At 40.8% G+C, this 67783-nt stretch overlaps 4 protein-coding genes across 5 annotated transcripts in view; 2 read left to right on the top strand and 2 right to left on the bottom strand.

Moving 5' to 3' along the window:
* Positions 1 to 17727: 17727 nt before the first annotated feature.
* On the bottom strand, positions 17728 to 38873 carry LOC120746461 (adhesion G-protein coupled receptor G7-like). Its single transcript, XM_040051872.1, has 15 exons — positions 38397 to 38873; positions 37723 to 37827; positions 37527 to 37636; positions 37214 to 37354; positions 37035 to 37123; positions 36275 to 36423; positions 35703 to 35816; positions 35317 to 35507; positions 34663 to 34815; positions 32111 to 32223; positions 31451 to 31809; positions 31055 to 31136; positions 25474 to 25632; positions 24962 to 25118; positions 17728 to 20759 (listed from the first exon to the last, which is right to left on the bottom strand). Exons 3-15 carry the CDS (start codon positions 37599 to 37601, stop codon positions 20550 to 20552), a joined length of 1992 nt encoding a protein of 663 aa, XP_039907806.1. The 5' UTR covers positions 37602 to 37636; positions 37723 to 37827; positions 38397 to 38873; the 3' UTR covers positions 17728 to 20549.
* Positions 38874 to 45012: 6139 nt separating this feature from the next.
* On the top strand, positions 45013 to 52940 carry ftcd (formimidoyltransferase cyclodeaminase). Its single transcript, XM_040051873.1, has 8 exons — positions 45013 to 45140; positions 46675 to 46858; positions 46933 to 47061; positions 48836 to 48924; positions 49131 to 49310; positions 49612 to 49749; positions 51649 to 51780; positions 51867 to 52940. The coding sequence occupies exons 1-8, from the start codon at positions 45087 to 45089 to the stop codon at positions 51930 to 51932; spliced, it is 972 nt and encodes a 323-aa protein (XP_039907807.1). The 5' UTR covers positions 45013 to 45086; the 3' UTR covers positions 51933 to 52940.
* Positions 52941 to 54360: 1420 nt separating this feature from the next.
* LOC120746463 lies at positions 54361 to 56670 on the bottom strand. Its single transcript, XM_040051874.1, has 2 exons — positions 55557 to 56670; positions 54361 to 55435 (listed from the first exon to the last, which is right to left on the bottom strand). Exons 1-2 carry the CDS (start codon positions 56107 to 56109, stop codon positions 55119 to 55121), a joined length of 870 nt encoding a protein of 289 aa, XP_039907808.1. The 5' UTR covers positions 56110 to 56670; the 3' UTR covers positions 54361 to 55118.
* Positions 56671 to 64591: 7921 nt separating this feature from the next.
* Positions 64592 to 67783, top strand: part of LOC120746473 (adhesion G-protein coupled receptor G7-like) — a 7428-nt gene continuing 4236 nt past the window's right edge. The window contains exons 1-5 of one of the 2 annotated variants that reach the window (XM_040051885.1): positions 64592 to 64727; positions 65338 to 65486; positions 65945 to 66057; positions 66253 to 66443; positions 66940 to 67092. In XM_040051885.1, coding sequence (XP_039907819.1) covers positions 66345 to 66443; positions 66940 to 67092 — 252 coding nt within the window. In that variant the 5' untranslated portion in view covers positions 64592 to 64727; positions 65338 to 65486; positions 65945 to 66057; positions 66253 to 66344. Of the gene's footprint in view, positions 64728 to 65337; positions 65487 to 65944; positions 66444 to 66939; positions 67093 to 67783 lie in introns of both variants that reach the window. The other variant, XM_040051884.1, reaches the window with a different exon arrangement.

Genomic DNA, 67783 nt, shown 5'->3' with positions numbered 1-67783 from the left:
TTAAATAGTAAAAAAAATAAATAATAATAATAATAATAATAATAATAAAATATATAAAATATACAGAGTTGAATATGTGCAAAACAAGTGGCATTTATATACAGTGTGGAGTGCATAATGTTGAAGTTCCAGTAGTGAAGCTGAGGTGTCTATGACGTGTTCAGCAGTCTGATGGCCTGATGGAAAAAGCTGTCTCTCAGTCTGCTGGTACGGGACCGGATGCTGCAGAACCTCCTTCCTGATGGAAGCAGTCTGAACAGTTTATGGCTGGGGTGACTGGAGTCCTTGATGATCCTCCCCGCTTTCCTCAGGCAGCGCTTCCTGTAGATGTCTTGGAGGGAGGGAAGCTCACCTCCAATTATCCGTTCAGAGCACCGCACTACTCGCTGGAGAGCTTTGCAGTTGTAGGCGGTGCTGTTGCCATACCAGGTGGTGATGCATCCAGTGAGGATGCTCTCAATGGCACAGTGATAGAAGGTCCTGAGGATGCGGGGGCTCATGCCGAATCTTTTCAGTCTCCTGAGAAAGAAGAGGCGCTGCTGCGCCTTCTTCACTGTTTTGTTTGTGTGTACTGACCACGTAAGATCCACAGCCAGATGTACACCAAGGAACCGGAAGCTGCTCACTCTCTCCACAGCAGCGCCGTTGATGGTGATGGGGGTGTGTACTTCTCTGCACCTCCGGAAGTCCACTATCAACTCCTTTGTCTTTGCGACGTTGAGGGTGAGATGGTTGTCTTGACACCAGTGGGTCAGGGCGCTGACCTCCTCCCTGTAAGCCGTCTCATCACCGTTGGTGATAAGATCCACCACTGTAGTGTCGTCCGCAAACTTCACAATGATGTTGGAGCTGTTAGTGGCTGTGCAGTCGTAGGTGTAGAGTGAGTACAGGAGAGGGCTCAGTACACACCCCTGTGGAGCACCAGTGTTCAGTGTGATGGGGGATGAGGTGATGCTGCCCAGTCTGACCACCTGGCGTCTGTCAGACAGGAAGCTAAGGATCCAGCTGCAGAGGGAGCTGCTCAGTCCTAGATCCTGCAGTTTCCTGTCCAGCTTCGAGGGAACGATGGTATTGAATGCTGAGCTGTAATCTACAAACAGCATTCTCACATACGTGTCTCTCTTCTCCAGGTGTGACAGGGCAGTGTGTAGTGTCAGGGCTATGGCATCATCAGTGGACCTGTTGTGGCGGTATGCAAACTGTAGAGGGTCCAGTGAGTCGGGTAGTGCAGAGCAGATGAAGTCCCTGACCAGCTTCTCGAAGCATTTGCTTTCGATGGGGGTCAGGGCTACAGGTCGCCAGTCGTTCAATGAGGAGATGGTGGAGGATTTGGGTACAGGGACGATGGTGGCCATTTTGAAGCAGGCTGGGACTACAGACAGAGAGAGGGAAAGGTTGAAGATGTGTGTGAACACTCCAGCCAGCTGAGCCGCGCATGACTTGAGGATGCGGCCGGGAATCCCGTCCGGACCAGTAGCTTTGTGCGCGTTCACCTTCCTGAAGCATTTCCGCACATCCTCCTCAGACACAGTGTGCGCACTGACGTCATCCGCGGTGCGCACACTGTCCGGTCTCATGGTGTTCGCTGCGTCGAATCTAGCGTAGAATACGTTTAGATCCTCACACAGAGAGGCCGTGGTCTGCGGTGTGCTGGTTTTCCCTCTAAAGTCTGTGATCGTGTTTAGTCCCTGCCACATACTCCGAGGGTTGTCAAACTGTTGCTCCACCCTGTCCCTGTACTCACGTTTGGCTGCTTTGATCGTCTTCCGGAGTTGGTAATGTGCATGTTTGTAGTCCGATGTGTTCGCGGAGGCAAAGGCGGTGTTCCGTGCCGCCAGTGCCGCGCGAACATCTCCGTTAATCCAGGGTTTTTGATTTGGGAAGGATTTAACTGTTCTGGATGGGACGACATCTTCCACGCATTTCCTGATAAATCCACAGACTGAGTCTGTGTATTCATCAATGTCTCTGGCGGCCACGTGAAACATTTCCCAGTCCGCGTGATCAAAACAGTCCCGCAGCGCAGACTCCGATTGGTCCGTCCAACAGTGCACCGCCCTCCGGGTTGGAGCTTCCTGTTTCAGCTTCTGCTTGTAGGCGGGCAGGAGCAGGATGGAGCAGTGATCTGATTGGCCGAATGGGGCGCGGGGGAGGGCTTTGTACGCATCCCGGAAAGAGGTGTAACAGTGGTCGAGTAGCCGGTTTCCACGTGTGTTAAAAAGGATGTGTTGATGGAGTTTTGGTGAGACTTTCTTCAGGTTTCCCTTATTAAAGTCTCCGGCTGTGATAAACGCTGCCTCTGGGTGTGCGGTTTCCTCACTGCTGATCGCGCTGTACAGTTCCCTGAGTGCTCGGTCAGTGTCGGCTTGTGGGGGAATGTAAACAGCCGTAATAATCACTGCTGTAAATTCCCTCGGTAGCCAGAATGGCCGGCACTTAATCATCAGGTACTCCAGGTCCGGTGAGCAGAAGGATTTGACCGGGTGCACGTTCGCATAATCACACCAGCTGTTGTTGATCATGAAACACACACCACCGCCTCTGCTTTTCCCAGTAAGATCCTGTGACCTGTCCGCGCGGTGCACAGAGAACCCCGGCAGTTGTATTGCGGAGTCCGGTACCTTGTCCGATAGCTAGGTTTCTGTGAGGCAGATCACGCAGCAGTCCCGCATCTCTCGCTGGAATGAGATCCGTGCCCGAAGCTCGCACAGCTTGTTCTCCAGAGACTGCACATTAGCCAGTAATAAACTGGGTAACGGTGGTCTGTAAGTGCGCCGTCTCAGTTGAACCAGAACGCCAGATTTTCTCCCTCTGCGTCGGCGTTTGCGGCCTCCAGGGCCAGAGAACAAAGGCGTCTCAGGTGAGATGAATGGGGGGTCTGCAAACGGAGCGTCCGTGTTGCAAAACTTGAACTCCGGAAAGTTATAAGAAAGACCGTCTTTTATGTCCAGTAAGGTTTGTCGGTCGTACACAAGGAGACAAGTGCTGCTCGTGAAAAAATAAAGGAAAAGTAAAATTAAACACAGAAGAAAGCCGTTGCTTGGGGGAGCTCGCGACGAGGCTGCCATACTCGGCGCCATCTTGAAACAAAGGATGCCCTCTGGACCCAGTGGAGATGGTGAGTGACAGGAGAATGGTGGTTAAGCTGTCATCCCTGTTGGACAACATCTCCCACCCCATCAAAGTCAAAGTCAAAGTCAACTTTATTGTCAATTCTGCCACATGTACAGGACATACAGAGAATAGAAACTTCGTTACTCTCAATCCCTAGATAAAATAGAAAATGAACATTTAAATATAAGAGTGATTAAAAATGCAAGTAAAATATTTTAAAGTAAAAAAATTAAATAATATAATACAATTTTACATATAACAAGAAAGCTATACAATATACAATATAAGGGTAAATGACATTGAGTGCAAACCAGGCAGAGTAGTGCAAATAGGCAAATAGTGCAAATGGAGATTTGGTAATGTACGGTATGAGATAGTGTAACACAAAGTCTTATGAGGTAATGGCAGTCCAATGCTCCACAAAGTGACTGGTAACTGGTGCAGGCCAGTGAGTGAGTCAGAGAGTGTGTGTGTGTGAGTGTGTGTGACAGAGTTCAGTGAGACCGTGGAGGAGAGAGGGGAGAGGGGGCAGAATCGGGAGGGAGTTAAGCTTCCTGACAGCCTGATGGATGAAGCTGTCCTTCAGCCTGCTGGTCCTGGCCTGGAGACTCCGCAGTCTCCTCCCCGACGGCAGCAGCTTGAAGAAGCTTTGCATTGGGTGCGTGGGATCAGCTGCTATGCAAAGGGCTTTTTTAGTGAGACGGGTGCTGTAAATGTCCTGGAGGGAGGGGAGAGAGACACCAATGATCCTCTCTGCAGCTCTCACTATGCGTTGGAGGGTTCTATGACAGGACGCATTGCAGGCTCCAAACCACATAGTGATGCAGCTCGACAGGATGCTCTCGATGGTGCCTCTGTAGAAAGTGTGCATGATGGGGGCTGGTGCTCCTGCTCTTCTTAGTTTGCGGAGAAAGAAGAGACGCTGCTGTGATTTCTTGGCCAGTGCTGTGGTGTTGTACGTCCAGGAGAGATCCTCTGTGATGTGCACACCCAAGAACTTGGTGCTGCTCACTCTCTCCACAGATGCTCCGTCAATGGTCAGAGGAGCATGTTGGGTGTGCATTCTCCTGAAGTCCACAACAATCTCCTTTGTCTTCTCCACATTCAGAGAGAGATTGTTGTCAGCACACCACGTGGCCAGGCGTCTCACCTCACTTCTGTAGTCGGTCTCATCCCTGTTGCTAATGAGACCCACCACCATTGTGTCGTCCGCAAACTTGATGAAGAGGTTGGAGCTGTATGATGGAGTACAGTCATGGGTCAGCAGAGTGAAGAGGAGGGGGCTCAGCACACATCCCTGCGGGGCCCCTGTGTTTAAAATGATGGTGCTGGATGTGTTACTGCCGACCCGTACTGTTTGAGGTCTTCCGGTGAGGAAATCCAACAGCCAGTTGCACAGTGAGGTGTTGAGCCCCAGCTGGACCAGTTTTTGAGTGAGCTGTTGGGGGATTATAGTGTTGAATGCTGAACTGAAATCTATGAACAGCATTCGAACATATGAGTCTTTTTTGTCCAGGTGTGTGAGTGCTGAGTGGAGTGCAGTGGAGATGGCATCATCGGTTGAGCGGTTGGGCCGATACGCAAACTGGAAGGGATCCAGGGAGGGGGGCAGGACAGTCTTGATGTGTTGCATGACTAGTCGTTCGAAGCACTTCATCAGGATGGGAGTAAGTGCAACAGGACGGTAGTCATTAAAGCAGGAGGGAGATGACTTTTTTGGAACCGGAATGATTGTGGTGGCTTTAAAACATGTGGGGACGACAGCCTGGATGAGTGATATGTTGAAGATGTCTGTGAAGACATCAGTGAGTTCCACTGCACAGTCTCTCAGTACACGACCAGGAATGTTGTCAGGACCCGGAGCTTTTCGTGCATTGATCCTGCTGAGGGATCTCCTCACGCTGTCCGGGGACAGAGTCATCACCTGGTCACCAGGAGGGGGTGGGGTCTTCTGTGCAGTGGTGTTGTTTTGGACTTCAAAGCGAGCAAAGAAAGTGTTCAGCTCGTTCAGCAGGGGGATAGTGCTATCACAGGTCTGTGGTGGGGGCTTGTAATCTGTGATGGTCTGAATGCCCCGCCACAGGCTCCGTGAGTCTCTGCTGTCTTTGAAGTGATGCGATATTTTCCTGGAGTACTGTCTCTTAGCCTCTCTGATGCCACGGGAAAGGTTGGCCCTAGCTGTCCTCAGGCTTGCCTCGTCTCCATCTCTGAAGGCAGCATTCCGAGCTTTCAGCAGCCTGTAGACCTCTCCTGTCATCCATGGTTTTTGATTGGCCCGGACAGTTATGGTTTTCGTGACTGTTACATCCTCAATACACTTGTTGATGTAGGCAGTAACAGTCTCTGCGTACTCCTGGAGGTCAGTGGTGTTGTTATAGGTGGCAGCCTGCTTAAACATGTTCCAGTCTGTGGTGTTGAAGCAGTCCTGTAAAGCCTCTGAAGACCCTTCTGGCCACACTTTTATCTGCTTACGAACCGGTTTGGTGACTTTAACGAGCGGTCTGTAGGCAGGCATTAGCATGACAGTGATATGGTCTGAGGCGCCGAGGTGGGGGAGGGGAAAAGCTTTGTAAGCTCCTCTCTGGGTGGTGTAAACAAAGTCCAGTGTGTTATTTCCCCTTGTTGGAAAGTCAATGTGTTGTTGTATTTTTGGAAACACGCACTTTAAGTCTGCATGATTGAAATCCCCAGCCAGGATGAGAAAAGCATCAGGATGGGCTGTCTGCTGCTCACTGATGTGCTGGTACAGTTCATTCAGTGCCTCATTCCTGTTGTTGACATTGGAGGAGGGAGGGATGTACACAGCGCACAGTAGTATGGCTGTATATTCCCTCGGTAGATAGAATGGCCGGCACTTAATAACCATTAACTCCAGCACTGGTGAGGAGTGTTTGCAGACCGCAACAGCATCGCGACACCAGGCATCATTGATGTAAACACAAAGTCCTCCCCCGCGGGTCTTACCTCCCGCGACGATGACTCTGTCAGCACGGTAGCATGTTAGCTGGTCGAGCTGAATGGCGCGGTCCGGGACACTGTCGCTGAGCCATGTTTCCGTGAACACAAAAGCACAGCAGTCCTTTACATTCCTTTGAGATGAACGTAGCAGTCGGATGTCGTCCAGTTTATTTTCTAGCGAGCGTACGTTGGCCAGAACGATAGAGGGGATGGCGGGTTTGTGTGGGCTAGCCGCTAGCCTAGCTCGGATGCCACCGCGCTTACCCCTCTTCTGCTTCCTCTCACACCGCTTGAGGCGCATCCATTGTGGGCGAAGTGCGGGAGTGGGGGTCGGTGATTTAGTAGGCCTTCGGAGCAGACCCAGATCTTTCAGCTTCTCGGTGTCCACAGAGTTTAACTTAAAAAGTTTGTTTCTGCTGATGTCGAGAAGAAGTGTTCGGGCATATCCTCGCTTGCACACAGATAGACGCGACAAAGTCTTGCAAAAACACTGCAACTTACAGGACGAAAAACACGAAAAAGTAGTTTGTTTGGGAGAGAGAGAAGCCGCTGCGTGTGCACGCGCCGCCATCTTGGCAAGATGTTGCAGGAAACACTGACAGCACTGAGCACCTCCTTCAGTGGCAGGCTGCTGTGTGGGACGGAGAGACTTCGCAGGTCTTTCCTCCCCACTACTGTCAGACTCCACAACAAAGACTTCGCAACTGACCAAACACACACATCCACATATGTGCAACAGCAATAACAGTGCAATACTCTTTTTCTGACAATGTTGTACTTTACACAGTTGTATATAGCATTTGTATTCTATTTTATTCTGTTGTATATAGTGTTTTATTTTATTCTATTCTATTGTGTACAGTATCTTATTCTTATCCTATTCCAGTGTTTTTTCTCATTTTTGCTATGTAACTTTGCACTGTCCACTTTCTGCTGTGACAAAACAAATTTCCCACGTGTGGGAATAATAAAGGTTATCTTATCTTATCTGATTATCATAGAGAGATAACATTCAATAAACTAGTACTCAGTGGTTTGTAATGTTAGTTAGCAGCAAAAACATGCTGACCATGTTAGTGGTTTCACATAGTTTCATCAGCCATCAACACTAACTAATATATCTCTTCACTCTACAGCAGGAGAAGGAAAAATATAAATTATTTTAAATACATGCTGCAAGTGTTTTTATCTCCCATTCTCACCCCGAGACATAGTGATTGATTTCTCACTGAGCAAATCAGCTGATCACTGTTTAACCTTTCATTCTCAGTTTGTGTTTGGAGTTTACTGCTGTCTCCACAGCGCCCCCTGGTGTCCACAGTTTGTTGGTCATGACCCAATTGGCGTCTGTTTCCCACAGCTGAACCTCACAGATTTATCAGGAACTTATAAACAGCAAACATGAAATTAGATGTCAGCTGTTGTTGTTAATTTATTATTAAAAGGCTGTTCTCTGTCCATTCTAGCTGAATGCAACATGTGGACATTAAAATCCATTACTTCAACCATGAAAACAGGCACACACACCAAGAACTAAACAGTTAAAAGAGTTTCAAATTTCAGATTTTGAAAGGATTGCCATAAAACAACAACTTAAGTCTGCATCTTTTTTATTTACATCATCTCATTGACTGGATTACTTCATATCAGAAGTGACAAAAAATGAAGCCCAAATATAAGTAAAGGACAGTGTCATATCGAGATACTTTTTCCCCTGCGGACATATTGATGGATGTTATGATTTCCAATTGTCTTCTGTAAGAAACTGTTATGTTTGTGGTGTGATACACATGTAATAACCTGTTATATAGTAACCTGTTTGGTTGTGTTCCTGCTGTTGCCTGGAAACTTTTACAGAGCTCAGAGGGAGAGGTCCCCCCTACATTTAGAACAACCAGGTAGAAAACTATAAAGTTTTTGAACCTCTAATTAAACTATGTTTATAACTGAATTATTCAGCTGCTGATTTAGGACAGTCTTCCTCGTTTACCTGAGCACAGAGGGGACACCTTGGTGTTCCCGTGCATCCTCAGCACACTCCAGTGGATCACGCAAGGCAGGGACTCTGTGCTGGCCGACCTGGCCAAGTCGACATTGCCGGTTAAACAGAGTGTCACGGCCAAAGCTGCTCCCCTCCGTGAGGCCGCCGAGATCCACGTCCTCATCACCGGAAGCCTCCACCTGGTGAGCGGAGCACTCAAACACCTGGACCCAGCAAACATCTCTTATATTAGTCCATGTTTTATCCTTTGAATCCGCTCTTGCATTATTAAACTCAAAAAGTAGCGCGCATCAGGGGTGGGCATGGCCAAAACAACAAACAAAACATTCTAGTCATGAAATGGAACTGACTTACCTGTAATCAGAAACCCAAAAGAAAATACAGGCCTCTTACCTGTCTCTCTAACCTAAACGGGAGAAAAAGGTTCTAAAAGAAAACTGCATCCCACCTCTACAGCTACTAGATCAACAAAAAAGGTCTGTTCACACTATTTACAATATATACAATGCAGCCAAGCTCTTCTCATCACAGAAACACATTCACACAGCACACTACAAGGCACAGGGCTAAATGCACAGCTCGTTTGAAGCAGGATGTAGGCGGGGCTGCCAGTCTGGATGGGCCTTATTGTGGCCCGTCCACATTCTCAAGTACGCGAGTCTGGACTAGCCGAGAATGCACGGGAGTACGGACTTGCCAAGAACGCGAGCACGGACTCGCAATTTGTACAATTGGAACACCAGCGTACTTGATGATGTCGCAGGTCCGGAGTTTTTTACCCCCCCCCCCCCCCCCATCTAATTTAACTGTGATTAATATATTATGAAGCTTAACTTTAATCTCAGCCAAACCAATTTACTCAGGAACAAAGGAAACACTGAAATAAACCAAGAATTAACATTTAGAAGTGATCTAAGTGACTTATATATCATGTTTAACCTCAGTTGCGAAATCTCAGTTAATAAAACTAGTGTACATGTATGCCTTAATAAAAAGAAACAGGTGAGATGTTAGAACACCTTTATTTTTATTTTAGTGAACACTCAAAAATTACAATAGACAGCTGCTGGGGTTTGGAAGAGAACTGAACACATATTTAAAATATAATCTGATTATTTTGAAGCAGCCTTCAAAATCTCCACGTATTAACATTATTAATGCTGTTTTGTTCCAGGTGAAAATCTTTCCTCCTGAATTGAAATTTATCTCAGCCAAAATGATTTACTCAGGAAAAAATAAAACACTGAAATAAACCAAAAATTAACATTTTGAAGTTACCTAAGAGACTTGTATATCATTTTATCCTGAGCAGCAAAAGACAGCGGGGGGATTGACAACGATGTGCCGGGAGTCTGCTGTTGTCACCGGCTAATCCTCGACCTCCCAGTCTGCTATGGAGCTGGTGGGTAACAGACGTCTCAGAAAATGTCGGAGCACGTTTGGAAATATATGATATCTTGATAAATCGAGCAGATGTTTGAAGTTTACACAGCTACATTCTCGCTTGAAAATAACTTAAAAGTTTATTTTGTGACCCAGAAAGAGTAATATTTAAAAGTTTTTAGCCACGCTCGTCCACCATTGCCGCGTTTGAGTTTTGGGCGAAATGCATTCTGCGATATTTAGCTGTACCAAGTCCACACAAGTCACTACCAATGCATGTTCGATAAAACAGCGTTCTTGGCTTGATGCGCACTTTGAATTGTAACAGTACTTGGTCTCCGACTGATGACGTATCACGAGTACACGAGAACGCAAGTACGCATAAGTACGCATAAGTACGCATAAGTACGCATATTGAGACAGGCCTTCAGGCTGTGTCCCAATCCAGTGACCGCACACTTTGGAGTACGCGCAGTTCGCATACTATGTACGGTGTGTACTAGGAAGTACAAGAAGTGCAGAAGTGAGAGGCTTGTGAAATAGGACGGTCTACCCTTCAAATTTGCGTCACCAGCTGTACCTGCCCATATCACTCCTCCCGATCAGCAAAATGGATACAGACCACATCCTTGCGTGTGTAATTTCTCTGCTAATGGAAGAGCTCCAACAACCCACCCGTCACAGACGACTGATTCTGTTGCAACTACGAGACAACCACGTTCAGGTACAGTGATAAATACATGTTGACATTTCTCCCCCCTCAGATATTTGACGTGTGTACCTGTGTACTAGCGTAACACCCTGATATATACCACTGAAGATGTGAGTCCCAGATAGGAGTGTTTGCACCCGTAGCCTGCACACTGAAGCAGTACATCCTAGGACATTCTACAAAAGTGCAATTAACAAAAAACCCAAATACTGTTTCCACAAGTACAGTGTCCATTGTCTGCTAAAAGAAGAACAGCAACAGTCAGAATAATGACAAGAATAAAACAATGTCTGTCATTTCCTGTATTTGCCTTCACCAGACCAGACCCCTGTACTGCAGAATTAACCTGAGTGTCCCAGTCCTGGACAGATTCTTCAATAATGAGGACACCAGGCCTGATTTTCGCCTCAGCAGGGAGTCTGTGAGAGCACTGATGAATCAACTTAACCAGGTTTGGAGACATGGTTGGGATGCCCCGATTGAGGCCCTTGTGTTCCTTTTCTGGCTGGCAAGTGTAGCATCCTACAGGGTCGTGTCCAGGGTGTTTGTAATACCCTGTTCCACTGTTCACCGCATTGTGCACACGGTCACAGAGGAGGTGTGGCCACTCGCCACCAGGTCATCCACCTCCCTCGGACCCCAGAAGACCTAGATGCCATGTCCAATGGGTTTGCACAGCTGGCAGGACACAGAGCCTTTGTGAAAGCTGCTGGTGCAATTGACTGCTGCCAAGTCTGCATCAAGCCTCCCAGTGGCCCTGATGGTCAGTGCTACAGGAACAGGAAGTTGTTCCCGTCTATAATCCTGCAGACGGTATATAACCATCAGGGTCGCTTTGTCAATACACATGTGGGCTGGCCGGGGTCAATGCATGACTCCAGGGTCCTCTGCAGCAGCCCACTGTACCGACAGGTCTGTAACCCTCCCCCAGGGCATTTCATCCTTGCAGATGGAGGGTACCCATGTTTCCAACATCCACTCCCCCTCATCACCCCCTACAAGAGGCCAGTCCACGGTGTGGGAGCCCAGCGCTTCAACGCACATCATTCCAGGGCATGCTCTGTCATAGAGCGTGCTTTTGGAATGATGAAGACGAGGTTCCGTGTCATCTTTCTGCAAGCGCTGGACCTTTGTGCCACATGTACGTCAGTCTAATACAATCATCATTGTTGTTTGTCGAATCATAATGGTAACTGTAGTGTGTAATCTGGCATGTACACTGTGCTTACAAGACAAAACATATGTTGCAGGTCATAACAGCATGTGCCATTTGCATAATATCTGCATTGGTGCTGGTGACATTGGGGCCCCAGATGAGGAGCCCGAGGATGATACCAAAGATGAGGGGGAGACTGGTTTGGAGGCAGTCAGTGGTGCACACTGGCGGGACCAATTCAATTCAATTCAATTCAATTTTATTTATATAGTGCCAAATCACAACAAAAGTCGCCTCAAGGCACTTTATATTGTACAGTAGATACAGAGAAAAGCCCAACAATCATATGAACCCCTATGAGCAAGCACTTTGGCAACAGTGGGAAGGAAAAACTCCCTTTTAACAGGAAGAAACCTCCGGCAGAACCAGGTTCAGGGAGGGGCGGCCATCTGCTGCGACCGGTTGGGGTGAGAGAAGGAAAACAGGATAAAAGACATGCTGTGGAAGAGAGACAAAGATTAATAACAGGTATGATTCAGTGCAGAGAGGTCTATTAACACATAGTGAGTGAGAAAGGTGACTGGAAAGGAAAAACTCAATGCATAATGGGAATCCCCGGCAGCCTATGTCTATTGCAGCATAACTAAGGGAGGATTCAGGGTCACCTGGTCCAGCCCTAACTATATGCTTTAGCAAAAAGGAAAGTTTTAAGCCTAATCTTGAAAGTAGAGATAGTGTCTGTCTCCCGAATCCAAACTGGAAGCTGGTTCCACAGAAGAGGGGCCTGAAAACTGAAGGCTCTCCCTCCCATTCTACTTTTAAATACTCTAGGAACAACAAGTAGGCCTGCAGAGCGAGAGCGCAGTGCTCTAATAGGGTGATATGGTACTACAAGGTCATTAAGATAAGATGGGGCCTGATTATTTAAGACCTTGTATGTGAGGAGCAGGATTTTGAATTCAATTCTGGATTTAACAGGAAGCCAATGAAGGGAAGCCAAAACAGGAGAAATATGCTCTCTCTTTCTAGTCCCTGTCAGTACTCTTGCTGCAGCATTTTGGATTAGCTGAAGGCTTTTCAGCGAGTTGTTTGGACATCCTGATAATAATGAATTACAGTAGTCCAGCCTGGAAGTAATAAATGCATGAACTAGTTTTTCAGTGTCACTCTGAGACAGGATATTTCTAACTTTAGAGACGTTGTGCAAGTGGAAGAAAGCAGTCTTACATATTTGTTTAATATGTGCGTTGAAGGACATGTCCTGGTCAAAAATGACTCCAAGGTTCCTCACAGTGTTACTGGAGGCCAAGGTAATGCCATCCAGAGTAAGAATCTGGTTAGACACCATATTTCTAAGACTTTCAGGGCCGAGTACAATAACCTCAGTTTTATCTGAATTAAAAAGCAGAAAGTCTGCGGCCATCCAGGTCTTTATGTCTTTAAGACATTCCTGCAGTTTAACTAATTGGTGTGTGTTATCAGGCTTCATGGATAGAGCTGTGTGTCATATGCATAGCAGTGAACATGTATGCTATGTCTTCTAATGATACTGCCTAGGGAAGCATGTATAGTGTAAACAGAATTGGTCCTAGCACCGAACCCTGTGGAACTCCATAATTAACCTCAGTGTGTGAAGAGGACTCTCCATTTACATGCACAAATTGGAGTCTATTAGATAGATATGATAGCTACAAACCACTGCAGTGCAGTACCTGTAACACCTACAGCATGTTCTAATCGCTCTAATAGGATATTATGGTCAACAGTATCGAATGCTGCACTAAGGTCTAGCAGGACAAGCACAGAGATGAGTCCACTGTCAGAGGCCATAAGAAGATCATTTGTAACCTTCACTAAAGCTGTTTCTGTGCTGTGATGAGCTCTGAAACCTGACTGAAACTCTTCAAATAAACCATTCCTCTGCAGATGATCTGTTTGCTGTTTGACAACTACTCTTTCAAGGATTTTTGATATGAAAGGAAGGTTGGAGATTGGCCTATAATTAGCTAAGACTGCTGGGTGTAGAGATGGCTTTTTGAGTAAAGGTTTAAATACAGTCACCTTGAAGGCCTGTGGTACATAGCCGATTATTAGAGATATGGCAGGACTTCTTTGAGCAGTTTTGTAGGAATGGGGTCTAAAAGACACGTTGATGGTTTGGAGGAAGTAATTATTGAAGTTAACTCAGAAAGATCAATTGGAGAAAAAGAGTCTAACTTAACATCAATGGTACTAAGAGTAGCTGTAGATAATATTACATCTGTTGGATGATTATTGGTAATTTTTTCTCTAATGATTAAAATTTTATTTGTGAAGAAGTTCATGAAGTCATTACTAGTTAACGTTAAAGGGATGGTTGGCTCGATAGAGCTCTGACTTTTTGTCAGCCCGGCTACAGTGCTGAAGAGAAACCTGGGGTTGTTCTTATTTTCTTCAACCAGTGACGAATAGTAAGATGTTCTGGCTTTGCAGAGGGCTTTCTTATAAAGCAGCAAACTATTTCTCCAGGCTAAATGATGATCCTCTAAATTTGTGACATGCCATTTCCTCTCCAGCTTAGGAGTCATCTGCTTTAGGCTACTTGTTTGAGAATTATACCACGGAGTCAGGTACTTCTGATTAGAGACCTTAGTTTTCACATGAACTACAGTATCCAGAGTCGTACGTAGTGAGGAGGTAAAATTATTAACAAGATAATTGACCTCTGATGGGGTAGTGTTCAGATAGCTGCTCTGCTCTATAAGCATTGAAGATGCTTATCCACCAGTATGTGAATGTGAGAGTGAATGAATAGTGGAATTGTACAGCGCTTTGAGGGCCCCGAAAAGCGCTATATAAATGCAATCCATTATTATTCATTATTATTAAGATGATTACAGTGGGTGGATTATATTCTTAAACTTAGTTACAGCGCTTTCAGAAAGACATCTACTGTGATAAAGTCTACTCTCCACTGCTGTGTAATCAATTATTGTAAATGTAATCAGGAAATGATCAGACAGGAGAGGGTTTTCAGGAAATACTGTTAAATGTTCAGTTTCTATGCCATATGTTAAAACAAGATCTAGAGTGTGATTAAAGTGGTGGGTGGGTTCTTTTACATTTTGAGAGAAACCAATTGAGTCTAATAACAGATTAAATGCCATGTTGAGGCTGTCATTTTTAGCATCTACATGGATGTTAAAATCACCCACAATAATTATTTTATCTGAGCTGAGAAGTAAATCAGAAAAAAAGTCTGAGAAATCAGACAGAAACTCTGTGTAATGCCCAGGTGGACGATATATGATAACAAGTAAGACTGGTTTCTGAGTTTTACAGCTGGGGTGGACAAGACTAAGCATCGGGCTTTCAAATGAATTAAAAGTCTGTCTTGGTCTTTCGTTGATTAATAGGCTGGTGTGAAAAATTGCTGCCACACCGCCCCCTCGGCCTGTGCTTCGAGATTTCTGGTAGTTAGAATGACTCGGGGGTGTTGATTCATCTAAACTAACATAATCATCCTGCTGCAACCAGGTTTCTGTAAGGCAGAGTAAATCGATTTGTTGATCAATTATTAAGTCATGTACTAACAGAGACTTGGAGGAGAGAGACCTAATATTTAATAATCCACATTTCACTGTTTTACTCTTTGGTTCAGATGTGGATACTGTATTGTTCCTTCTTTGTGATTTTTTATGTTTAAGTTGTTTGTTGCTGGTTTTTAGTTTGTTTTTTGTCTTTTTGGGAGCTGACACAGTCTCTATGGAGATGGGTTTTCTGGGGGGGTAGCAGAAGGAGAGAAGCTGCAGAGAGGCGTGTAAGACTGCAACTCTGCTTCCTGGTCCCAACTCTGGATAGTCATATTTTGGGGGGTTTAATAAATTTGTCCATATTTCTAGAAATGAGAGCTGCTCCATCCAAAGTGGGATGGATGCCATCTCTCTTAACAAGACCAGGTTTCCTCCAGAAGGTTTGCCAATTATCTATGAAGCCCACATCGTTTCTGGGACACCACTCAGACAGCCAGCAATTTAAGGAGAACATGCGGCTAAACATGTCACTCCTGGTCTGATTGGGGAGGGGACCAGAGAAAACTACAGAGTCCAACATTGTTTTGGAAAAGTTACACACCGATTCAGTATTGATTTTAGTGACCTCCTCCCGTGTAACCGGGTGTCATTACTGCCGACGTGAATTATGATTTTACTGAATTTACGTTTACCCTTAGCCAGCAGTTTTAAATTTCCTTCAATGTTGCCTGCTCTGGCCCCTGGAAGACAAATGACTATGGTTGCCGGTGTCTCTAGCTTCACATGTCTGAGAACAAAATCAGCAATTACCAGAGTTTGACCCCCAGCGGGTGTGTCGCCGAGTGGGGGAAAACAGTTAGACACATGAACGGGATTGTGGTGTACCTGGGGCTTCTGTTTAAGACTATGCTTCCTCCTCACCGTCACCCAGCCGCCCTCTTTCCCCAGCTGCTTGGGGTCTGCCGGGGAACAGCTAGCGGGGCCTACGCTATCTTCGGCTGCAACAGCACTTCAGCAGCACTGCCCGAGACTCCCTGCTCAGCCAAATGTCAGGCCTGGTTAACAATGCCTGTGCATACTGGGACACTCAGGTTAATCCTGGACCACAATGGGCATTTCATTACCAATAATCCTGTTGTGTTTTTCGTTGTACTGTTGTTATTTTCGCAGTTTGGCAAATGCAATAGGTCAGGCCCTCAGAAATTGTTTTATGGAGTTCGTTACAAACATGCAAATACAGTTGGGATGTTACGAATGTCTTTATTTACATAACTTAAATCATCTTGTTTGTACACAACAAAGGTTGGGACGCCAACATAAATAAAGTATGCAAATATGTACATTAGATGTCTGTGAACACGACTCAATCCTTTTTCTGCTCGACATGCTTCTCAAGGACACCTAGCAGCCCGTCCATCCTCTCGGCTCTCTGTTCCTCCATTTGACGTTGCTGTGCCATGTCCTCTTTTATTAGAGCAATGAGTTCATCCTCCCCGTCCCTCTTTCTTTTCGCCACTCGTGCCTCCAGCGGCTCCTCATCCTCCTGCTCTTCCTGGTGAGGAAGTGGGTTGCCCACTACTGCACTGGGCCCTGGTGTGTCCTCCTGGATGGAGGAAATTAGGACTGGAGGCCTGGTAGAGGGCCTCTGTCCTAACACCTCATCCATGGGTCCAAACCAGGGCCATGTTGCAGCAGTGGGCTTCCCACTTGCACTATTGCCTGTCGCTGGATACTTGCACTCCTAAAGGCAGAGTACATCAAAAGTGGCAGTTGGCAAAAACAGCTACAGTACAGGTTTACATAGATGACTTCGCAGTATTCCGTGTGGAGATACATCTGTCAATACCACTGTACATTGTATTTCCTTTTTAGATTCTCCCATTTTCGTTTGGCCTGCACAGGGGAGATTTTCCCTACCAGGTCCATCTTCTCCACGATTGCTCTGACAGACGAAATATGATAGAACATGAAAATAAGGTTATTCCCTGAATGGCATCCACAGCAAAATGTACTAGATTAGGACCGCAGGGCAGACAGTTCACTCTCCCTTGTGCCTCACTGATTGGAAACCTCATACTGTTGCTGTACCTCCAACCCACTGCGGCTGAGTGTTTTGCACCGGTGAACAGGTGCTCATTTTCACGGCGGAGTCGAATGAGTTTGGCCGTCTGCTCCTTGCCGTTGGAATGCAGCAAGACATTGGATTACATTCCTGACCATCTTGCACTTCTGTTTTATCAGTTCCCTATTTTCCGTATGTTCAGCATATTCAGCTGTGTGGGACATACAAACTGAAATGTCAGGCAAAACGATTTATTGTGGGACAGGGGCAGCACTAACTGAGGCCAAACATTTACTTTTTAAGGTTCTAGGTTAAGGTCAGGGGGTTCTCTATCATATTTGACATGGATGGTGTGACAACCTTTGCAAATATGTGATGTCTTGGTGGCTCACGCAGATATTTGGTGTGTACACAGCTACATTCCTGCCTGGAATATGTTGACATTTCAGTTTGTGGCCAGGGAAGGGTAATATTGGTACAATTGATTACACTTGTAGTGGTGATACTTCTATTCATACTGCCTTCTGTCTGGAAAATGATTCACAGATTTGCGGGACTGTGCATTTACGATAATGTGGTTCCAACAGGTGTCACAAGATTCATCTTGGCATTTACTATTCACCAAAGCGTGCGGTCGCTGGATTGGGACACAGCCTCACTCTTCCACTAATGGTCAGTCTCCATCTGGAACTTAAACAAGCACAAAATCAAAATCAAATCAATTTATTTATATAGCACTTTTCACAGGATAAAAACCACAAAGTGCTTCACAGTAATATAAAACAGAAATACATAAAATACATTAATAATAAAACACACAGCACAAATCTAATTAAAAGCCAATTTAAATAAATGAGTCTTAAGCTGCTTTTTAAAAGAATAAATACAATCAAGGCAACGTAATGATGGAGGGAGAGCATTCCACAACCTGGGGGCCACCGCTCTAAAAGATCTATCACCTCTGGTTTTAAAATATGTTCGAGGGACTACCAACAGCCTTTGATTAGATGATCTCAGGCTGCGAGAGGGAGCGTGAGGTTCTAAAAGATCAGAAATGTAAGCAGGGGCATCACAATTCAAAGCTTTAAAAGTCAGTACCAAGATTTTAAAATGAATTCTGAAATGTACTGGAAGCCAGTGTAATGAACGTAACACTGGTGTAATGTGCTCTCTTTTTCGCGTCTTAGTTAAAAGCCTTGCAGCAGCATTCTGGACTAACTGGACACGGTCAAGATTCCTTTTGCTCAAACAAAGAAAAAGGTTGTTACAATAATCTAAGCGAGATGAAATAAAAGCATGAATAACCATTTCCAACTCAGATTTAGACAGCAAAGTTCGCAGTTTGGAGATGTTTCTTAGCAAACAAGACAGAGAACAAACAACGCCACCCTCAGGTGTGGCGAGCAAAAGCAACACACAAAATCATGACCTGGGTCATAACACTTTCTTTGAAATCAGAGCAAAGCTTCAACACCTTCTCTATTTAAGACATTGTGGTGGGTCTGTGGCGCAGCTGTGGGGAGGCAGAGCTCATCACACTTCCCCTGCATTTAAGTCTGTACTGGGTCCTGACTGAAGTTGTTGGTGTATGTGTGGCTGGCAGCTGGAACGCTGCAGCCAAGAATAAAAGTGTTACAAAAGTGGTCATGTCTGACATGCATCGTCTACAGACATCTACTGGAAACTGTGGATAGAGGAAACCCTTGCCCCTGGTGACTGGGACTCTCACAACTAGTGATGGTATGATAAATGCCTGTGAATTTTTTTTCCCACCAAAAGGTAAATCATACAATGCACGATGTACTGACATCCGCTGATCATTTGATATACAGCAGTACTGCTGTGATATGTAAACGTATAAATGTAGCGATTGCAAAATACCCATATGAGGTTCTGTATATATCGTGTCACACTTAAATGTTTCAGATCATCAAAAAATTTAATATTAAACAAAAATAACACAAGTAAACAAAAATCCAGTTTTTAAATGAAGGCATTTATTATTAAGGGCCCTGTATGAAAAAGTGATTGCCCCCTAAACCTAATAACTGGTTGCACCTAATAACTGGTTTTAGAAGCAATAACTGCAATCAAGCATTTGCAATAACTGGCAATGTGTCTTACAGCACTGTGGAGGAATTATTTAAATAAAGTTTTTAGTAATAACTTTAGAAGATTTAGAAATAATTCAGACCTTTTAAAATAAGAATATATAATGCAAAAAAGAATATTTCTTCCATTTCCATTACAGAACACTGAAAAACCTGTTTATGCCAGTGAACTGTTAAATCATGAAGACCACATTAGAGTATAAGAAAGAAAATAAAAAAGACAGCAAACAAAATAACACAAAAAATTATTTAAAGTGGAAATCAGTTTTTAAAGACAACTATGTTCTCCAATTAAGTGTCATTTTTCTGTCACAAAGTTGTTCAATACAAAAATCATATCAAAAACTTCACATTTCATATTAAACCACAAGCTGTTGGATTAGTAGACAACATAACGAAATAACAATACGCCACTAAAGACAAATCTTTTAAAATTAAAATGACAAATTAAAGGCTCAAAACTTCGAGTAGAAATGCAGATTGGCTCCTTTCAAAGTGTTGATAATACTTTTTAGGCTGCAAATCTGAAATTAGTGAACAGCTAAATGTTTTCAGACACAAGCCAAAGCTTAAAATACAAATAACTGTAATTCATTAAAGAAAAAAGTGCAATTTTAAAATTAAAAGGTGTGACATTTCCAACATTTCAAAAGCTTCCAGTACAATTTAAATGATGATAAACATTATTCTCTGGTAAAATAAAACGTTTATCATTCAGCTCTGCTGTGAACTTTGAAGTCAAAACAAACTAACTGTCACCACCTGGAGGCAGCAATGATCACTGCTTTGTCCAGCTGGGTCACCAGTTTTTAAAAAGACACATTCACCATCATTAATCACTTCAGATCAGTATGAAGAGCTGCTTGGACACCAGCGCAGCACCTTGAATTCATAATGAATACAGAAACAAGAGTTTCTGCTGGACATAAATAACAGCACAAAAACAAACACTAAAAATAACAGTGCATCAGTATTGTACAAAAAGCATGAACAAACCTCAGCACATTTTCAGAGCCTTCAATTTTTGTATTTCTAATTTATAGGTGGAAAGTAAAGAATTGGATAAAATATGAACTTTACCACCTGACAACAAATATTTATTTATGTTGCCTATTTATGTGATGAACAAAACATCGTCTTTTATACAAGATACAGTGAACTTATAGATAGCTGTGAAGGAAAAATGCCAACTTAGGATCATAATTTTGGATAGAAAGTGTGTAGAAGAGCAGTCTTTATAATCTATGTCATCTCTGTCGTCTTTCATGTAGAGAACGAGAGACTGTCAAAGCAGTCAGGAAATCCAACCGCTTCTTCCTCTGATGGCAGAACAGCATGTTGGAAATTCTGGGAAATGCAGTTCAGTCAGTCAAAAATACACTTAAAAAATCAGAAGCTCATCCAGGAGACTTCAGCAATATTCCCAGCTATTAGCTTACACTGAAAAATATGAATTTTCATTGTGATGTATGCATGTAATCCTTGTCAACATGACAAGTTTTTACTGCAAGAGGCTTTTTTGTAAGTCCTCCTCAGGTCCTACAGGGTTTTGCTGGTGGTCATTTCGATGTCACTCAGATCCCTGTAGGTCTCCGATTGGCTCATATTCCAGGTATTCCACTTCTTCCACAGATTGTACTTTGTGTTGTTCAGAGGGATGTTGATTGAGGAAATGTACTGCATGGACCGTGACATGGAGGCTCTGAAGGCCCGTGTTCGAGCTGTGAAGAGGAGGAAAATTTGTAAACCCTAAAAAACAGAAAGGGAAGATGATGGTTACTCTCTTTATTTTTGTAAGTAATGTCATGTTTGATGCTACTTATAAGTAACAAATTATTCTTTATAGTTATTAGTAAAGTACCTGAAATTATTTTGCAAGATTTTTCTTATTACTTTGTAAATTCTTGTGTGTTGTGTTTGAATCCTGCAGCTTATCACACATTTGAATTCCATGTGTGAAAACTGCAAATGTCCAGCATTGCACCCCTGATGATCCACCAGGACAAACTCAGCAGTGTGTGAGGAAGAGCCAGCAGCAGCTGACAGATGGAGAGAATAGACAGACTGTTCCCTGTTTGTGAAGGACTGCTAGGAAAGTTTAAAATAGCTAATTGTCTGTCCTGAATCAGTCTTATTAGGTAATGATAAAATAATTTTATCATTCAAATGTTTTCAGTGTGGGGGAAAGTACTCAGGGTCTTCAAGTTACACACTATGAAAGGCAGCAACAAGTTTAATATTCAGAAACCTAAAGTATGTATCAGCAGCAGAATGGACCTAAAAATAAATGTTTGTTTCAGTTCTATGAAGCTTTGAGTATTTTGGATTAGTAGCACTGCTGTGTTTGTTGTATCATATTGCTGTAATTGTTTATATGCTTTATATATTCTGAGGTAAGTTGATCTATAGTGTTACATCATATTCTATAAGGATGTTATGTGGTTGTATACTTTGTGCCCAGTTTGACCCATTTAGCAGAAGTCAGCCTGTTTAAGGCTCTGATATCTATTCTGTATGACTTAAAGCAGTTATGACATGGTCTGATTTTCTCACCCAATAAAGGAATATTTCATATATCAGTCTACTCTTCATTCTATCAGAAACAGTTATCACAGGTCGTACATTTTCTTTTTACACATATATGTAAGGATTCAGACAGATTTACTAATGCCAATGTCAGGTTTATATTGTTGATTGTCATTTATGCTTAGAAATATTTAACCAGACCTTAGAGGTGTATAATCGATTGTGTAGTGATAGGATGTGTGATTCTTAGTAGTCTGCAAAGACTTTGTGTGCATTCCAGAGTGTTCTGGCATACACACTCACACCCTAGGGTCATGAGAGATCTTGTATCTTCTCTTACTGATATATGGTACAGCAAACACATCTATATCTGTTTTAGTATAAGTGCCTTTTGTTTAGATGAACTGCTGGACTTCCAGACCAGCAGGGTTAGGGAAGTTGTTTATGTGGTCACATTCTGACCCCCCCCCCCCCCACACACACACACACACAGACAGTACTCTTTGTTTACATGTGTACCTATGTAAATGAGCCTATGTATATCCATGTAACCGCAATAAAAGAGCAGCGTTACGAGGGAGCAGACAAGAGCAACTGGGGTCAAGCGAAGGAACGGTGTTTGTCCAGTTGGTCTTTCTTGTATACGAGAAACATAAAGAACTTTGCCTGCTTGTGTCTTGCTTTGCTGTGTAGTAGAATTGTCTTGAACGTTCCAGCGAATAGGTTTATGCTACAAACCTATCAGCCAACATATTAAAAGAACAATATATAATACATCTATATATACACTGTAAAAGATACTTGTCTTTGAGTGAAGATATAAGGTTTTAGGAAATATAAATAACTGCAACTTGAATCTTTACTGAAGCCCAGTATTTGATACAGAGTTCAGGTTCACTGCTGTAATACCTAATAATAATTAATATAATAGTTCATTTAATATTGGCCATATTGTATTTACATTACCAAAGTGAGATGACTTTAGTCTCATGAACAACATTAGCTAATTGTTATTTACTAGCTAATCTTTAAATGACTGTTCAGTACAGAAATGAAGCCCAACAATCATGTTTTACAGTCCTGTGGTCTCAGCCTCAGATACTTATCAAATCAAACAAAGCTCATGTAAAAACAAACAGATGAACAAAAGAAATGTCTCCTTCATTTCTGTCAAACAATGCTGTATGAAACGTTTCCAGCGGTTAGTATCATGGTTGCTAGGCAACCTGAGCAGCGTGACAGAGGCTAGACGGTCCCATTTCACAAGACTGGCACTTCGGGCCTTCTCGGTCTTTGGAGGACCCGGCCCACGAAGACTGCGAAAGGATGCAGATCCTGAATTGGGATACAGCCAAGGACTTGACACTGAGACATGACTGACTGTATATGCAACATGGAACACAGGGAAGACACAGTGACCAAAACTAGGACCTAGAACTACAAATATAACATGAACAGCAAACCACCAAGAAAACCAAAGTCATGAATAACAAATAATCCAGGAATATAACTTAAACAAACACAAAACACTGGGTCACAGACCCAGTACCATGATAGAAATTCCTCCACAAATAGTGACGTACTTGCTGCAGAACAGAAGTTTAAGTCAGGCCATGGTTGTTTGAAGACAGGTTGCCTCCCACCAGGCTATCTTTTTAAAATGGTGATGCAATTGGATACCAGAGCTACTTGCAGTCAGTTGTCAACAGCGACTGAAACTCGGGTGTGGCATCCTCTTTAAATGCTGTGGTTACTGAGATGAACCTTTGTTTTTCTTGGCTTTGTCACTAATATAATACTAATAATACCGGTGTACCACAAGGCTGTGTGATGAGCCCTTTCCTCTACTCCCTCTTCACCCATGACTGCAGACCTGCTGATGGTTCCAACACCATCATTAAGTTTGCAGACGACACCACGGTGATTGGCCTCATCAGTGACAACGATGAGGCCGCCTACAGGGAGGAGGTGGATCGTCTGGCTGAGTGGTGCGACAGAAACAACCTGCTGCTTAACACCGAGAAGACCAAGGAGCTCATCGTGGACTACAGGAGGAATGCTGACCCACATCCACCCATCCACATTAAGGGGACGGCTGTGGAGCGTGTGAGCAGCTTCAAGTTCCTGGGAGTCCACATCTCCGAGGATCTCACCTGGACGACCAACTGCTCCAAGCTGATCAAGAAGGCTCACCAGCGCCTCTTCTTCTTGAGGACTCTGAGGAAGAACCACCTGTCCTCAGACATCCTGGTGAACTTCTATCGTTGCACCATCGAGAGCATCCTGACCAACTGTATAACAGTCTGGTACGGGAACTGCTCTGCCTTGGACCGGAAGGCGTTGCAGAGGGTCGTGAAAACTGCCCAGCGCATCGCCGGAGCACCACTTCCTGCCATAAAAGACATCTACAGGAAGCGGTGTCTGAAAAGGGCTGGGAAAATCATCAAAGACCCCAGTCACCCATCACATGGACTCTTCACCCTCCTGCCCTCTGGGAGGCGCCACAGGAGCCTCCGGACTAAGACCACCAGGTACCGGAACAGCTTCTTCCCCACAGCTGTCAGACTCCTGAACTCTGCCTCCTGACATCTGACCCACGTTAAACTCATGGACTGAACATACACACACCCACAATGGACAACTGTACCCTCAAACACACAATAATAACATGGACTGAACCACCACTCACAACCACTAGCACTTTATATAGCCTCTGTAGAAACTATCTACACCCTCACTTATCTTAACTGCACTACTGTATAGCTCTGTGTAAATAATCATTCTGTACATTCGATAATCTTTAATCCTACAACTGTTTACAACTTGCATAGTTCCCATTTCTGTATAGCTGTATATCTCAGATTCTGTAAAGTTATTTATTTCATATTCTGTATAGTTTTTCATATTTATATCCTGTTCATAGCCTGTACATAGCTTGTACTCACTACAGCCTGTACATACTTATAGTTATAGAATATTCACAACATACTTCATACCGTGTACATTATAACATACCATAATAGACCCATTTCTGTAATATACTCACATATCTATAGTATTGCTAATATATATTGTAATATATCTATATCACTAAAGCACTTCTGGATGGATGCAAACTGCATTTCGTTGCCCTGTACCTGTGCATGTGCAATGACAATAAAGTTGAATTCTAATTCTATTCTATTCTAATATCCTAATATTTGCAAGAGTTACCAGCATTTTCGTACTTTTATTACTACTACTGCTTCAGTTAAAATGTTTCAGTTTTCCTTGTTCCCTTCGATATACCATGAATTAAATATAAAACTTTCAACAATCACCTCCCATTTGTTTTTGTTTTTTTGCATTTTATGTGTTTACCTGAAGTCTGAGAAGCTCATGACACCTTTAATCTCAGTTCTAGAATGAAGTGGAAGGAGTCGTACCTGTGTGGTTGTACAGATGTAGAACAAAATGCTGAAGATCAGGTGTGTTTTTTCTGAACTGAGCAGCACGAAATATCCCAGAGTCCAGGACAGACCGAGTAACACCGCCAGAGATAAACTAATGAGGAACTTCCTGCTTAAAGATGACTTCTTGTTGCTACAGTAAAAACAGAGTTAAAATCCACATGGAAGCTAGTCAGAAAGGATTCTGCATAATCTTTTCATCACATCTGTGAAAATGGAGTGTATGCATTGATACACCTCTCCTGAAGACAAAGATGGAGCATTACTGTTATTGGTTATTAGTGTTATTATTAACAAAAAGAAATAAAGCCATTTTGTTTTGCTCACAGTTAAATTGTGTTCAAAGTTTTTCTTTTTCATTTCTCATTTTTAAATGTTGGTTTTCTTAATATATTTATATCTGAGAATTGCACCTTTTAACAGCCACTTAAATTTGGGTAATTTATTTTTGAAATATTTTTTGAAACAACAGCAGCTTTAGATGTTACCTGGTCAGTCTGGGTTCAACTTTGCATGTAGTCATGGAGGTAATAACCAACAGGACGATGTTGTAAATCAGGATCAGGCCGATTGGAAGAAGGAAAGCCCAAAACATCGGTTTTCCAAAGTTGAACTGTTTGTTCTTATCCAACGCTGCCAGCCAACAACTACAGCGAGAGGAAAAGAACATAAAAAAACACTTTTGTCTACGTGTTGATCAAAATTTTATAAATACTTTATTTACTGAAAATGACATTTTTTTTAGGCAGTGGATGTAATTTCTATGGAGGACCACAAGAGCCACCCTCATCAAAATAAAGAATTCTGTTCTTAATGAACTGTAGAATAAATTCTGCATTTGTAAATTCATTTTTGAACTCCACATTAAAAAACTGATTTTTAAAATGTTTTTTAGAAACTTCATTTCAAAATCCATTTTCGAATTCCAATTTAATACAATTAAGACAATTAATCAATTTCACAAATAACGTCACTGCCATCAGGTCAAATATCTCTCCTTCATCTTAATAATAATAATGATAAATATTTCTCTCTATACTGGCTCAGTTCCCAGATTCTTTAAACAAGCTGTTGTTGAACCAATATTAAAGAAACCCCACCTGGATCCATCTCTTCCTAACAGTTATAGGCCAATATCCAAATTGCCCTTTGTATCAAAGATTTTAGAAAAAATAGTAGTAGAACAACTTGACTATTTCCTGGATAAAAATGCTGGTTTTCGTAAATTACATTCTACTGAAACGGCTTTACTTAGAGTATCTAGTGATATCTTGATGGAGAGTACAGAGTTCTGGTTCTGTTGGATCTCAGCTCCGCTTTTGATACTGTAGATCACACACACACACACACACACACACATATATATATATTTATATGATATGTAGACATATTTTTTTCTAACTTCAGTATGACTGTGGTACATATTACAAAAGAATAAAAACTTTATGTGAATAACTTTACTCTTCTTAAATATAACTCATAAAACAAGTAAAAGTACAAATGTGTAAAAAGTTACAGACTTCCTCAGTAGGTTTACACTCTTTTGGAGTGATTTTAATTGTGTGTTAAAGAAGAAAGAGCCAGTCAGTCATCACTGAGGCAGTTTTTCCTTCATGAAGTCCAGGTGCTGGTTTCCCCGTGTGTGTGTCTGATGCCCCAAAGCTGACTCAGAGCCATAACACCATCCATGACTGCGGTATGGAACAGATGTGGGTGTATCCTCATCTCCCAGAGGAGTCCAAATTGTTATCAAACAGACCTACAGACACAAAAACATTGATACTATAAACAACCAGGCTATCAGCAGTGATTTAACTACTTTAAGACCTCTGTGAAAATAATTTTCACATCATTTACAGTGTATATCACAGAATTCAAGGCCTTTATAAGCACAGAGCATACAGAGAAAAGTACAGGGTGGGCCACCGTAATAAAATGGGAATGGTTGGTGATATTAAAGTCCTGTTTGTGGCACATTACTATATGTGAGGGGGCAAACTCCTCAAGATGGGTGGTGACCATGGTGGCCATTTAGAAGTCGGCCATCTTGGATACAACTTTTGTTTTTTCAATAGGAAGAGGGCCATGTGACACATCAAACTTATTGGTAATGTCACAAGAAAAACAATGGTGTGCTTGGTTTCAACGTAACTTTATTCTTTCATGAGTTATTTACAAGTTTCTGACCACTTATAAAATGCGGTCAATGTGCTGCCCATTGTGTTTGATTGTCAATGCAACCCTCTTCTCCCACTCTTCACACACTGATAGCAACACCGCAGGAGAAATGCCAGCACAGGCATCCAGTATCCGTAGTTTCAGGTGCTGCACATCTCCTATCTTCACACCATAGACAATTGCCTTCAGATGACCCCAAAGATAAAAGTCTAAGGGGTCAGATTGGGAGACCTTGGGGGCCATTCAACTGGCCCACGATGACCAATCCACTTTCCAGGAAACTGTTCATCTAGGAATGCTCGGACCTGGCACCCATAATGTGGTGGTGCATCATCTTGCTGGAAAAACTCAGGGAACGTGCCAGCTTCAGTGCATAAAGAGGGAAACACATCATCATGCAGCAATTTCAAATATCCAGTGGCCTTGAGGTTTCCATTGATGAAGAATGTACCCCATATACCACACCAAACTATCACTTTTGTTGTTCCAACAGTCTTGGAGGGATCCATCCAATGTGGGTTAGTGTCAGACCAATAGCGGAGGTTTTGTTTGTTAACTTCAATTTTCAAAACAATTCAATTCAATAAAACTTTATTGATCCTGAAGGTTGACCCCGAAGGAAATTGGGTTAAGGCTGCCGACCTTACCCTTCTGACCATACATACATGACACAAACATCACATGGGGAAGACAGGTCAGAGAGGTATAACAATGGAAAATGCACAACATGAGGAAAGATCAGGAGAAAAGAAATAACTCCCCCCAGACTGAGCTCCAACAGGGAGATCAGTTTGAGAACAGAAAAAAACACCTCTGCACATAGCACATGAAAAAAAACTCTTAATACACCAAAGAAACACATGAGAAGACACAGGGGTGGGTAAAGGGTGAGAGACAGCCAATGTAGACAGTGCATCCGGGCCTGCAGCATAAGCGCTGGTCTCCTTGATCCACTGTCAGCATCGGAGGGGAATAAGCGTCAAAGGCGTTTGGAGGGGGGAGGGGGGATGAGTGTACATCTGCATGTGTATATATGTCTGTGTGCGTGTGTGTGTGTATGTGTCTAGAGCTGAGACAGTGTCCTTCGCCCTGCCAGGCTAAGTAAACAGTCTTCCAGCCAACCCAGGTAGCCTTGCATAGAATGGGAAGAACAGTCTAAACACAGTCGTTATCAGGGTGTTTTTGTTCAGCTCCAGCCTTGAGACGGCAGCTGGCGCTGAAGGGATATCCACATGTAGTAATGCTGGTTTTTACTTTAGTGCGAACAACTCATGAGAATTTCTTGTCATTCTTGTGCTCAAAGAGCCGATTCTGAGAACTCACGACCGCAGTGAGCTTCTCCAAGATCTTATCCGTGCTGCACTCAATGAGCCCATTTTGAGAAACTCACGCCTCGTTCCATCGTTTCAATCCCAGCGGACAGCCTTGTGGGGGTTTAAACAGCCGGTTCCACTTTCTTGATTCTTCGATAAGTCAGGGCCAAGCCAGCTCCGATCAGCAAGAACCCTGTTATCATGCTTCCTAATAGGTAGATATCTTCAGCACTCAGGCTCACCCGAGCCCAAACTTCTCATTGAGAAAAGGGTGTCAATTGCATTCAAGGACCAGTTGATCAAATCCATAATTCCTCTTTTAGGTTTTAGAGAACAGACTGTGAGAGAGTGTTCCAGGGAAAAGTAATACAAAAAACACGAGCCTAGACAAGGACACAAGAGGCTAAGCAGGGAAGCTAAGGGAGAGGAGGAGGAGAGGAGAAAAGTGCGACAGCCTTCGTCAAGAGCAAGTATTACATAAAAGTTTGCCTCATCACTGAACAAAATCTTGTGCATCAACTGAGGGTCCTGTTCCAATTTTTGTTTTGCCCATTCTGAAAATTCTGTGCACCGATCTGGGTCATCCTCGTTGAGATGCTGCAGTAGCTGTAGTTTGTAAGGGTGCCATTTGTGAGTAGCTAATATCCGACTAATGCCACTCTCCAGTGACATGCGGCAAGTGCTACGCTGTGGGCTCTTGCTGAATGAAGCTAGGACAGCCACTGATGTTTCTTTATTAGTGACAGTTTTCTTGCGTCCACATTTTGGCAAATCCAACACTGAACCAGTTTCACGAAACTTAGCAAGCAGTTTGCTAACTGTAGCATGGGAGATGGGTGGTCTCGTAGGATGTCTTGCATTTAAATCTGCTGCAATGACCCGGTTACTGCTTTCAACAGATATCAACACAATTTTGATCCACTCCTCACATGTTAACCTCTTCGACATGTCAATGGCTTAGAACAAAGAGAAACTTGTAAATAACTCATGAAAGAATAAAGTTACGTTGAAACCAAGCACACCATTGTTTTTCTTGTGACATTACCAATAAGTTTGATGTGTCACATGGCCCTCTTCCTATTGAAAAAACAAAAGTTGTATCCAAGATGGCCGACTTCTAAATGACCACCATGGTGACCACCCATCTTGAGGAGTTTGCCCCTTCACATATACTAATGTGCCACAAACAGGACTTTAATATCACCAACCATTCCCATTTTATTACGGTGTAGCCATATAAATGGCCCACCCTGTACTCAATCAATTTCATCTTGTGTTTTTCATTATGCATATTTTATTAATAATTACATGTCGTGATCTGCATCTTTACCACACATTTGCCACAGAGGTGTAGATACTGTAGTTGCAGTGAATGCTTAAAGTGTGCTGATTAGAATATACTGGACATTAAATGCTAAGATTCAGCGCACTGTGTTAGAGGCTGGGATTTGATGAATTCATCATATATACAACCTTTGATCATCATTTATGTCCAGTTGAGAATGAATCTGTGCACTCACATATTAAATGAACTGAAATCAGTAGTGTGATCTCCAGTTTTGATATAAGGAATGAGAGAACTGACAGCTGTTATTTTAATCAGCCTGTCTTAGTTGTTTTAATTCTAAGTATCATAAAGTAATCTGGTAACATCTGGACTGACGAGTTTACTGTCAGCATTTTAATCGCTAGTTTAAAGGCTGTAGGTCGCAGCTCTAATGCTCTAACACTGTATACATGTAATAGGGCTCAGTGCTAATAGTCTGAGCTGCTTCAAGCTTTATTTGTGAAGACCACAGCAGCGTAAAAAAAACGTAGCTAGCTTGTACAGCTGCGACGTAAAAGATTCATAAGCTAAGATGACCTTAAAATAACAGGGATACGTGCGGTGATGCTAGCATTAGCCATGTTAGCACGTTACCTTCAACAGGTGGTCAGACTGAGTAAAGAGGCACACAGTCAGAGGTTCAGCTCTCCGTTTCGCTGCAGGGTCCCTTCATTCTTCACATATCCGTGTCGAGCCGAGTGTAAATCCCGAGGCTGAACGGCCTTTGTACAAGCACACACGCCTCTTAGCAGGGCAAAGCTATGAGCAAGAAAAATTCAGGCTGGCAGCCTGTGTCTGTCCAACCAATCAGAGAGCTCCTTACATCTCACGGTGTGGCTAATTTGTATTGCAGCAAGATTTTTAAAATGAAGTTGCTAATCCAGTTGCTAATGCAAATGTAAATCCCTGAGCTAATCCGTGAGCGAACAGGAAAGGGAAATGGATTTTGAAATGAGAAGTGGAATTTAAAAAGCATTTTGAAAATAAGTTTTTTAAATTGGAATTCGGAAAAGGTTTTTGAAATGAATTTTTTAAAAAACATTTTAAAAATCAGTTTTCTAATGTGGAATTCAAAAATAAATTTGCAAATGCAGAATTTATTCTACAATTTATTATTCAAGCACAGAATTCTTCATTTTGATGCGCGTGGCTTTTGTGGTCTTCCATAAATTTCACAATATATAAACTATTCTATAATCCAAACTGGGAATTTAGGTCATTGTAGGGTGGAGAATTTCACAGATTACCCACAATTCCTCTTGTCTATATCCCAGCGGATTGTCCACCCTGTAGCTCACCCCCAGTGTGATGACCATGAAACACGCTGGCATTCCTAACAGGACACAACAAATCAAAACAACAGTTTAAGTAAAATGAAATTTAACCTGAGTAGCGTAAGACCGCGGTGATCTGAAAATGATGTGCCGGGGGTTTGCGGATGTATCTGTGTATCACTGCAAAATGTTCAGTTTTTATTTTAATTTTGTTTTAAACTAAAATAAATGATAAGAAGCTCAAGATTTTAGCACAGTGCTGTGTATCTGCATTCCTTAATGTTATGACTTTTTTCCTTCTAATTATACTACTTTAAAGTTCTTCTAAAATATTTCAAATTTGGCATTTTTGTTTTCTTTCTGAATGTCCTACCCCATCCCAGAGTCACACTCAGTGGAGTCCAGTGTGTTGGCAGGCTGCGGCGCATTGACCGGACCAGCAGCACCAGTTGAGTGCTGTATACACTGTTCCACATGAAGGTGGCCATCAGGAGGAAGTGCAGCAGAGCTGCTACAGCCGTACACGAGCCGCGGTCTGGTTCTATGTGTTCATCAGAGTTCAAGATGTTGTTGATCCGATCATCACTCTGCACCTTAGTGTCGTTCTGTCTGCTGGAGTTTTGGACTCCAGAGAGGAAGGTGATGATGAAGGCCAGCAGGCTGAGGTAGATGCACAGCAGAGCCAGCTTTGAATTCAAGTTACTTGGCTGCCCATGAGACTTGCTGAAGAAGCTACAGAGAGAAAAATAACAAAGAAGTTTTAATATCTTTTAAGTTTTGGTATTTCTTAAAGAAAAACACCACAAAAATATATATATAAAAACAGACAGACAGCAATTTTACTACTTTTAGACTTTATAGGTCAAATAAAATAATCAAAGCATTAATGTAAAATGAAAATAACTATTTGTTGCATCCAAGAAAGTTTCAGTTTGTTAAATAACAACTAGAAGTGTTTGGTAAATGTGATGAGAGAATTTTAATGCAGCATAATTAAACATCATTTCTTATCTGTGAAGTAACCCAAACTTACTTTTCTTTAATGTGATAAATGATCGTCACAACCAAACCCAGAACAGAAAGAGAAAGTCCCACAATGGAGATCACATCCAGAGCTTCTGCATACTCGTAGTTCTCTCTGTATGACTGAAAAATAGGATTCAGATTTAAACTCATAAAATATCTGCGATGAGTTAGATTTACATTTTGAGCTATGTCATGACCAAGGTTTAACAAGCTGTTGTTGAGGTTTTTTTGTATGATATATATGACATATATACCTGTATACACTTGACATATACTCACATATATACTATGTAATCATATATACTCATATACACTATATATATATATACAGTTTTGGGGAGTAACGGAATACATGTACCGCCGTTACGTATTTAAAATACAAAATATGAGTAACTGTATTCCGTTACAGTTACCGTTTAAAAAGGTGGTATTCAGAATACAGTTACTTTGTTGAAATAAATGGATTACACTGCGGTACTTTCCTGTTTCATTTTGTCGCGGGTCAGGACTGTTTGGGTTTTGTTTGACAGCTACGTTCTGTTGTTCCAGGCGGCAGTGTTACGGTTGCCATGGTTACCGGGCGATGCTCTCTCTCTCTCTCTCTGCGACTGTGTGTTTCCTGGGTGAGAGAGCGCCTTTTCGTTGTTGTTGTGCTAAGCTAACAGGCAGAATGCTACAAGCATAGCTCTAAAGAATGTAGCATCATGGGCAGTGTAGTCCGTGTTGCAGGGAGAATGGACTGCCATACACGTTATGTGTCTGTGAGCGCGAGGAGGGAGAAAAAGGGGAGTGGAAAGGTACGAGTTGTCACTGAGGAAAAACGGGAGCTGGAAGCATGTAAATATAATAATAACCACTGCAGCCAAGAAGAGTGCCTGACGAGCCCAGTTGTAAGTAAGCTATGAAGACTCGACTGTACACCGTGTTCGTGTTTTCCTCCGAAAACAATAAGTTCCGTTGGAGCAGCCTTTCAATGCCTCTCTCTGTCTCTCGCAAGAAAAGTTGACCCACACAACAAAGTAAAGCTATTTTTCAGCTACGAGCCGACAGGGACCCCGCCGTATTAGTCAGAGGTCCCTTTACTACAGTTCGGAGTCGCGGACCTTCAGTAATAGTAATAAATCACACAGCAATAGTACATTCACGTTGTTGTAAAAAGCATGATAATATATTAAGTAATCCAAAGTATTCAGAATACGTTACTGTCATTGAGTAACGTAACGGAATACGTTACAGAATACATTTTGGGGCATGTATTCTGTATTCTGTAATGGAATACATTTTAAAAGTAACCTTCCCAACACTGTATATATATATATATATATATATATATATATATATATATATATAACAGCTAAGATACTGCGCAGGACCCTCAAGCTCCCAGGCCTCTGGTAGAGGACCCGAGCTTGAAGGATAAACCGCCCGCAGGGGGGCGTGCTGGGTGTTTTTTTTTTTATATATATATACCTATACTGGAGTATTTTATATAATGGAATCACATGTTCGAGATCACAAGACCCACATATTTAGGTCAAAGATTACCTTCAATTATATTAATGAAGTTTGTGCCATTTATTGTACAAACACATGCTGATCAATACTGTTTGAAAATGTACTAGTTAGGATCAATAAGTAACCTTTGATTGTGTTAAGGCCAATGGTGACTAGTCCAAACATAGGGTTAATTAAACTTGGCACTGCTAAAGCATGCACCTGGGACCCTTTTTCTCCGTGCTCATCTTTTTTGCTCCACGTTGTGTCCAGCCCTTTCATTACCTATACGGTAAACAAACCTGGCCCCGGTGGGCATGCACCTGGGATTCAGTTTCTCGCATCAGCCGCCAGAAGATGAGAAAAACCCTTTCTTAGCATAGATACCAGTTTACTTCTGACAAGTGCACCTGACAAAATTGTCAAATTGATTAACTGTTAGCTGCCGTTTTGCAAACTTTTGGAATCACTTTGGCCATAAAACCGATGAAGGGACACATTTCAAAATGATGGATGTAAGACTGGTGCTTGAAAAGTTATGGGGTAGGGTCAGAAAGGTATGTAACATAAGTGTAAGATTAAAAGAAAGGAGCAAGGTGCAAGTATGATTAACAATGGATTGGAGAAAAGTATCAATAATTGAGATAATATTGACATTTGTAGATTTGATCGGAAATTCCTGCTCCTCCTCCTGCTGTTGGGTGGAAATTTACCAAACAACAGGAGGAGCGGTCACTGATCCTTTGTAAGAGGAGGGTCGATATGCCCCAGACTGCTGCTTTTTTCCTTTTTGTCATTTTGTGTGTTGTTGCTGTTTGTGCTTTAAGACCCTACACCCCAGGGTTTGCTTTGCTTGCTTTCCATGTGTTTTTTGCTGTAAATGTACTGTTCTGCTCTTCATATGACACTGTTTAATAAACTCTGTTCCAAGAATTCTAGTCTTTTCCAGAGGATCTTTCTGAGTGTTTTGGTTTTAATTGGATCTGAAGGTTATCATATAGGCTTCAAAATTTGCAACCCAACACTGTAACGTCATCTATTGCCCTGAAAAGTTGTGACCCTCACCCAGAGAGCAGCAAAGTTGGTGGTGTGGTTACAGAAACACCTCATGAGTCCATCTGAAGTGTTTCCTTTAGAGCAGCCACTGGTGCTCCAGTCCTTCTGACTGTAGTTCCAGAAAACACAAGAGAAGTCGTACAGAGACGTCCCACTTATGTTCTGAAACAGAAATACACAGCCTTACTCAGAAATCCGCAACTCTGATTTACATGTAAACATACCATTTGCTTTCAAAAGCAGATGGTATGTTTCACATTTTTAGAGTTTATAGCACATATGCAGTTCTTTGAAAATAACACAGAACCATTTTAACAATAAAAACACAACTGGTCATAAGTTAGGTATGAATATTTTACTTTGTGATGTGTATATTGGTATTGTTCTATTTTTACACCATTATCACAGCTGCTACAGCTACTGCAAGTTTATTAATTTATCTGTCTCATAAAAAACACCATAAACACTGCTCACTATCTGTGTGCCCTAAACCTGCAGATAAAGGTCAAACATGATACATTGTCAGGTGAGATCACAAGTTATTGAAGGAAAAGCTGTCCAGTGGTCACCATTATCTGAAATCTTGAAGATAAAACTGAAAAAACTTAAAATAGGTCAACAAATATTAAAATTGACTTTAATTTGAAATGCTGGATTTCTTACTCTTGGCCTGAACATCATCTCCACATGTTGTGGAACCATGTTGGGTTCCTGCCCTCTGACGCTGGCTGACAGGACCCTGATGGTGGCCCGTCGCCTCATGTAGAGTTTTGAACGGAAGAAACGATCGTTCTGATAGAGAACGAAACCCAGAGAGACGTTTGAGTCTGTCTGACGACTTCTGACACCTTTGCCTGACATAAGAGAAAGAAATCCACTGCAGTTGGTAAACTTTTGTGTGGGTGTAACAAGAACTGACAATGTCTGAAATAGAAGTGCTCCATTTTTATTAATAACAAACTAAAACAGCTCTCTTAAATACCTCTTAGTGACACCTTAAGCATCTTAACAAGTTCTGTTGTAAGACTGTGTAAGTCTAGAAAACTCACCTTGAGGGAATCTTACATAAATGAGGGCATCAGCTATGAAACCGTTTTCCACCACAACCTGTGTTGCATTTGTGTTCAGCTGAATTCTCTCAGCTACAAAACTGCCAGATGTCCCTGTAGCAGCAAAAGAAGTGAGCTGTTTGTGATCACATAATAAAAAATGCAGAACCTTACCACTGGATCTTTAATCTTAAAGCTACAAATATTGAAATTGTTCCACTACATCATGATATTCTGAGAGGAGACCTGTGGGTGCCTGTCCATGCAAGAACCTGGACAACTGTGGGGGGAACACAAACAGTTCTGTTAACTGTCCCCACTTCAACACAGTTTTACAGTTTAAAGATTCCCTAAAACCACAATATTTCTTGACTTGACGCACACCGGTGGATCTAATATCTATCTGAACAGATATGCCTTGAATGTTAAAAGTTTTATTAGCGTATTTTTATTAGTGTCAAATTTAGTCAAATTTGACCCAAACTGTATGTAAGGGATGAAAAGCAGTAAAATGGGGGAAAAAAATTAAAAAATTGGAGGATTACTTTTCTTTAACACCGTTTCTCACTGACCTCTAAGAGAAGTGAACTGGACTCCCTGAGTGTTTGCAGCAGGGATCTGTGCCGACTGGACCACCAGGTTTGGCTGAACCACCTGAGATTGAGATGCATTGAGACTGAGGCTGAGGTTCACTGAGAGCTGGTCCAGAGTCACCGTCAGCCTGGACATAACAAACAAAAGCAACCACAAAACAGGCTGTCTTACACTCACTGGTCTGTTAGATACATTTACAAAATTGCTCATTAATGAAAGTATCTAATTAGCAAATCAAATGGCAGTGACTCAGTACATGCATGCATATAGACATAGTCAAGATGACCATCTTGAATTTCAAACTGATCATTAGAATGGGGACAGGTTGGGACTTTGAATGTAGTTTTTTGGTGTCAAATGCACTGGTCTGAGTATTTTGGAAACTGATGATCTGCTGGGATATTTGCTTAAAACGGGTGTTCTCTTTAAATGTCGAGTTTACAGAAAACAGCCTGAAAAAGGGTTTATGGGTGTGCAACCAAAAAATCTCTAGCAATTGTGCAATGCTATCATGACAATATGGACCAAAATTTGAGGAACATTTCCAGCAAATTTTTGAATCTATGCAGTTCTGAAGTTAAAAGAGCATCAGTCCAACCTGCAACAATCAATGTGTATTTAATGAAGTACCTAGTGAGTATAGTTGCTTTAAACCAGGAAAAGCGGCTAATTTAAGCTAAACACAATTGAAGACGTCATATGAGTTAATAGATTAATATTTTATTCTTAGTACTTCACCCCAGAGTTGTGTTGTTTTCCTCTGTGTCATCTGATACAGTGGTGTTCAGCAGCTGACTGACCGTTGCTACTGCTGCCACTCTGACACTCTGCAACACAAACATGAACCAGGATGCTACAGTCAGTAACTACTGATGCTACAGCAGGGTTTTTTCTTAAGTTTTGTTGACTGTTTGTACCTCTGTGGCGTTTGCAGACAGCAGCAGTGTGTTGGCGATCTCAGCCGCTGCTGTAACATTTTCGGCCGTCAGCTCTTCTGGGTTGGATGTCAGAATCTGAGTGCTGGTTGCCAGCATCTCTAAATCAGCTGGACTGGTCAGCTGAGTGGAAGAAATAAGTTTTTTCTTTTTTTTATGTGGTCCTTAAATGAATGTGTAATCCTGTGCATGTCTTGCTGCCTTTTTACCGGATTACATAAAATACTCAGTTCAAGCTGCAACTGTATAAGACCATCAAGTAATAAGTCTTCAGAAGAATAAAAACAGTTCTTACATTTTGTTGTATATCACTGAGTGTCAGGTTACACTGGAAGATATGTAGAGTGTTGAAACCTGGTGATTCGCTCATGAACAAGCATCTGGTTGAAGCCTGAGGTTTTCCAGCTGAGTGGGGATGTTGATAGAAAGACAAACATCACTACATTGGGGTGTACCTGACAAAGTGATGTTGGACTGAAGGGATGACTTACCGCCACTTGTTCCCACTTCACATATTTCATCAGAATATGCGAACCAACCAATGGGTGTACGGGGGAACCTGAATCCTTCAAATCGTTGGGCTGCGCAGAAATTTACTAAGAAGACAAAGGTATTAAAATATAGGCAGAAAAAACATATAATTAGTTATTTATATAAAAATACAAAAGTGGAAAAAAATGGATGATCCATGTTTAGAGAAAGAATTTGAGTTTCAGTGATTATTTACAATCTGAATGCTGTTGACTGTTGACCAATCACATTTGAGCGGACTTTAATGGCATGTTCTTTTAAAATTGCATTTGCATAACCATCTCTTATTGTTTTGTTTTGTTTTATAACTGAGACAGGATTTTTGTAGTTTAAAAGCTGGATCACACAATAAAGTAAAGACCCGAAGATCCTAAGTTTGGACATGTAATGACTGCTCAAAGTGTTGGTTAGTTATTTATTTCAGTTAACGATCTGGTTATGGTTTCCCACATCTTTATATCACAGAAAAAATGTAATTTATGTAAACTTTAATGTAACAACAAATATAAAAGTAAATTACTGACACAAAGCATCAGCTTGCGGCTAATAGCATCACATAGTTGCTGTTTTCTGCAAATCTAAAAAGTGAACAAAAAATTCAATCTTCTTTGTTTGTTTGTTTGTTTGTTCTTACCTTCTGAGCATGTCTCTCCAGTCCATTCATCAGGACAGAGGCAGACACCGTTTACGTTTTCCCCTCCATTATCACATTTCAGGGCAGTGGTGGTAGGCGGGGTAACTGAAGTTGGAGATGTAGTACTAGTAGAAGTAGAAGGTGTAGTGTAAGTTTTAGATGTAGTAATAGGAATTGTTGGGGAAGTAGTAAAGTTTTGTGTAATAGTAGTAACATTTGGTGCAGTAGTAATGTTTTGTGTAGTTGCAGTAATTTTTTGTGTAGTAGTAGCAGTAGTGCTTGGAGTACTAGTAATGTTTTGTGTAGTACTAGTAATGTTTTGTGTAGCAGTAGTGATGCTTGGTGCAGTGGTAATGTTTTGTGTGGCAGTAGTAATGTTTTGTGTAGCAGTAGTAATGCTTGATGCAGTAGTAATGTTTTGTGTAGTAGTAAGGCTTGGTGCAGTAGTAATGTTTTGTGTAGCAGTAGTAATGCTTGATGCAGTAGTAATGTTTTGTGTAGTAGTAAGGCTTGGTGCAGTAGTAATGTTTTGTGTAGTAACTTGTAATGTTGTTGTGTAGCAGTAGTGAGGCTTGGTGCAGTAGTAATGTTTTGTGTAGTACTAGTAATGTTTTGTGTAGCAGTAGTGATGATTGGTGCAGTAGTAATGTTTTGTGTAGCAGTAGTGATGCTCGGTGCAATAGTAATGTTTTGTGTAGTATTTGTAATGCTTGGTACAGTAGCAATGTTTTGTGTAATAGTAGCAGTAGTGCTTGGAGTAGTAGCAATGTGTTGTGTAGTAGTAGCAGTAGCACTTGGTGCAGTAGTAATGTTTTGTGTAGTACTAGTAATGTTTTGTGTAGCAGTAGTGATGCTTGGTGCAGTAGTAATGTTTTGTGTAGCAGTAGTAATGCTCGATGCAGTAATAATGTTTTGTGTAGTAGTAAGGCTTGGTGCAGTAGTAATGTTTTGTGTAGTACTAGTAATGTTTTGTGTAGCAGTAGTGATGCTTGGTGCAGTAGTAATGTTTTGTGTGGCAGTAGTAATGTTTTGTGTAGCAGTAGTGATGCTCGGTGCAGTAGTAATGTTTTGTGTAGTAGTAAGGTTTGGTGCAGTAGTAATGTTTTGTGTGGCAGTAGTAATGTTTTGTGTAGCAGTAGTGATGCTTGGTGCAGTAGTAATGTTTTGTGTAGTACTAGTAATGTTTTGTGTAGCAGTAGTGATGCTTGGTGCAGTAGTAATGTTTTGTGTAGTACTAGTAATGTTTTGTGTAGCAGTAGTGATGCTTGGTGCAGTAGTAATGTTTTGTGTAGCAGTAGTGATGCTTGGTGCAGTAGTAATGTTTTGTGTAGTACTAGTAATGTTTTGTGTAGCAGTAGTGATGCTTGGTGCAGTAGTAATGTTTTGTGTAGTAGTAAGGTTTGGTGCAGTAGTAATGTTTTGTGTAGTACTAGTAATGTTTTGTGTAGCAGTAGTGATGCTTGGTGCAGTAGTAATGTTTTGTGTGGCAGTAGTAATGTTTTGTGTAGCAGTAGTAATGCTCGATGCAGTAGTAATGTTTTGTGTAGTACTAGTAATGTTTTGTGTAGCAGTAGTGATGCTTGGTGCAGTAGTAATGTTTTGTGTAGTAGTAAGGTTTGGTGCAGTAGTAATGTTTTGTGTAGTGCTAGTAATGTTTTGTGTAGCAGTAGTGATGCTTGGTGCAGTAGTAATGTTTTGTGTGGCAGTAGTAATGTTTTGTGTGGCAGTAGTAATGTTTTGTGTAGCAGTAGTAATGCTCGATGCAGTAGTAATGTTTTGTGTAGTACTAGTAATGTTTTGTGTAGCAGTAGTGATGCTTGGTGCAGTAGTAATGTTTTGTGTGGCAGTAGTGATGCTTGGTGCAGTAGTAATGTTTTGTGTGGCAGTAGTAATGCTTGATGCAGTAGTAATGTTTTGTGTGGCAGTAGTAATGCTTGATGCAGTAGTAATGTTTTGTGTAGCAGTAGTAATGCTTGGTGCAGTAGTAATGTTTTGTGTAGCAGTAGTAATGCTTGGTGCAGTAGTAATGTTTTGTGTGGCAGTAGTAATGCTTGATGCAGTAGTAATGTTTTGTGTAGCAGTAGTAATGCTTGGTGCAGTAGTAATGTTTTGTGTGGCAGTAGTGATGCTTGATGCAGTAGTAATGTTTTGTGTGGCAGTAGTAATGCTTGATGCAGTAGTAATGTTTTGTGTGGCAGTAGTAATGCTTGATGCAGTAATAATGTTTTGTGTAGTAGTAAGGCTTGGTGCAGTAATGCTTTGTGAAGCGGTGAAGCTTGGTGTAGTAGTAATATTTTGTGAGGTAGTAGAATGATCAGGAAGAGCAGTGGGCAGGAGTGCAGTAGTTGCAGTATCAGGGATGTCTGTTATTGCAGTCAACTCTGCTCCAGCTGTGGAGGAGGCTAAAGGAACAGATGTGGGAAACGCATCAGCATTACAATGATCAGTTTGACATTAGCAATGTTAACATGCTTTGTAATTAGTGATTGTCAGCAGAAGTGATATGTAAAAAACAAATACTATAAAAGTACTACAAATTAAATGTAGAGTATTTTCTGTGCTTACCATGACTTTAGTGTGTTGTTATTAAACACAATGCACAGCTTAGGCTGATACAGATAGTTTTACAGGTACTGCACATTAAAATGATGATCTGATGGTAGCAGTACAGGTAGAATCAGGACTACTCAGGTCATTCAATTTCAACCTGAGGGGACATGAACATCTGAACCCTGATATCCAGTAATGTTTTTTTCAGTCTGAAATAAAAGTCTGAATGACAAAAATGCACTCAGTACTAAAATCTATTAATATGGAGCTCCTGAAAGGTAATAGCGAACGATTTATTGTGTAACACTTCTGTTTTCTATAACTTGTTTAAGAAAAACACCAATGTGTCAATTAAGTACAAGTCTACAATCTAGTGTTGCAACTAATTAATAACTCTTTACTTGATAATGATGCCTAGGCTTGATCCACAGAGAAAATCTGGGCTGTTTTATGATGAACTGTTATGTTTTATAGCTGGGCACTGCTCATTATGATTATGGGACACACATAACAGTCATAGTTTTGCAAACAATTAATCTCGAGCAGTGACATAAAAAATAGAAAAAAAAAGTGTTTAACAGACACTGCATAGATCACTGTGAGCATCAACATCTATATGATGTAGAAAAATAATTAATACAAATTCTGCACTCGTGTGTGTATATACAGGTATATATATCACAGAGTTTGCTAGTTATAAAGATAATGACAAAGAAAAGTCTTGATACATGCTCAATCATCCAGGCAAGGAAATCCCAAAAACTTGAGTCTGTTCATTTGGATGTAGCATCTTTAGTGGAAGAAACAGCACTCATCAAAGTGATTTCTTTAGTCTCACAATTTTTATATTAACAATCAAGGAACTGACCTCCCAGCCCATTTTTCATTCAGTGGGCTGGTATCAGTCATTGTGCAAATGTACTGTTTATAAGGTTGGGGAATCCACCAGTCACCTGAGACTAAATAAGTCACTTGGATGACTTAGGAGGAAATGTTTCGCCCACTGAAAACGCTACGTCCAGATGAACAGAATCAACTTTTGGGGAATGACAAATTAACCAAAACAATAAAATGACATGTTTTTCCATTCTGTTGCTGAGATGTTTTTAATTGTTGGGTTAAGTCTGAGAAAAGCAAAAAAAAAAATAGACAAATTATATAAATAATTTTATATATTGCATGCATAACTTATCTGTTCATACTGTAAACATTAGTTTAACCTTATTTATCTAAAATTAAGAAAAATCAAGTTTGACTTAGATGAGATTTCAGTGATGACTAAAATAATAGTTATTGTTGTCAAGGAAAAAATACAGTAGAAATTGTGTTTTATGGTATCATATGATGTGACTTAGGTCACACTGTGTCTCACTAACAACTCCAGAAATGCCAGCAACAATCAGATAAACTCAGTTGTTCTTACCCAGAGTGAAAACGAGCCAAACCCAGCCATCCATGATGATGAGCTGTTGCAAATCAGATTTCCTGTTTGTCCGGTTTGGTAAAAGTTTACATATTTAAAGACGCCACTCTGTGAGTCTGCATGAAACCATTCAGCTGCATTATTCTGCTTCACAATGAGCCACCAGATCATATAACACATGATTGTTTTACTGCACGTTTTTTTCAGGAAAAAGTTCCTGTATCGACTGTCTTTGCTCATAAGTTACCTATAAAGGACTTTGAACTGCAGTCCACCTTCGTAAAAGGTGCTAAATTAATAAATATGGTGTGATTTACCGTAGGGAAGGTGCACAGTGTGAAACCTGAAGTGTCACTGGTAAATCTCAGTATCTGCAAACTTTTAATGTCGTTTTTGTTTTTATTGTAAAACGATCAAGGACCTACAGTCAGCAGCAGTGAAGGTAAAGGTAACACGTGTTCATCAAAAACAGGTCAAAATAATAGAAACACCATAATACTGTATAGCAGTGATGTCCAACTCATTTTACATCATGGACCATGCACCACCCACTTTGCCTTTAAGTGGTCCTGACCAGTGAAACCCTTCTTTTTGTCACTGTACAGAAGTTTAACTGCAATCCATGAGATATCTTAATACGGGAAAAAGAAGTGTTGCTACAATCGTATGTCTTTTTTTTCTACATGATAGAGAAATGCTAATGTAGTTAATCAAAGAAATCTGTCAGCATGACTCTTTGGGTTTAAACTTTAAACAATCATTTTGTAAAATTACAGAGACGTCCTGGTAGCTCACTGTCCTCTACCTTTTTATTATTATTATTATTATTATTATTATTATTATTATTATTATGAGCCGATTGTAAAATAAATAAATAAATAACAGAGAGATTTCTATAGTACACAAAGAAAATGCAACTTTTCTGTCATTGAACTTTTTATCTATTACTTAATTACTTTAGTGTGGTATGAATGCACATGGGGGAGGTCTTTATCAGCAGGACAAGCAGTAAAACTCATGAAAATACAGTTAAAATCGAACATTTATGAGCCGACTGTGAGCCTCGAGCCTTACATTTGACACCCACTCTAATAATTTAGAGCCAGTTTACAGGGACTGGCTGTAAATTATTCAGTAGGGGGAGTTTTGTTTTAGGACAATTTAACCCAGAATTCAAATGTACAGAGAAAACAAGTAATGACCACTGATGCTGACCATGCTGGTGGCTGCCCACTGCTCCTTATGAGTTAAATGGAACAAAAAAGCTTCCATGTTTGGGTCAACCTCTCTACACCTGAAATTTAAATCATTATTAGGCAAAAGTGAGGAACATCAACTCCAAGTCCCAAAAAGTTGATTCTGTTCATCTGGACGTAGCGTTTTCAGTGGGAGAAACGTTTCGTCACTCATCTAAGTGATTTCTTCAGTCTCAGCTGACTGCAGGTTTCCCCAATCTTATAAACAGTACATTTGTATAATGAGAAACTAGCACCACTGAAGGAACAATAGGCTGGGAGGTTAGTTTCTTCATCATAATTATGCAAATTCTCATGACCATTGATCAACAACTAGTGATCAAAGATCATTGATCAAAGACCACTGATCAAAGACCACTGATCAATGGCCATGAGTACCATTTACAGAGAGCTGGGGAATGGCTGCAATCACAGCATTGTAAGATAGTGAAAGATGTACCCATAGGCCCCCGCCTGGATTCCTCGCCTTTTCACGTAAATGGCCTCCTTGACTCCGCACTCAAACCAGCGTTCCTCCCTGTCCAGGATGTGTACATCCTCATCATTGAAAGAGTGTGCACTGGCCTGTACGTGTAAATAGACCGCAGAGTCTTGGTTTGATGAGGTAGCTCTTCTGTGTTGTGCCATCTGCTTTGGCAGAGGTTGTTTGGTTTCTCCAATAGATAAATCCTGGCAATCCTCTTGGCACTTAACAGCGTACACTATCTTACTCTGTTTGTGTCGGGGGACCCGATTCTTGGAGTGGGCTAATTTTTGGTGCAGCGTGTTTTGGGGTTTAAAAGCCACAGAGATGCAGTGTTTATAAAAAAAACGTGTCTCAACTCTTCCAATACTACAGACACGTACGTCTCTTTGTCTGACTGATGATGTTAGGGTAGGGTAAAGCCATAAATCCAGGTAACTGGAAGTTATTCTGAGTATGTTGAATTTGTTTCACAGCACAGAGCCCAGATGTTTATGGCTGTCCTTATATGTCTCACACTGTACTGAAATTGGCAAAAATTCAGCTACAGGACGCTAGTGAGACAGATCTCAGTGAACATAGAGCTAAAGGATAAAATTATTAGAATGAAAAGTCTATGTTTTATTTTAGTTTTCACAAATTCAGCATCAGTAATGTCTTGAAGTATGCTGATTGGTTGGTCAAGGATTTAGGAATAGAAGGAAACATGCTTTTTCTGCCCTTCTGGACTGGACTATCTCAAGAGCGCAGCCTGTGATCAGAAACTGAGACAGAGTTCTCTTATGTAGAAAAAATCTGCTGGCATTTGAAAGAGTGTCTGTGTGCAGAGGTGGTAATCATTGTCAGGTGACCTACATACTGATCTGCTGCACACAGTTAATGATTGAACCGCTGCTCAGTGTCTGTCTGAGGGGTTCAGAGGTTTTTGGAGGGGGGTATGTGAGGTTGGACTTGGGTGAAACTGAACTCTTTGGGTTTTCATTCAGTTAGCAGGCACCATGGCTCGGCTGGTGGAGTGTGTCCCCAACTTCTCCGAGGGCCGAAACAAAGAGGTGAGAGGAGGACTTTTCTGCCTAATTAACATTTAAACAGTTTAAAGTAAATAAGTAAAGGTGTGTGAGTATTATCAGCAAAATGTGATTCAAGTATAAATGTGCTCATTGTGAATTGAAATGCTGTTTGACTTTAGTTTTAAAGTTACAACTGCAAGTGTTTGTATTTGCTGCTTTGATCTGTCTGTTTGATTTAATAGTTTATATATCTTTGACATTGAGATGATTTTAAAAAATCAGAAAAAACTTTAGGCTCTTTTGGCAGTTTGAGATCATGAGAGAGAGAGAGAATCGGATGATTCCCTGTGAACAGCACTTGGTGACAGTGGGGAGGAAGAACTTCATCTTACAGGAAGTAGCCTCCCTCAGAGGAACAGCCATCTGAGGAGAAAGGAAAAGAGAAAAGAAGAGCATAGCAAGATCCTAGACTTCATTCTTCATTTGCCTTTGAATTTAAAATAAAAATATTGACAGATTTCTGGATCTTTACTGAACAGGAAGTGCATAAAATGCTAGAATATAACTTAAACTGTCAAAAACTGCGGTTCAGTAAAAAGTGACCAAGATATGGTTTAGAGTAATGAGATATGTCATTAAACATTAAACAGCTAATCTTTTTATCTTTAAACAAACAAAATATCTTTAAACTGCTCTGAAAACAGTTTAAATGTCTCAACATGAAATCTGCAGGAGACTGATGTGTTTAACGTGTGAGTGAGGTGCTCTTGAGTTCAGATTATCTGTTGAAACATTCGTTAAACAGACATTAAAGATTCACTCCAGAGTAAAGCTGTGTACTGACCTTTGCCCTCTGTTCCCACAAGAGGAAAACAGTTCCACGGAAGTGGGAACATTAAATAATCAGCTGATTTTCTGTTTAACCACAGAATATGCTTGTTTTTTGACAAACTACACTGTTCTCATATTCCAGCAGCACTGGTTTGTAAAAAATCAGCTGCCAATCAAACCAGAGTACAGTCCAAATTGGACACCCACTGAAAGCATCTGATGCTTTATGATACCAAAAATACAAAACAGGTGAAGCTGAAACCCAACTTTATGAAAGAGAAAGGACGTATGTCGTTTTCAAACTGCAGCAACTGGTGTCCTCATAACAATGTAAATAAATAAATAAATAAATAAATAGAGCCGATGCAGTACATTGAGAAACATGTTCCTAATTTAAGATTTTGATACTTGTTGCTAACACAAATTCTCAATTTTTTGATGTTATCTTTGTTCTATTTCCAGTTTAATGCGGGTTTTAAATCATTTCAAATTGTTTCCATTTTATTTCAATGACAGCTGAGTGTAAATTTCTACAGTTATAGAATCAATTCTGCATAAAATTCTGGTCATTCACTTCATTGTGATGCTCATTAGAGCCATTATTACAGTCTAAACTCTGGCCACCGCAGTATCCTTACTCGCAATCCAAAGTGTTCTTGCTCTTTATCAACACAATATTTCCTTTGAGCTTGACTAACTAAAGCAGGTGAGCCACATTATTACAACTTCTCTATGAACTGTTTAGGTGATCGATGCCATCTCAGCAGCCATCTCCAGCACACCCGGCTGCAGCCTGCTGGACGTCGACCCTGGAGCCTCCACTAACCGCACCGTCTACACCTTTGTGGGCTCTCCTGAGGCAGTGGTGGAGGGGGCGCTGAACGCCGCCCGCCAGGCCTTCAGCCTTATTGACATGAGAAAACATTCAGGTGTGTCTGAGCCCAGCAGCTCATCTCAGGGAGCTGCTTCCTAACATCAAGGCATTAACATGTTTCCTGTCCAGGTGAACATCCTCGGACCGGGGCCATGGACGTTTGTCCCTTCATCCCCGTCCAGAACGTCAGCATGGACAACTGCGTGCAGTGTGCCAACGTGTTCGGACAGAAACTGGCAGAGATGCTGCATGTGCCCGGTGAGGCTCATTAAAAAAAACAGCTTCAGCTTTACTGCAGTCAAACATGCAAGAAAACAAGAATGAGAAACAGAATAAAATTATAAAACTAAATGCCAATGTAAAATTAAAAAAAAATAGTCAATTTTTATTGTTTATTAGGAAAACTAAAAAAAAAAAAAAAACAGCGATACCTGGATAAGACAGACGAGACATAAAGCACAAAAAGCAAGTAACACAGACAGACTTATGACAACCTGCAATGTTTCACAGTTGTGAGGTTTTTGTTGTTAAGCCTTTTTCTCCACCCAGTGGTTTTCTAATGATGGCAACAATGTCTCCTTGTTTTGTGGAAGGTGCTGATCAGTGCCCAGAATTTTTGTGTGAGTTAGGTAAATGACAGAGGTGCTACTTAATTCAGAATTTCATATTGTAAGTAAATAAGTCTGGAATTTAATAAGTCTTTTGTAGCTGAGGAAATCAGACTGAAGTGGAAGGTTTTGGTTTGTTATTCAGGACTATAAGAGCTGTACGGAGACCGATTGCACAGATGCTAGTGTTGTATCAGTGGTGAGAGACCAAGTACATGAAAAAAAAAAAATCACCTATCGCATTCAAATGAAGCCAAAGAGTCAGAAGTTGATTTATTTATTGTTTCTTAACTGAGTCAAAAGTCTTATCTTATCTTGACTTCTGAGATGAAAATAAAACACTTTATGTTAGAGCCCAATAATAACATAATCCTGGGCCAATAATGTGGCAATAAAAGAGTGGGAACTACGTATTACTATTTAATTTTAATGTACATACAAGATAATAAACAAAGTAATTTTTAGTTGACCACTATTGGCCGAAATGTATAGCATAGAATAATGATGCCTGTGAGGGTAAAGCTGTTAGTAACAGTACAGTAATATTTTTCTAAGAATAAGAGAAGCTGTGAGCAATAAAATAGTAATTTCTGTGCAGAATTATGGGAATACATTTATAATAACAGTGATGTGGTAGTAATGGCATGATAATAAGATAATAATGCACGTTGGTGTTTTCATATATTAGGATAATATTACAATATTTATATGTGAAATGAATTTTCCATATACCTTAAAAAGGGTCCTTTGTTTGAATGTAATAATATTCAAATATTTTATATTTGATGCTGTGGTGTACTTGTGTGGTAGTTTTTATATAATAACTATAAATCAGTGCAACTAAATATAAGACTACCATTTCTACTATGCTGCATGCAAAAGCTAAAAGCCAATGAAACAAGCTATTACTAGTTATTATATTGTAATTGCATAGTGGTATACGGTATTATGGAACTATTGTCCCTTTATGCCACACTCCACACTATTACCATGTTCTTACTGAGTTGTCAATAAATTGCTGCCAAAGTCAGAGCACAACTTTGTCACTACAAATGCAAACATTTGGACGTCAGCTCCAGTGCATGCTGAGCCCAGAACAAAACTCCAGAAGTGCAAATGAGTGGGTGGCACTGTATTCCTGGTCATTCTTTTAAGAGCTGTTAAAACAGACTGGTCAATTTTGAATGAGAACACTAAAGTAAGGCGGATGGGGGAGCACAGAACTGGAAGGTTAATGAGGTAAAATGATTTGGGGGGTTTTTCCTGACTGCTCTGATTTTTAAAAACCACAAAATGTTTTTACATTAGAACCAAAAGGGAGGCTTCACCCTCTCAGCAATAAACCCGAGATTCAAGTCTCAGCTTACTATACACTGTTTTTGGTTTAAATTCAAATTAAGAAGTAAATAAGGTTCTTTTTCCAGTGTATCTTTATGGAGAAGCAGCTCGAACAGAGACCAGGAGAAGCCTCCCATCTGTGCGAACAGGAGAGTACGAAGCTTTGCCTGAAAAGGTGAGGACTCATCAAATCATTATCTCCTTTCTTCTTCGCTCATTTAGTGTTGTGTGGTTCTAACTTCTGAGAATGATTTCTAAAAAAAAAAAAAAGGTTTCTTTGTAACAGCAGGGTCAGTGATTGATTTTTATTTTTAACTTGAAATATGGTTAACCACAAGAAAATTGTCTCTATTTCCAATTACAATGTTTTTCTCCCTCCAGTTGAAACGTGATGAATGGGCCCCTGACTTTGGCCCCACCGACTTTGTACCATCTTGGGGCGCAACAGTAACTGGTGCTCGTAAGTTCCTCATTGCCTATAATGTGAACCTGATCAGCACTAAAGAACAGGCCCATCGCATAGCACTGGACATCCGGGAGCAGGGTCGAGGGAAGGACCAGGTGCGTCCTGGGAATCTGGGTTATTTATTTAGCTTTTCATGCTGTGGGTGTTGCTCGCTGTCATGACATGATTAAAATGTCCTTTTAGGATTTCTTTCTTCCTGTTTTGTTGATGAATTTTTCAGATTTTTCTTTTTTAAATCAATTTTTTTCTAATATTTTCCACTTTTTGGAGAATTTGTTGAAATTTCCGATTATTTTTGAATTTCTTATGTTTGTTTGAAAGGTTTACTTAATTAAATAGGACTTGATATAAAACTAAGTATTAAAATCTTTTTTTCTTCTTCTCTGTGTTCATAAGCCTGGGCAGCTGAAGAAGGTGCAGGGGATTGGTTGGTACCTGGATGAGGCTAACCTTGCTCAGGTTTCCACCAACATTCTGGACTATGAGGTGACGCCCCTCCATGCTGTGTATGAGGAGATCTGCAGAGATGCGGAGGTTAGAGCTGTGTACTTTGTGTCGTTTCTGGGATGCTTAGAACTCAAATTACACTGCTGGAAATAGTTTATTTTGATGCACATGCTGGTTTTTTTGCAAATTAGCATTATAATACTCATTTTCATTTTTCCTGTAGTATATAAAAATTGATGTATCTCAAAAATAAAATTATGAAGACACTCAAAATAAATTTCCTGTTGTTGGAAACTTTTTTGTACAACTTTTTTTTATTTACAGTTTTGAGGGATAAACCTCTTAAAACCACTTAAGCCCCACGCCCCCGGTACCGGGGGCAAAAAGGAGGACATCTCGTTTAATCAGTTATAACACAGGATGAGAAATATAAGTCCAGACATGTGTGGTATCCACAGAAACCTCAGAATCTCAGCTAAAATGTCATATAAACCATTTCTACAACCACCAAACACATTGAAAACAAGCCATGATTAAACAAGCAGTTACGTAAATGCACAGAAGACCACTAAACAAACAAAACTGAACCGGAAATTCTCCAGACTTCATGTAACCGGCTAAAGATAGGCTGGTTAGCTTCCAGAGCTATCACTGACTCCACACACCAAGTTTCACCACGATCAGACCAAAATTCACTGAATGAGCCGCAAAAGAAGACCACTAAAACACAGAGTGGTGCAAATGTGCTAAGACAGAGATTGGCTTACCATCCCGATTTCCTCCGTTATTTTCGCTGGTAGCCGGTAGCCACGTGATTACCAGTAGTTACCATGCCTACCTAGCCGCATCAGAGCCATTTTCTGTCAACAACCTCCATTTTAGACCCACCTACAGACACGTGACTGGACAGACACCACATGCAGCAAATTTGGGCCCACGTCTGATTGGTTGAAGTGACGTGAACGTGGCATCGTTACTTTGATTCTATTGTCTAAAACAATTAAAAAGAGGTGTCAATCATGCAAATTGACCAAAAGAAACCAAAGTTACAGCCCCTCGGAGTTTAAAGGGCCAGAGACCATTTAAACGCTTCATGCGCACTGCAGAAAAGGGCCATTACCATGTAAATGTGTGGTTAATTCTTCAAAAATATATTTTAAAAAAGAGCATTTTTAGGCCTGATAATAAAATTTATTAATTTCTGCTCTTTAATACCTAAAAAAATTCAACTGGCATGGTGTCCAATTATGTGCCAAATTTGGACATTTTTGTACTACGTCTGGATATTGATGTATTGACAGGGCAGTAATTTTTCACTGTTTCACTTTAGAAACATAAATCTTTGCACAGATGATGTTTATATGTTGGTTACTGAAATCCTGGAACCAAATGTGATCTGAGGCATATTTTTAAAAGGGTTATATGCTAAAAATTAAAAAAAAAAAAAAAATTAGGCGAGGATAAAATATACTTACTTTTCCTGTGTTCCAGTCTCAGGAACTTTGACACAGTAATATCTGCTTCAATATTTACACCTCTGGTGAGTGTTAGCTTTATTTTGATACCAAGATTGTAAGGACAGAGTTTGTAATTGGAGAGAAATAATCAATTAAATTTGGGCATTACATTTTCGAGCAGGAAGTTCAGAAACCCCCCTTGGTGCTTAAGAGGTTAAATTTCTCTAACTATAAATATATGTTAAAAAAAACTAAAAACGATTTTAATTTCTTTTGTGGTTTATTGCACTTTTTTGCAATTTTTGTGGTTACTATGGACTTAATGCATACATATTATTAAAATTTGAGCTATAACTGTTGTATTAACGTATAGCAACTTGAAATGCTCCCAAAAAGGGAACTACAGCATGTAAAAATATAAATATAAGCTCTGGCAGACTATGGTAGGTCTTAAAGGGTTAAGTAAAGACCAACAAATCCTTAGACTGTTACTGACTTAATTTTTTCTTTTATTGAAATTGTCTTTTAGGACCTGAACTTGCCTGTGGTCGGCTCTCAGATTGTCGGCCTGATCCCTCTGAAGGCTCTGCTGGACTCTGCTGACTTTTACATCCAGAGAGAACGACTCTTCATTATCGAAGAGGAGCACAAAGTCCGACTGGTCAGCAGATGACTCTTTTTTTTTTTTTTTTTTTTAAGATATTTTAATAAATTATAGGCTCTGATTGTTTGTTTGTTTGTTGTCAGGTGATCAGTAAACTTGGCCTCGACTCCCTCGGTCTGTTTAATCCAAAGGAGAGAATCATAGAGTGAGTATTTACAAACTGTGATGTAGTCAGCTGATTCATTATATACTTTATATCCCGAAAAATATATAAGAACATCGAAGAACATTCAGCCCTTATAATGACAGGATTACATTTTATCTGTGAGTAATAAATAAACAGAAAGCAGAAGGACATTATAAATCCTTTTAAAGTCTCTAGAACATTTGTGGAGTGGATTGAGAAAACTGCCAAACCCACCTAATAATCATTGAGGGTTAGTAGGTTGTCTCTGGTACCAGATTTTACATCATGTTTCTGAACTTCTGAACCCTAGCACACCAGTCGGATGCTTCTTTTCCACTGAGATGATGCCAGCATCTGTTGTATTTTGGTGTCTTTTAAGGACCATATTTCAACAAATGTGAGAACCATTTCTTATACAGTGTTAAGGTGGGACATGTCTTAAAAAGAATCATGGCAGACAGAATCTGTTGGTTGAATCAGTTATTTTTTTTTATAGTAGTCCCTCCAGTAGTTACTGATATCAGTGGTTCCATATCAATCATATTTGTATCAGATATGATATCTAGATATCTTGTATCAATGTCAGTTTGTTCTGCAATGACAATATCAAAAACCGTACGTCTCTCACTAGCAGTGCCGTCACTAGAAAAGAGGTCAAACATGTTATTATTTTCATGAAGGTCCTGTTGGGGGATTTAGAGTTTCTCTATTCAGGTGCTCAGAAATTCCACTTTGTAGATGGAGCAGTTCATCTGTCTTCATCTGAGGCAAAAAAAAAAAAAAAAAAATTGAAACATGCCAATGAGAGCCCGATCCTTATGGTCCATAGTCCCAGATCTGTGAGGCTGTGGTTCACCTAGTTTGAGGCCAAGCGTCCAAAACAGTAGTTTGCTTGGCGCTTTTCAGCGCTGTTAATTCAATCTTGAAGGCCTGCTTACAAAAAATGAAAAAAAAAAGAGAGCTGATTATTAGCTCATCAAAACACAACACATAATCACCTGACAGGTTTTCTCTAAGTGCACTGTTACAATTTTAAAGGGCCCAATTCTAGACATGTCCATGTTTACTAAAACTCCCTCTAATAAAATAAGAAAACAACCCAAATCTAACTGACAGAATCCACCCATCACTCAAACAACAACCCCAAGGATCTTAAACACACAAAAATTTTGCTTATTAATCTATCAATATGTTATGGAGATTAAAACTTCAGGGCCACAAAAGTTTTGCCCTACTCTTGGTTTAATTAATACTTATATAGTCTGAAATCAGACTTAAAATCACTCCCTCTGTTCATTCTTCCCCACATCATATCTCAGTGGTTGGCCTCAGATTCCACAGCGTCCTGAGAGTCCGAGGTCAACTGACATAATTTCACCTGCTAAATACACACAAAAAATCTTGTTAAAAGCCACACAGTTATGTTCCCCTTTTAGCACTTTAACATACATAGATTTAGCATAAGATATAAACCCGTTATAACAATGTGTCATCACTAAATTATAAATTTCTTGTCCAAATCTGCCCTTCTGAACAGACCTGACCACCTTATTTAATTATCCTGTTACTTTGCTATTATATCTTTCACCAAGTAATCCTCCTCAGTCTCTGCTATGTTTCCTTCATTGAAAGCCTCAGACACACAGCCACACAGGAAGCTTCTTTCTCACCACTCATTTCAGCTAATTTGCATACTGAGTCATATCTCAAGAAGTTACCATGACAAGAGAAAGGCATATTTAAATCTTACCACATTATTAAATTATTGTATTCCTTCCTAGAAAAATCACTTGTTTTGCTCAATCGACACAAGAGCATTTCCAATTCACTATTTTAAAACTACTTCAAGCTCTTAATCACTTTTTCATTTTCACCAACGTCACTCTCTTGTCATGGAGCTTTTCTGAGTTATTCCTCAACTTCAGAGTTTGTTGGGGGAAAACTCTGTAAAAACCCAGGAGAAATAAAGACACAATGAGACAAAGTTACTTTCTTTATCAAACGTGTACACGGGTGAGCTGCTGAGAACAACTCACAACCATGAACAGAGGCTTGGCATTTTTATAGGCACAGAGCACAGAGACAGTGAGAACAGGATAAGAAAATAATAAACAGATAAAATAAACAACTCCACATGTGGCGCTAGTCTCGTCAGCAGAGCGCTGGGAGAAAGATAAAACAATCTGAAACAATATGTCCTTGCTGGGAAAATCTGAAAGACACTTCTAAACTACTTATCTTAAACACAGCTTGTACATTTAAAAGAAGGTAAAGTTACATAGAATCATTTTTCCTCTAACATATTCCCTCCTGTTTTAACTTCTTTTTAAATGTTACAACAATATCTGAAAAAGTCATTGATTAAGTATGTTTAGCAAGTTTTAAATTGTTAGCATAGCAAAAAATGTAAATCATGTGGTAAAAGAATAAAACAAATAAAAGAATAAAAGAATCAAGGAAAATACAATAAAAGAAAGTATAAAAGTGATAATGATGAAAAATAATAAAACTAAAACTACAAAAAATAAAATAAAAGAATAAGAAAACCTTATGTTGTACCTGTATTAACTACTAATGTGTTAATCAGTGCATGATCATTTGACAAGTCATTTTTAATCACCACGTCATTTATTAGCAGCTATTATAAGTTCCTCTAACAGAATTGCAACGGGATGCTGTTCTTCTTGAGGCACGGCAACATAAGCAGTCATTGTAGTTGTTATCATCTTTGAAATCATCACTCTTAGACATGGCACCACACACAACACTAATATGAGCAGTGCTATCATGATGAAACCTAGAAGGACAAACGGTTTTGTTACAGCAGCCAGCCATGGACCGCCGAACAGCCAGTCCAGCCAGCTTTGTGCTGTAGCTGCTCCAGGTGTGTGGTCAGTGACATATTGTTGCAGAACGGTCAAATTCTGCAAAGCTTCATAAATGTCTCCTCCAGCTTCGTATCCATCAGGGATAAAAGTGCAACATGTCTCCCCTATCAGCTTGCAAACTCCTCCTTGTGATGCTGTCAGCAGATCCAGAGTCAGTCTGTTCTGCAGTACCATCGTTCTGATGGCCTGCTGTTCTCCTGCTAAGGCCGTTCCCAGGGCCTTAGTTAAGTTGATGTGTCGTAGCAGAGGATATCGGTTGATTTCCACGTGATCCCGCACCTCGGCAACTCCAATGCCGGGGACCAAGCTCTGTAAGAATTTCACTCCTCCTCCCCAGATGCGAAACTCTCCCGGCACTCCAGTGTCCACTGTAATGCCGAAAGAATTGGGTGAGGCGATGTCCACTTCACGTCTCTGTCGGCTGCTTGGGTGATGTGCAACACATTGCATGAAGAAGACGTGATCTGATAATTGCACCAGGGCGCACAGACCTCCCCAACCTTCAGGGAGTGACAGATAAGCCTTATTGCCACATAGGAAGTACCAGTCAGCCAAAACTCTGGTTCCTCTACTGCTGGGTGCCGTCCGTGCACATCCTGTCTGGTACTGAGTCTTTGTTTGTAGTGGCATTCGGTAGCTGTAGTCGGGGCGACAGTTGAGGCTCATCAGTGTTGCGTTACTGGCACAGGTTGTGTTGGTTGAACAGGCCATACACTTCCTCTCATCCCTCGGTGGGCAGAAAGTGTATATGTATTTACATAGGTGAGTAGGCAGCTCCCCCACTGCCCGCGATCCATTGTTCATCACACATACTGGCAGTTGCGCTGCGTTCAGTCTGTTCAGTAGAATTACATCAGGCAGTGGGTCTGAGACTTGGGGCCAGGTCAGTAGGTAGGTCTGTCCGGAACAGTTCACATTTGTGGGTGACGATGACCTCCAGGTTGCTTTTGCTGGGATGCTGTAGTTGGCCTTGGACCAAGGAGTACCGTAACCTGGATGTGTTGCCAGGCCCAACAGGCACCAACTGCGATCTTCAGGTATGCTGTACGGCCACAGGCCAGACGTCTGTGAGGATAGGGGCATATGGGTACATGCATAGCAGTCAGTTTTATTATTCAGGTGAGCTGTAGTGTTCATAAGCTGCCACCAGAAGTTAGTGGCGTAGCCATGGGGAAACTTGGTGTACTTTCCTTTGTCATACAGTGTCTGCCTTTTCTTCAGATAGCGTGACTTGTTATTCCTCATGGAAGCAAAGATGAGGAGCCCGGCCAGGGTCAGGGCCGCTGCAGTTGTTAGGAGCCACCACCTCATGACAACAGGACACACCCTCCTGTCGTGAGTAGACCCCCCGGCCAGAAAGGCTGTTCCCTCCACCGGGCGAGATCACAACAATTGGGTGAGCCTGTGTCTGCTGAGTTTAGATGGCTTCACTCACTCGCCTGCAGTGACTCTGATGGATCCAGGATGGTCGTTCCGCAATTTTGCAAGCGGTGGGCGTGGTGAGGAGAACCTGATGTGGTCCCTCCCACCTGGGTGCGCTCCAGGTTTTCCTTTGGAGCACCTTGATCAGAACCCAGTCACCGGGCTGTGATCTGCAAGACACTTGATAGACATCATTACGTTCTTCGTTATTTACAATCATCTCTTTATTTTCCTACAACTTAGACATACATTTTGCTACTGAAATTGTATCTGCCATTTTCACTGGGTAGATTTGGTCTCAGGTTCCCCTGAGCATTATATTTATGACACGTCATGCACGTTCTGACAAATTGTTTTGCTGAGGTTTCAGTGTATTTACAGTGTAGAAATGAAATTTGACAATGCTGGTCAGTCCCCCCGTTGACAAATGCGTACAGCCATGAGTCACTAATGCCGGCATTTTGTGGAGGAATTTTGGCAACACTGGCTTGCCATAACACATCATTAAGTCGTTTGTCAGAACTGCACCGTGTTTTAGCCATTTTGCCTGCTCGGCTGTGCTTGCTGCTTTTTGTTCATTTTGCAACACATCCAGTGGAATCTGATGTGTGTCTACTGCCATCAATGTGATGTTTGTCTTTTGTGCCGCCTATTTTGCTGCTCTGTCAGCAAAATTGTTGCCTGTAGTAATGAAAGAGTCAGTAGGCGTTGTAAGAGGTTGGCATGCTGAACTGGTTTTCCGGTTGGTGTAATCATTCCTCTGGTTTTCCAGATTTTTTGCAAAATGATGCACAGCAGAGAAAACATACTGGCTGTCTGTATAAATGGTTATTTGTTTATCTTTGTGTATTTCACATGCGCAAATCACAGCTAACAGCTCAGCGCTCTGTGCAGAATATGAAGAAGAAAGTGGTTTTGCTTCTATTATTTTACTATCTGTGCTTACTGCGTAACCTACACAATTTAGGCCTGTGCTGTAAGGTCAAATGCTGTTCTCCTAGCTTCCACACTTGCTGATCATAAGGTGGATCTGGGCCTGGAGTTTGTTTAAATCTCAGAATGTTGTGATACTCGGTCGGTTTCTGGAAAGTGGATGTGGCGGGTGTCACTTAGCATGCACTCAGGTGTAATACCAGAAAAGAATGGCATGACTGCTATCTTAAGTTTTGTCAGAGCGTCTCTACCTAGCAAATTTACTGGACACGACGGGTCATATGCATTTAATAAAGCACCTGCGGCCACTTGCTGTATGTACTAGTTCTAAAGGGGCAGTTAATTGTTGTACAGTTGTGTGGCCCGAATGCTGACTTTACAACTAATTTGTCCTTTGAAAACTGTAAGTTCTTAAGTGGCTGCCTCAAAACTGTTTTGCATTATTTCTCTGTGGCCTCCTCCTACAATCTCGTGGAAGTGACCTTCCTCTCCACGGTTCTAGCAGGCATTGTCTCTATGTTATCTGCTGTTTCTGCGTGGCTGTCTGCAGCCTTGGTGTTTGTGACTTTGCTCGCCTCTCTGTTCCTGATAGCCACCTGCGGATTAGTGTTTTAGTCTATTGTCAACAGTCAGCCTTATTTTTAAGTTACAGAATGCTTCTTCTTTTTTTTGTCTTGGTTTGGGAGAATAGATGCAACACTACATTTTCACTTAAGGCAGTTTTGAATAATTTCTAGTTTTTCAAACAAGTCATGGATCTCACACATTTCAAACTTTCAAGTTAGGGTTGTTTCCCATTTATACACATATATATATATATTTAACTTTGCATAGCTCACAGCTCTAAACCTAGGCATTTTCCAATCATATGCCTAATCACTATGTGTCACTGTGACTCTCAAGTATTGTCACAAGTTCGTTTAAATTCGTTTCCAAAACCAACAAAATAATCAAACAAAAACAAAAAACAAACGTGTCAGGACACAAAAGAAAAAAGAAAAATGCTGCCACCCGAACAAGGCAGAAGTCTGCATATGTTGGCTTTTAATAGCATGCAGCTTGTAACATGGTAGACTAATGTGCCTGTGTTAATTCAGCTCCATATTATTGTGTGAAGTTGCACTGGGTTGGGAGTGGTTTTGTGTGTGTCACATTTTTGGTGAGCCAATGGCTGGAATGGCGTTGGACTAATTAGAGGCAGGTGTACTTGATTGCACTGATACACTGGTCTACTTATAGCCCACACTACAAACACTGCTGTGTCGTTTTGTCTCTCTGTGCGGGTATGTAATGTGATGAAATCAGATATGTTTGGGATGGATGGGTTTTGCGCTATGAATTTTATATTAAGTGTGTCGTTTTGTCTCTCCGTGCAGTCCAGGGCCTATTATATGCCACAGCCTAAAGGCAGCAGGGTTGCAGAGGCTTGAGTGACCACTGACTATATGCTTGCAGGGTGGTGGGTCTCCAAGGACAACTTCTAACCCTGTTAAAGGCAACATGTGGAGTGCAACTTGGCTGTGTGGCATAGCTGGCTCTGGCCTTGGGACTGTGTGTTTTTATACAATTCATAAGTGGGAAACTGGACTGCTTTATCTTTTATCTCTTGATATATTTTTCGTCAATAAATTATCTTTTAGAATTTTATTGACTGTCATCTTTTTGCCCACGACTGAGACGGTTGGTCAGACCTAGAGTCTTTCTTTGGGTGTGTTACAGCAGCTTCTGCTTCTAAAAGAAACAAATAAATAAAAGGAAAAGAAAATGTGGAACATGCTCATCAGCTTAGCAGTGTCTACATATTTAATTCAGCTTCTCAATCCTGTAGTTTTAGCTGTTGTCTACAGGGTTTTGCTTATTGGTTGTTATTATAGGTGTGCTCTATATCTCAGCAATGTGTCATTCTAGGATGATAGGTTTCAAGCTGGTCAAGTGCCTCTATGCACTTCATTAGTTTAGTTATTCTCTGTATTGTCTTCATCTCACATGTCATTACACTGAGTTTCAGCAAACCTTAAGCTTGATGCAGACTACTGCTTAACAATTATCCACCTCACATCATAACCGATTTAGGTGCCTCTTCATATTAATATTATGTCATTGTTAATATTATCCTCTTTGTCTTATATAACAGCAATAGCATATTATAATATTTTATTAGTGTGTACCACTATACTACTACTGAGCCAATTTGTTAGTTAGGATCATCTTATTCAGCAAACAGATAATTTAGAATTCATCCAATCTGCGGTCACATTTGTTCTCTCTGTTGCATGGCGGACCAGGCAGTTCTATTATATTATTTATATTTTATTTTGTAGCCATCAAGGGCTTCAGATGACCTGCAGAATCATCCTTTTCCCAAGGTGGAGACAGTTACCTTTTCACACACTGTCCTTGGCTGAACAGTGACACAGCCTTAATATACTTTATTTATTTTATTAAAATATTTTCGTGTGAATTATTTGCTTTATATTCATTTTATACACTGTGGGCATGGTCATCATGCCAACTGTGTTTCATTGTTAATATCACTTTACAGGTTGTTATCCTTGCTATTATTAATTTCAAATACTCTAAAGATAATTTCTACTGTAATTTTCCCTTTGTTTATCTTTATTTCGTACTTTTTATATTTATATCTACTCAGTGGGGTCTGTTTTCAACCCTTTTAAACTACTTCAAAACTACTTTGATCTCTAGTTTTCACTTAATAAGGGATTATCATGTTCTTCCTGATATGGGTGTTGCTGCAGATGCGGCTGCAGGAATGAGTGATGGTTTACTAAAAGGATTGTGGGCACTGCACAGTGTCTCGTCTTCTGGTTTTACTAAACTGGCAGTTGAGTTCTGTTCTTCTGACTGTTTTATATTTTGTTTTCTTAAATCTCTCAGTTTACAGATACTGTTTTTGTCCGGCGCCTGGACTTTTCTTTTCTCACCACTGCTCGTCAGCAGGAGTGAGTTTTAATTTCACTTGCTTGATTACCCATCTTATTTATGTATTTACTTATTTTTGTTTAAGTAATATATACACAATACAGCTGCTATCACCTTCGCTGGTATTAGAGACGAGAGTGGTTGCTCACACGCCCTTCGACTTTCGGACTAGTTCCGAAAGCGGTGTGAACTTTACGAGACGGAACTCGACCGTTCTCTCAACTCACCAGTATGTCAGTGAACAGCAGTAAAAAAAACACAGTAGGAGCAGCTCAGTCTCTTATTGGACCGTGAAAATTCAGCTTGCTCCGTTAATTGAAACATTACACAGACACACATCATCACTACCACCCTCTTCCACTCTTCCCCCCCCATGTTTCAACTAGTCCCTTCAGTACGCTTTCCCCCCCTCCCTTTCCCTTCCTCGTCTCCCTTCTCCCCCCCTCTTTTCCTTGTCATTTTACCCCGTTCTTTCCGGACCGCGATTCACTTCTTATGTTAGTTCATCAGTGGGATCCGTACCCCACGAGTTACCCGCCTCTACCTCCTCCCCCAGACCCAGTCTCTAGAACCCAGCTGGGGGGGGGCGCTATCCCAGAGCTCCCAAGCTACAGTCGACGAGCTCCCAGAGCTACCCCTAAGCTGTGCATTGTGTTTAAAACAACACACTAAAGTCATGGTAAGCACAGAAAATACTCTACATTTAATTTGTAGTACTTTTATAGTATTTGTTTTTTACATATCACTTCTGCTGACAATCACTAATTACAAAGCATGTTAACATTGCTAATGTCAAACTGATCATTGTAATGCTGATGCGTTTCCCACATCTGTTCCTTTAGCCTCCTCCACAGCTGGAGCAGAGTTGACTGCAATAACAGACATCCCTGATACTGCAACTACTGCACTCCTGCCCACTGCTCTTCCTGATCATTCTACTACCTCACAAATATTACTACTACACCAAGCTTCACCGCTTCACAAGCATTACTGCACCAAGCCTTACTACTACACAAAACATTACTACTGCATCAAGCATTACTACTGCCACACAAAACATTACTACTGCATCAAGCATTACTACTGCCACACAAAACATTACTACTGCATCAAGCATTACTACTGCCACACAAACATTACTACTGCATCAAGCCACTACTGCCACACAAAACATTACTACTGCACCAAGCATTACTACTGCTACACAAAACATTACTACTGCATCAAGCATTACTACTGCCACACAAAACATTACTACTGCACCAAGCATCACTACTGCTACACAAAACATTACTACTGCACCAAGCATTACTACTGCTACACAAAACATTACTACTGCATCAAGCATTACTACTGCCACACAAAACATTACTACTGCATCAAGCATTACTACTGCCACACAAACATTACTACTGCACCGAGCATCACTACTGCCACACAAAACATTACTACTGCACCAAGCATCACTACTGCTACACAAAACATTACTAGTACTACACAAAACATTACTACTGCATCGAGCATTACTACTGCTACACAAAACATTACTACTGCCACACAAGCATTACTACTGCCACACAAAACATTACTACTGCACCAAGCATCACTACTGCTACACAAAACATTACTAGCACTACACAAAACATTACTACTGCACCAAACCTTACTACTACACAAAACATTATTACTGCACCAAGCATCACTACTGCTACACAAAACATTACTAGTACTACACAAAACATTACTACTGCATCGAGCATTACTACTGCTACACAAAACATTACTACTGCCACACAAAACATTACTACTGCACCAAGCATCACTACTGCTACACAAAACATTACTAGTACTACACAAAACATTACTACTGCACCAAACCTTACTACTACACAAAACATTACTACTGCACCAAGCATCACTACTGCTACACAAAACATTACTAGTACTACACAAAACATTACTACTGCACCAAGCATCACTACTGCTACACAAAACATTACTACTGCACCAAGCATCACTACTGCTACACAAAACATTACTAGTACTACACAAAACATTACTACTGCACCAAGCATCACTACTGCTACACAAAACATTACTAGTACTACACAAAACATTACTACTGCACCAAGCATCACTACTGCTACACAAAACATTACTACTGCCACACAAAACATTACTACTGCACCAAACCTTACTACTACACAAAACATTACTACTGCACCGAGCATCACTACTGCTACACAAAACATTACTACTGCCACACAAAACATTACTACTGCACCAAGCATCACTACTGCTACACAAAACATTACTAGTACTACACAAAACATTACTACTGCACCAAGCCTTACTACTACACAAAACATTACTACTGCATCAAGCATTACTACTGCTACACAAAACATTACTACTGCACCAAGCATCACTACTGCTACACAAAACATTACTAGTACTACACAAAACATTACTACTGCACCAAGTGCTACTGCTACTACTACACAACACATTGCTACTACTCCAAGCACTACTGCTACTATTACACAAAACATTGCTACTGTACCAAGCATTACAAATACTACACAAAACATTACTATTGCACCGAGCATCACTACTGCTACACAAAACATTACTACTGCACCAATCATCACTACTGCTACACAAAACATTACTAGTACTACACAAAACATTACTACTGCACCAAGCATCACTACTGCTACACAAAACATTACAAGTACTACACAAAACATTACTACTGCACCAAGCCTTACTACTACACAAAACATTACTACTGCATCAAGCATTACTACTGCTACACAAAACATTACTACTGCACCAAGCCTTACTACTACACAAAACATTACTACTGCATCAAGCATTACTACTGCTACACAAAACATTACTACTGCCACACAAAACATTACTACTGCACCAAGCATCACTACTGCTACACAAAACATTACTAGTACTACACAAAACATTACTAGTACTCCAAGCACTACTGCTACTACTACACAAAAAATTACTGCAACTACACAAAACATTACTACTGCACCAAATGTTACTACTATTACACAAAACTTTACTACTTCCCCAACAATTCCTATTACTACATCTAAAACTTACACTACACCTTCTACTTCTACTAGTACTACATCTCCAACTTCAGTTACCCCGCCTACCACCACTGCCCTGAAATGTGATAATGGAGGGGAAACGTAAACGTTGTCTGCCTCTGTCCTGATGAATGGACTGGAGAGACATGCTCAGAAGGTAAGAACAAACAACAAACAAACAAAGAAGATTGAATTTTTTGTTCACTTTTTAGATTTGCAGAAAACAGCAACTATGTGATGCTATTAGCCGCAAGCTGATGCTTTGTGTCAGTAATTTACTTTTATATTTGTTGTTACATTAAAGTTTACATAAATTACATTTTTTCTGTGATATAAAGATGTGGGAAACCATAACCAGATCGTTAACTGAAATAAATAACTAACCAACACTTTGAGCAGTCATTACATGTCCAAACTTAGGATCTTCGGGTCTTTACTTTATTGTGTGATCCAGCTTTTAAACTACAAAAATCCTGTCTCAGTTATAAAACAAAACAAAACAATAAGAGATGGTTATGCAAATGCAATTTTAAAGAACATGCCATTAAAGTCCGCTCAAATGTGATTGGTCAACAGTCAACAGCATTCAGATTGTAAATAATCACTGAAACTCAAATTCTTTCTCTAAACATGGATCATCCATTTTTTTCCACTTTTGTATTTTTATATAAATAACTAATTATATGTTTTTTCTGCCTATATTTTAATACCTTTGTCTTCTTAGTAAATTTCTGCGCAGCCCAACGATTTGAAGGATTCAGGTTCCCCTGTACACCCATTGGTTGGTTCGCATATTCTGATGAAATATGTGAAGTGGGAACAAGTGGCGGTAAAGTCATCCCTTCAGTCCAACATCACTTTGTCAGGTACACCCCAATGTAGTGATGTTTGTCTTTCTATCAACATCCCCACTCAGCTGGAAAACCTCAGGCTTCAACCAGATGCTTGTTCATGAGCGAATCACCAGGTTTCAACACTCTACATATCTTCCAGTGTAACCTGACACTCAGTGATATACAACAAAATGTAAGAACTGTTTTTATTCTTCTGAAGACTTATTACTTGATGGTCTTATACAGTTGCAGCTTGAACTGAGTATTTTATGTAATCCGGTAAAAAGGCAGCAAGACATGCACAGGATTACACATTCATTTAAGGACCACATAAAAAAAAGAAAAAACGTATTTCTTCCACTCAGCTGACCAGTCCAGCTGATTAGAGATGCTGGCAACCAGCACTCAGATTCTGACATCCAACCCAGAAGAGCTGACGGCCGAAAATGTTACAGCAGCGGCTGAGATCGCCAACACAACTGCTGCTGTCTGCAAACGCCACAGAGGTACAAACAGTCAACAAAACTTAAGAAAAAACCCTGCTGTAGCATCAGTAGTTACTGACTGTAGCATCCTGGTTCATGTTTGTGTTGCAGAGTGTCAGAGTGGCAGCAGTAGCAACGGTCAGTCAGCTGCTGAACACCACTGTATCAGATGACACAGAGGAAAACAACACAACTCTGGGGTGAAGTACTAAGAATAAAATATTAATCTATTAACTCATATGACGTCTTCAATTGTGTTTAGCTTAAATTAGCCGCTTTTCCTGGTTTAAAGCAACTATACTCACTAGGTACTTCATTAAATACACATTGATTGTTGCAAGTTGGACTGATGCTCTTTTAACTTCAGAACTGCATAGATTCAAAAATTTGCTGGAAATGTTCCTCAAATTTTGGTCCATATTTCATGATAGCATTGCACAATTGCTAGAGATTTTTTGGTTGCACACCCATAAACCCTTTTTCAGGCTGTTTTCTGTAAACTCGACATTTAAAGAGAACACCCGTTTTAAGCAAATATCCCAGCAGATCATCAGTTTCCAAAATACTCAGACCAGTGCATTTGACACCAAAAAACTACATTCAAAGTCCCAACCTGTCCCCATTCTAATGATCAGTTTGAAATTCAAGATGGTCATCTTGACTATGTCTATATGCATGCATGTACTGAGTCACTGCCATGTGATTTGCTAATTAGATACTTTCATTAATGAGCAATTTTGTAAATGTATCTAACAGACCAGTGAGTGTAAGACAGCCTGTTTTGTGGTTGCTTTTGTTTGTTATGTCCAGGCTGACGGTGACTCTGGACCAGCTCTCAGTGAACCTCAGCCTCAGTCTCAATGCATCTCAATCTCAGGTGGTTCAGCCAAACCTGGTGGTCCAGTCGGCACAGATCCCTGCTGCAAACACTCAGGGAGTCCAGTTCACTTCTCTTAGAGGTCAGTGAGAAACGGTGTTAAAGAAAAGTAATCCTCCAATTTTTTAATTTTTTTCCCCCATTTTACTGCTTTTCATCCCTTACATACAGTTTGGGTCAAATTTGACTAAATTTGACACTAATAAAAATACGCTAATAAAACTTTTAACATTCAAGGCATATCTGTTCAGATAGATATTAGATCCACCGGTGTGCGTCAAGTCAAGAAATATTGTGGTTTTAGGGAATCTTTAAACTGTAAAACTGTGTTGAAGTGGGGACAGTTAACAGAACTGTTTGTGTTCCCCCCACAGTTGTCCAGGTTCTTGCATGGACAGGCACCCACAGGTCTCCTCTCAGAATATCATGATGTAGTGGAACAATTTCAATATTTGTAGCTTTAAGATTAAAGATCCAGTGGTAAGGTTCTGCATTTTTTATTATGTGATCACAAACAGCTCACTTCTTTTGCTGCTACAGGGACATCTGGCAGTTTTGTAGCTGAGAGAATTCAGCTGAACACAATGCAACACAGGTTGTGGTGGAAAACGGTTTCATAGCTGATGCCCTCATTTATGTAAGATTCCCTCAAGGTGAGTTTTCTAGACTTACACAGTCTTACAACAGAACTTGTTAAGATGCTTAAGGTGTCACTAAGAGGTATTTAAGAGAGCTGTTTTAGTTTGTTATTAATAAAAATGGAGCACTTCTATTTCAGACATTGTCAGTTCTTGTTACACCCACACAAAAGTTTACCAACTGCAGTGGATTTCTTTCTCTTATGTCAGGCAAAGGTGTCAGAAGTCGTCAGACAGACTCAAACGTCTCTCTGGGTTTCGTTCTCTATCAGAACGATCGTTTCTTCCGTTCAAAACTCTACATGAGGCGACGGGCCACCATCAGGGTCCTGTCAGCCAGCGTCAGAGGGCAGGAACCCAACATGGTTCCACAACATGTGGAGATGATGTTCAGGCCAAGAGTAAGAAATCCAGCATTTCAAATTAAAGTCAATTTTAATATTTGTTGACCTATTTTAAGTCAGTTTTATCTTCAAGATTTCAGATAATGGTGACCACTGGACAGCTTTTCCTTCAATAACTTGTGATCTCACCTGACAATGTATCATGTTTGACCTTTATCTGCAGGTTTAGGGCACACAGATAGTGAGCAGTGTTTATGGTGTTTTTTATGAGACAGATAAATTAATAAACTTGCAGTAGCTGTAGCAGCTGTGATAATGGTGTAAAAATAGAACAATACCAATATACACATCACAAAGTAAAATATTCATACCTAACTTATGACCAGTTGTGTTTTTATTGTTAAAATGGTTCTGTGTTATTTTCAAAGAACTGCATATGTGCTATAAACTCTAAAAATGTGAAACATACCATCTGCTTTTGAAAGCAAATGGTATGTTTACATGTAAATCAGAGTTGCGGATTTCTGAGTAAGGCTGTGTATTTCTGTTTCAGAACATAAGTGGGACGTCTCTGTACGACTTCTCTTGTGTTTTCTGGAACTACAGTCAGAAGGACTGGAGCACCAGTGGCTGCTCTAAAGGAAACACTTCAGATGGACTCATGAGGTGTTTCTGTAACCACACCACCAACTTTGCTGCTCTCTGGGTGAGGGTCACAACTTTTCAGGGCAATAGATGACGTTACAGTGTTGGGTTGCAAATTTTGAAGCCTATATGATAACCTTCAGATCCAATTAAAACCAAAACACTCAGAAAGATCCTCTGGAAAAGACTAGAATTCTTGGAACAGAGTTTATTAAACAGTGTCATATGAAGAGCAGAACAGTACATTTACAGCAAAAAACACATGGAAAGCAAGCAAAGCAAACCCTGGGGTGTAGGGTCTTAAAGCACAAACAGCAACAACACACAAAATGACAAAAAGGAAAAAAGCAGCAGTCTGGGGCATATCGACCCTCCTCTTACAAAGGATCAGTGACCGCTCCTCCTGTTGTTTGGTAAATTTCCACCCAACAGCAGGAGGAGGAGCAGGAATTTCCGATCAAATCTACAAATGTCAATATTATCTCAATTATTGATACTTTTCTCCAATCCATTGTTAATCATACTTGCACCTTGCTCCTTTCTTTTAATCTTACACTTATGTTACATACCTTTCTGACCCTACCCCATAACTTTTCAAGCACCAGTCTTACATCCATCATTTTGAAATGTGTCCCTTCATCGGTTTTATGGCCAAAGTGATTCCAAAAGTTTGCAAAACGGCAGCTAACAGTTAATCAATTTGACAATTTTGTCAGGTGCACTTGTCAGAAGTAACTGGTATCTATGCTAAG

This window comes from Simochromis diagramma, unplaced genomic scaffold (genome assembly GCF_900408965.1).
Source record: "Simochromis diagramma unplaced genomic scaffold, fSimDia1.1 OVJJ01000386.1, whole genome shotgun sequence".
Taxonomy (NCBI): domain Eukaryota; kingdom Metazoa; phylum Chordata; class Actinopteri; order Cichliformes; family Cichlidae; genus Simochromis; species Simochromis diagramma.
Note: the sequence above shows the minus strand (reverse complement) of the source record. Positions and strands in the feature narration are given on the sequence as shown.

What these genes read in the sequence shown, in the direction of transcription:
- LOC120746461 (XM_040051872.1), bottom strand. Translation starts at nt 37,601, where the DNA reads ATGAGCGAATCACCAGGTTTCAACACTCTACATATCTTCCAGTGTAAC. An exon ending in TCAGTGATATACAACAAAAT is followed by an intron (nt 37,355 to 37,526) that starts GTAAGAACTGTT and finishes TCTTCCACTCAG; the next exon opens with CTGACCAGTCCAGCTGATTT. An exon ending in AGATGATGTTCAGGCCAAGA is followed by an intron (nt 34,816 to 35,316) that starts GTAAGAAATCCA and finishes TTTCTGTTTCAG; the next exon opens with AACATAAGTGGGACGTCTCT.
- ftcd (XM_040051873.1), top strand. Translation starts at nt 45,087, where the DNA reads ATGGCTCGGCTGGTGGAGTGTGTCCCCAACTTCTCCGAGGGCCGAAAC. An exon ending in CCGAGGGCCGAAACAAAGAG is followed by an intron (nt 45,141 to 46,674) that starts GTGAGAGGAGGA and finishes TGAACTGTTTAG; the next exon opens with GTGATCGATGCCATCTCAGC. An exon ending in AGATCTGCAGAGATGCGGAG is followed by an intron (nt 49,750 to 51,648) that starts GTTAGAGCTGTG and finishes ATTGTCTTTTAG; the next exon opens with GACCTGAACTTGCCTGTGGT.
- LOC120746463 (XM_040051874.1), bottom strand. Translation starts at nt 56,109, where the DNA reads ATGAGGTGGTGGCTCCTAACAACTGCAGCGGCCCTGACCCTGGCCGGG. An exon ending in GGAGCTGCCTACTCACCTAT is followed by an intron (nt 55,436 to 55,556) that starts GTAAATACATAT and finishes CCCCGACTACAG; the next exon opens with CTACCGAATGCCACTACAAA.